The sequence below is a fragment of the Quercus lobata genome, chromosome 10 (genome assembly GCF_001633185.2).
Source record: "Quercus lobata isolate SW786 chromosome 10, ValleyOak3.0 Primary Assembly, whole genome shotgun sequence".
NCBI classification, from domain to species: Eukaryota; Viridiplantae; Streptophyta; class Magnoliopsida; order Fagales; family Fagaceae; genus Quercus; species Quercus lobata.
Genome location: NC_044913.1, coordinates 17,000,533 through 17,071,450, shown reverse-complemented (window position 1 = coordinate 17,071,450; position 70,918 = coordinate 17,000,533). Strand labels below are relative to the sequence as shown.

The following is a 70,918-nucleotide window of genomic DNA, read 5'->3' as shown; positions in this document are numbered from 1 at the left end:
TCACACAGACACCTCACCTTAAAAACACATAATACACACAAAGTGTCACATCGTAAAGGACACAAAAAGTCACTTTACTGCATATCACCTCTCCTAAATTATTTATAAACTTTTTTCATTAATGTTCGAATTTTACATATTGGCCCTCATATTTTTTTTATTATAGATAATTATAAAAGCACTTAAAGCATTAGTGTAATATTTTTTTTTTCTTTCAAAATATATATATTTCTTTTGTCCTGTATAATTCATCAGCTTTAAGAGCATTTACAATACATATTCATGAAAATATATTAGTAAATCTACTTAGTTAAAAACTCTCTCATTTCCATAAACAAACGCTTTTTGATTGAGTTAGGAATATAGGAATGTATGGTTTTTTCACTTTAGAAGAAAATATATTATGATTTTTATGGATAGAATTTTGTGGGCCGCTCTATTTTGTTATTGATAAAAAATATTCATTTATTTTTTGTCAGTATTATATTTCTTTTATTTTATATTGTATATATATGTTAAAACATTTAAAAATAACATTTTTTTGGGGGGGGGGGGGGAGGGGGAGAGAGGTAGGGCCTAAAAGAGGAATATTATCCGAATAGGTTCGGACCGAGGAAGCAATTGGGCCCAACTACTCATTATCACAAGTCCAGCACAATAAGGGTAATCTAGATAGAGAATCGAGGAAGTCAATCCGCCCAAAGAACCCGATCACTCCTTGGGAGACTGTAGACGAACTGCCAAGGACATGTGACTAAAGACTAAGGAAGGAAGTAGAGACAGGCAAGCAATGCAAGGAGAAAGCTTCCAGATAAAGCACCCATCACATTCACATTTAATGCATTGCACCAACTCAGTCAGCCGCATTAATGGAAAAATGACCCTTGAACAATGTCCCCACACTCTGCATCCTACTCTACCACCACTAGCAAAGCAGTGATGGGATAAATATCTATCAAAGGATCAACACCCTCCAAGTGGAAGGCAAGAATGCGATCCCAGTAGCTATATATAGTAGGAAAGATCCTCCTAGAAGGAGATCGGAAAAACGAAGAGAAAAGAGGGAGAAAGGATTAAGGAATTGTGTAACCCAAAAGCCTTGTTATCATAAGAACATTTGCTCCTTGAATAGGCCTGAGGAGAAGGCTTGAATCATATACCTTGTTCTTTCTACTAATCTTCTCTTAACTACTATCTCATATATTGTTTTTCCTTTAAATCCACCAATTAAGACAATTAAGAATACTAAGTGTAGGGATAAGGGCCCAAGATTGTATATTGGGCCTTGGCCTTTGGCCAAGGACGTTGATTGGTCCGAGGATGAATAAACAATAATGAAGGTGTTAAGTTCAAAGTACCATAAGTAATATGCAAGTGGAAATGTTAGGAAAGGTGGTCCGAGGAGGGGTGTCTCCTCGGATAAACAAAGCACAGATCAAACGTATACTCTATTACTCAAAGTGACCTTCTAGGAAATTCCGCTAAGAGGGACGTGCATCGTGAACGTATTGAAAGAGTGGAAGCTATGAAATATTTAAGGAAAAGTTGCTGCTACCGCATTGAATGCTCTGCAGCTAACTTTCTGACCGCATTTATGTAGAGAAGACCCCTGAACAGTGCTATCTTGGCTACCACAACTCACAGAAAGCCAGAGATGGTGTCTGATGGGACAAATACTCAAGTAGTGGCTCAAATAATCAACAAGTATAGGATCAAGATCTTCCAAAAGTAGGATCAAGATCGTCCAAAACGAACTATATAATGTAAGATATCCTCCATGGATAAGGGATCGAAAAAAGGAGAGAAAGGAAGGACTGTAGCAATTAAAATTGTATTTGTAATTTGTTCAATTGATTTATATTAGAGCTCACCTCCTCGGACCGTGCTGAGAGCGATTTTATTTGGATCAATCTCTCTTGCTTTTGTTTAATTACCTTTCAAACTCATTCTATCCATTGTCCAACTCATTAGGGCCTAGTTCTCTAACACACTTTCTACAAATTTATTATATTGGGCTCACTGGGCCAATATCCCTTTACATTTTGGGTTTGGGCTCCAAAATGTGTCCCTACACTAAGACTCGAAAGGTTAACCTTAATAACCCACATCTACAAATAAATTGCATCGGGCTTGAACTTCAACCCATGCATATTCTTATTGGGCTTGGTCTCCTACATTGCCTCCTACAACATTCATTATTTTTCTAAAAAAAAATGACATTTATTATTTAATTTTATCTAAAATTATTTGAGAGAGAGAGAGAGAGATATATATATATATATATATATTATGTATTCTAAAACTATGGTTATACTTTAATATGTAATCTTAATATATTTAACTTAGGTCCATATGAAAAATTTCTAATTCTATTACAGTTCGATGTCTTGAGTCATTCTTCAATGACGGATAACCGCAATTGGAGTATTTATTTGTGTGGTATCAATAAGTAATTTTTTTGATCAATTAATTAATTTGTTGCTTAAGAATTTTCTGATCTAAATCATATGTTATTTTATTTTTTATATAAACTATGTGTAAAACTAATGCTTTTGGGTTGTTAAAAAACTTGAATCAAATTATAGAGAAAAAGATAAATAAAAATTTTTATGTTTGTATCCAAGACTTTTGAGTTAGAATATATTTTCAAAGAGGAGTATGAACTATGAACATCAAAGGTTTAATGCTATACTCATTCATCATAACTAATAGAGGAAGGGTGTTTTATCTTTATTGATACCACGACTTGGATTCGATCCCATTTGATTTTTACATACCCTATTTTGTTTATTTCTAAATATTTGATGCCTCTGCACAAATAAATAAAAAATAATCATATGTCATATTTCAAATAAGCAAATTAGATTTTGTTTCACCATTATCAAAATTTTAAATAAATACTAAAATAATATGATGATAATTAATTACGATTTTTTATATATTGATGTAATTAGTAAAATTTAAATTAATCATTCATTAGCTTAATTGCGATTTTTTATTTTCTAATAAAAGTTTAGAAGTAATTGGTTTCCTCAATCTTGGAGTAATAGGAATCATATTCGAATAATAATAATAATTTTTTTTTTTGGGGGGATAAAACTATAAAAGGTTAGAGCAAGTTGCCCTTTCCTTCTCTTTTTCCTTTTTCTTTTAAAAAAATTATATAAAGTTAGAAAAAGGGGTGGGTTTTTTCTTGCTTTTAATCGGTGCAGTAGGAATAGAACTCTATCTCGATACTAAGTTGGCATCCCAGCACAACTATATATATACACACAAAAACATAGAATTGCGTCCCAAAAATCTCAGTTTCTTTCTCAGAGTTCTTGTTGTTAGCAAATCCTCTTGTTCCTAGTGACTTTCAAACATGTCTCGACGCAGATATAGCATCTCCGACCATACTAATTTCTTGATATGGCAGGAAAGTCATCCCAGCAGCAATAACCAGCCACCATCTCAGACAACATCAAACTGTTTAGATGAATTCCCCATCGAATTTCACATGCGTAGAGTTGTGAAAGTGGAGAACTACATCGGCTATCATCCCTTACCACTGGTTTCCTACGAACAAACATTTCATGACACAAAATCCGTCAGGCTCCCCAAAAATCAAGTGATGTTGCATGACAATGATGGCACTCTTTTAATGTCGTCTTTGCTTAGAGACTTGGACATCCCAGCGAGAAATCATGGTCCTGTGTTACAAAAAATAGCAACTGTTGCTGCATCGGCTGGGAGATCAAGGATGCCAATTGTTGTGAATTTATTGCGCACGGTGAAACATGTAATAAAGGTAGACAGGATTGATGATTTGGAGTTTTCATTTCATGAGGATGATGTGGCCGATGATATGATAGTTTTGGACTCCATGGAGACTTATGAGCCTAAGCTCATTCCAGCGACTAAGTCTTCCATTCAGGCTTTGGAGAAGGTTAGGTTTCAACAAGGGTTGATGAACTCGGTTCAAGAATGTACCATCTGCATGGAAGGGTTTCAGACTGGTTTGGAAGTCACTCGCATGCCGTGCTCACATGTCTATCACGAAGGTTGTATTGTCAAGTGGTTGAAGACGAGTCACTTCTGCCCCTTATGCCGATATCCAATGCCACACGACTGTTAAGATTGGGAGCTGAGCATCAATTTGTTGGTTGATCAAATTCTAGTGTTAAGTTTATATGTGGTTCTAGCTCAATTTCTATGAAAATATTAGTTGTTATTGAAGTTTGTTTCTTTATTTATTAGTAGCCATTATGAAAAAATTTGTACCAAGACCTTGAAATCGTTATACATGCAGGGTATTTGATCATTGTTGACCCCATAACTTGGATTTGAACTTATTTGATTGCTGTATATGCTATTACTTTTTCATAGCATATGTTAAGCATATAAAAGTGACATTCATGATTATTTTATTTTATCTTGAATTAATTAGTTTGTGTATATTTTATGTTTTCTAAAACTACTTATACTCTAATTAGGTCTATTTGGGATCTGCTTATTTTGCTGAAACTAAAAACTTTTTATTGAAAGTATTATAGATAAAAGTAAAAGTTAGCTGAAATAGTATAGTGAAACTCATGAATAATATCAAAAAGTGTAGTGAGACCCATAAATAATAACAAAAATAAGATAAATAGTAAAATAAATTAACAAAATAATTTTTGCCAAATAGACACTTAATGTGTACTTACTTTTTAACGTGGTCCCAAAATTTTTTTTAACTCAACCATAGTTCAAATTCTTGAGTCATTCTTCTTGATTGATAACGGTAGTTTGGGTATGAATCAATAATAAGTTTTTTTTTTTTTTTTATCAATTAATTAATCTGTTGATTAAGACTTTTGGGTTTACTTAGTTTTATATATAAACTATTTTTTTATGAGCAGCATAAAGAATTTTATTTAAAAAAAAGAGACTAAGTACAAGTTAGGATGAAATACATCAAAAGGGTTGCTCGGCTAATATAACTTTAGTAAATATTTTTATATATAGACTATGTGTGGGAGCCCGAAGACTGAGGAAGTGAACATTAAGCTGTGGTTGTTCTTATTAAGGTATCATGAGTCCGAAGAAGGGGTCTGCTCGAGGAGAGGAGGAGAAGAGACAAAAGACTTCTAGAAGGTCAGGATGAAGAGTTTAGGGTGTAGAGAGAGAATCATGGAAGATAGGGGAAGTTTCCAGTGGGAGTGAGTCTACTGCCTTCGCATTAAATGGTTGGCAACAGCTTTATCAGCTGCATTAATGAGCAAGTGACCTGAACAGTGAAATTCACAGCTAAGCAACTCTTTCTACCACCTTCAGCAGAAGTTTGAGGAGACATATGTCATGGTGAGAGCTTGGGTAGGTGGGAATGAGGGGCCAAGATGCAAAAGACTGAGGAGTATATAAAGGAAGGGAACTTCCAGATAAAAGGGGGTGGAAGGAAGAAAGAAAAAAAGAAAAAAGGAAATAGACATTAGAACAAGAACATTGAGACAAGAGCGTGAACAGTGTTTCATTTTGTGTATTATTTGCCTCTTCTGGCAAGCTTGTAATAAGCCTGTTACATACATTAATCCATGATCTTTAGTTTTTCTTCCTTGTTTTTGTCCTTGGGCTAAGCCCTCCCTTTTTGTTTGATCTACTCTCTTACAAATATATTGATTTGGGCCTAATTGAACTGTGTAAATCTCATTGTTCTAAGTAGGCTTGGGCTGTTCGATATTTGAGTCCTTACACTATGTGTAATAATATTGTTCCCAGGTCATTAAAAAACTTGAATCATATTATTAAAAAATAGAACCATTTTTTTTGTATCTTGAGTAGAACTTCCCCTGTTGCCATGCCTAATGGAAATTACCATATATATACATAACATAAAATTGAAGCATTTGATTTATTGTTGACACATAAGCTTTGCTTTGGAGTGCTCACAATATTCTACATCATTTTCATATTTTTAATTCTTCATTTATTTGACAAAATCTAAACACAAATAAAAGAGTTTTAATTAAACTATTCATTCTTTTTCAAATCCCACACTTATTAGGATTTCTACCGATTCTATTTTGTTTGGTTTTATTTTCAATTAATTAATTAGTTATTCTTTTCCGAGTCCACTTAGGGATTTCTAAGAATAAGACTGCCATAGAACCATATTATAAAAGAGACTTGTAAAATGACTACTTCTCATTTTTTTTGTTCTATAAACTATTTGTTCTCAAGGTATATGAATTTCGATCTCTTCATAGCTTTTCTTTCATTTGTTTTTCATATTATAATTCTTATTTAAATTTTTGTTTAGTTGATATTTTTCATTTAGTAATTGAATGTTTCATATTGAGATTAGGGATTTTTGAGATTAAAATCCTAATGTGCAATCAAAGAAGAAGAAACAAAGAATTGTTTAAATCTTCTTACAAAAATCTATAAAAGTTACATTTGCAAAACATTAATCATATACATCTTGGGAAAAAAAATTGCTAAAACCTATGCTTACATAACCTTCATTCCCAGAGTTTTATACAATATTTATTGTATAGTACTTAATTTATTATGTAGATTTTTTTAAAATTAAAAAAATTATTATGTAGGTTCAATTGCTAAAATTTATATATTATTAATGCCATTGTTACCTCATGTTTCTAAGTATTCTATGCATTAATGATATGATGACTCTTACAAAAAAAATCAAGATTAAATAATATTTTATAATAAATAGCTTTTTCACTCGTCACACAAGTTAGTGACTAATTACAAAATATACTTCAAAGAGGAAAAGAAGAAAATAAAATAATACGAGCATCAGAGATTTAATGCTATATGCTATACTCAACCGTCATGACTAGCGTAGGAAAGGGTCCTATCATTTTTGGCCTAAATAACTTGGATTTTTTTTTTTTCATTTGATTTTTATATACCCTATTTTTTTCATTTCTAGAATATTTGGTGGATCTTCATATTCATAAATAAAAAAATAATCATCCCTCATATTTAAAATAAGTAAATTTATTCAACTAAATACTAAAATGATGGTAATTAAGATTTTTTAAATATTGTTGTTGTACTAAAATTTAGCTTAAATTGCAAACTATACCCCTAAAGTTTAGGAGTATTTGAATTTTACACATAAAAATTTCAGAATTTAAATTTTACCGTCTAAAGTTCTATTCAGATTGTATTAGCAACCCATTTATTTATATTTTCTAGTAAGTACCACATAAGCTTGCTATGCGTCTTTACTTCATCCAATAAAATGATGTCACGTTATTTTTAATTAATTTATTACTTATTTTTTTAGGTTATAAAAATAATATGACATTATTTTATTAGATAAACTAAACACACGTGGTAAGTTTATGTACTTAACGGAAAATATGAATAGAATGACTGCTAGTGCATAAGGAATAGAACTTCATTGGGTAAAATTTAAATTCTGAAATTTCATGATGTAAAATTCAAACACTCCTAAACTTTAAAAGTATAATTTACTTTTAGCCTAAAATTTAAACACTCTTTAGTGTGATTGTGATTCTGTGATTTAATTATTTTTTATTTTTATAAAAGTTTGGAAGTAATTGGTTTCCTAAATATAAAAGGATAGGAAAAATATTGGGATAGGTATTTGTTTTTTTTTTTTTTAATAAGGTTGGATATTTCTTTCGTTAAGATGAAGTTAGAAAACAGGTGGGTATTTCATAATTTCAATCAAGTAAGAACTCTATTCCGCCACCAAATCCTGCTTCCCAACCCGTTTCGTCTATAATTCTATATCTAATATATATATATATATATATATATATATATATATACCCACACAAACAATATATTGCATAAGTTACGTTCCAAAAGTCTCTCAATTTCTTTCTCGGAGTATTTGTTTTCAGCATCCCTTACGTTTTCTTTCGTTCCCTTCTAACTTTCAAACATGTCTCAAGACTCTCAAAGCAGATAAAGCTTCTCTGAGAATGTTAAATTCAGAGTAAGGCAGCAAAGCCAACCCAGGAACCAGCCACCATCGCAGTAAGAGAGAAACATAATTGGTTTAGACGTATTTGGTTTCCTTAGTCCAGGAGGGATAGGAAACATATTATTGTAATATATATAAATATATAAATATATATATATATAAATATATATATATACATATATATATATATATATTTATGGTAATTTAATTTGCATCTTGAATCTAGTAGGAATAAGAGCTCTATTCGGAGACTAATTTTGTATCCCAACTGTGGGAGTATAAAACCGGGAAGCCCATGTCAATATCTGTGCTAGGCCCAAGGCCTGATCCAAGGAAGGCCCACCCCTTGGCCATGGGAAGGACCCTCATCGGCCATAAATGTAGCCGAGGGCAAAGGGAGCAACTCGGTCCTGGTGATGACATTCCGGGTCATTTCGCCGAACAGGAAAAGTACTAAAACGACAAAGAATAAGGGAAAGGCTGTCATTACTGCAATTAAGTGCTCTGCACCTGACAGAGCCATACTTTTCAGCTTTTACAACCACCCCCAACCACTTTGGGTATGGACTGATGGGACAAGTACCAGCCCTATAAAGCTGAACCTACACGTGGACGTTGGGGGCAGGGAAAAAGCTAGTATAAAAGGAGGAAGAAGCAGTCCAGAAAGGGGGACTGGGACCAGGTCCAAGAACCGGAGCCACCCAAGCCGTGCCAAGGAGAAAGTCTTCTTGGATATAAGCTCAGTTCACCTCTGTGCGATCATCATGAACACCATGACTAACGACTGTCCGTTCACCAAGACCTAGCCTTTCAGCCCACTCTCTACAAATTCATTGTATTGGGCCCGCTGGTCCAAGATCCCACCCACCGTGTGGTATTGGGCTGAAAAACGAGACCCTACACCAACGTTCCAAAAGTCTCAGTTCCTTTCTCAGAGCTCTTTAATTGTTGCTAGCATCCTCTTACATTTTCTTTTTTTGTTCCCACTAATTATCAAACATGGCATATCTTAGGAACATCTCTGTCTTTGTTCCCGTCTCCGTCTTAGCCTCCATCTCTGACTTTGATGATACTCATTTCTTAGTATGGCACCAAAGCCAACCCGCCAGCACCAGCAGCAACCAGCCACCATCTCAGACGACTATGTTGAATGTCTTTCCGATCAAATTTCACATGCGTTGGGTAGAGAAACTGGAAATCTACGAAGGCAATCGTCCCGAACGACTTACTCCCTTCGATATTATATCCATTAAGACGGTATCCACCTTATGGGACCACCCTGAATTTAAAATTTATATATAATAATTTAAAATTTTTATATTTATTTACCTTTAAAAAAAAATTTGGGACCACCCTGAATTTTTTTTTATATGTACCGATAAAATTAAATTTTAGTCCATAATTTGAGCAGGTCTTTCAAGTAAAAAGAAAAAACTCAAAAAAAAAAAATTGAACTTAAATCTTAAAAAAAAAAAAAATTATAATAAAACTACTACAGGCTGAGCAGTTGCTTGATTCCTTCGACTAAGCACACTGCCCAATACAATACAATTTTCAACCTTTTATTATTTTTTATTACAATATTATTTTTCCTCACTAGACATATATTATTTACTTCTCATTTTTAATTATTTTTTCTTGTTTATTCTTTACCACACGTCTTCTATCTCTTCGATTTTTACACTTCATACTTTTAAATTTTATCACATATTCATTTACACTTTTACATCTATGTTTTACCTTCTTGTTCGTAACTTTTGTGTCTTCTACCAGTACCAGTGTGGCAGTGTCTCCTCTCATGTTTAGCTGTACCTTTCTTCATTTTTTTTTTTTCCTTTAGAGGTTTTTTGGTTTACAGAATGCATTTAAGAACAATTTTTTTTTTTTTAAGCACAAACTTCATGCTGGCTGAATCTTGAATTTCGGCCGGTATTTACCGAAACACCCGAAATAGACCAAAATGACCTGAAATTTTTTCCGAAGTGGAATAGAGTGGGTTACTGTTCCAGTTTGTTTATCGACACAGTATTTTCCGGCCATTACGACTGAAACAAAATGGAATTAATAACATTGAATCAAACCTAATTACTTAAAAGCTAAAAAGAAATAAGATTATATAATTTATACTTCCTAAAAAACACTCTGAACAAAACTTCTAGAGCCGTCACTGTATTGTTGCATGACAATGGTGATCGCTTCTATTTGTTTCACGACTTGGGAATCCCATTGATATATCACGGTGGTTTGTTACAAAAAATAAAAAGCTCTGCTGCATCGGCTAGGGGATCAAGGATGCCAATTGTTGTGGATCTATTGCGCCTTATGAAAGGCGAAATAAAGATACCCACTACGATTCATGATGTGGTGATTTCATTCAACGATGAATATGAATTAAGCATCAATTTTTTTGATCAAATTTTAGTGTTATGTTTATATGTGGTTCTAACTCAATTTCTTTGAAAATATTAGTTTTTTTTTTTTTTTTTTTGAGAATGAGTTGTTATTGAAGTTTGTTTCTTTATTCATTAGTAGCCATTATGAAAAATTTTGTACCAAGATCTTGAAATCGTGATATATATATTTTATCATTGTTGGCCCCTTGGATTTGATCATATTTAATTTCTGCATATTACTTTTTCATAGCATATGTTAATTGGTAAGCATATAAAAGTGACATTCATAATTATTTTATTTTATTTTATCTTAAATTAATTAGTTTAGTATATTTTATGTTTTCTAAAATTACGTATACTCTAATTAATGTGTAAGTGATCTTTACATATTTAACTTGGTCCCGAAAAAATTTCTAACTCAACCATAGTTCGAATTCTTGAGTCTTCCTTTTTATATATATATATAAAATTCTTGAGTCTTCTTGATTGATAATAATGACTTGTTTTATCAATTAATTAATCTGTTGCTTAAAATTTTTGGGACTAATTAGTTTTATGTGTAATAATATTGTTCCTTGTCATTAAAAATCTTGAATCATAATATTTTTTTAAAAAAAATAGAACATTTTTATAATAAATAAAATACATACATATATATATATATATATATATATCTTGAGTAGAATTCCCTTGTTCCCCTAGCTAACTAATAGAAATTATCATATATCTATATTTATATCTATATATCATATTATATAGTATATAATAAAAATTGGGCTTAAAAGTCTTGATTGCACCAAATTATAGTAATTTTTAAGTAAAAAATAATCGTTTATTTATTTATCAACATCTTTGGATAAAATAACAATAAGTATTTCAACAAAACATGCAGCCTACATCACTAACTGTTTTAACAAAACATGCAATCTATGTATTCATATTAACTTTTTTTTCTTTTCCATTTTACGTGAATAAAAGGAGTTACATACATATATTGGAATATATATACACATCCAAGTCAACTAGGTAACCCCATAAAGTCTTTTTTTTTTTTTTAAATACATAAATTCATTACCCGATTTTTTGTTTTTTTGATAACTCAAGTCTTTTTTTTATTCCCTAAAAAAGAAGGGGGCAAATTACAGTAAACTCACTTGTGGTTAGACTTATTTTTACTTTACCTACCCATAGTTTAAAACTTAAACATTTTGCCCACCTGAGGTTACTTCTATTAGAATTTTGTAACCCACCTCATCAATTTCATTGTTAAAAATAAAATAAAATAATTGTTAAAAAAAAAATAAAGAAAAGAAGATAGGATTATGGGTGCCATTTACGTGGATTGAAAATTATTATGGCTATTATTATTTTTTGAGATTATATGGATGAAGACTTTTTTGAATCCTAATTAAGTTAGGATATTTCTAATATATACATATATATATAGAGAGAGAGAGAGAGAGAGAGAGAGAGAGAGAGAGAGAGAGAGAGAGAGAGAGAGAGAGAGAGAGAGAGAGAGAGAGAGAGAGAGTTTTTAGTGTATTCTTATATATTCCTACCACAACATCCTCTATAAATATTTACGCTTTATCTATTTATTATTTAAGAATGATCAAACTTTGTATTCTCTCCTACAAAAAGGGTTTCATCTTTTTATTTCAACTAGTTTGTATTTGTGTTATGTTTATACGTGCCTTGTTAGATTAAATTAATTTTCTTGAATAGTCAAATTTTTATGTTACTATTTCTCATTTTTATTTTTGTTGTTAGTAATATTATATGCCTGTGGAAAAGATTGTCAAATTTCACTGTAATTAATTTTTGTTTTGGTTTTTACAAATATCAATATTCATACCTATATTTAGCATCCACAAGACATTTAAAAAATATTGCTTCACAAGATTCCTATAACCAAATAATATTGAATCTACATCGTGAAAAAGAATCCACACCTCAATATGATCCTACAAATTTGCTTGAACTAATAATTTTTTTTAACAATTGTCTATATCCATTCTCTTCCTTAGGACGCCTCTAATATTAAATTTTCATGACTCTCCACTCATCTTTAAGGTGATACTCTTTAGATAAAAGAGGCCATTAAAACTAGTTTGAAAAAAAAAAAAAAAAAAAAAAAAAAAACCTTGTAATGCTCTTGAAGTGTATAACACAATTATGTTTTTTTTTTTTTTTTTTTGGCAAATGAAAAAACTCTGGTTAAGTTTTCTTAGATTTTAATTATTAAATTTGGGAATTTCTTCATATATATGTGTGTGTGTGTGTGTGTGTATTGTGGGGGGCTGGGCCCAGGTGGCCATGTCAGCCCACTTGAATAAAGCCCAAGATGAAGCCCAAGGCCCAGGTGATTTAAGCTTGATATGCATGGGGGGAGTTAGCCTCGGGCCTTATCACAATGGGCCCAACCACGAAATAGGGACTATGGTTTAGGGGATGACACTCAAGAGGTTCCTAAGGGGTCAGCTAGACGTTGACCGATAACAAAGGTGGTTGGGGTGAGACGTGACCCCAACGAGATTGGTAGCCAAGGACTAATAGTTCCAGTGGGAATCCACTCTCGAGCACTATTCGGTGTCTAAAACAAGTTTCAAGAGAATCCTCTAAATTCGTGAGGATCCCTTGGGATTCTAATGAACATGGGAATATGTGTATAAGTAGGGAGATAATGATGAAAACGCCACTAAGAAGGAGTAGAGGGCAAGGGAAGAGGGGTTTTTTTGGAAAAAAATCTGGGGGGTAAAAAAACACTAAGGGAAACACAGAGGAACCAAGGCAGGTTTTAGGCCTAAATCGTAGGATTGAGAGTGATTCCACTTATAAATAAATTGTGACCCCATTATTTTGGTGGAGACCGTATTGGGTGTGTGTGTGTGCGCACACACACACACACACACATATATAAATATAATATATTGTATGATTGCTTGGGGCCTTAAAGAACAATACTTTATATACAATTTATATGATCTAGATTCAAGTGCTTATTAATTTATATTTTCCAATAAAATTATTCTAAAAGTTTATAGCCAAAACAGTAAAATGCACAGGAATATTACTAGTATAATATACTCCCTCCGTCCCAGTTTATTTGTCATTTATTCTATTTTGGGATGTCCTAAAATATTGTCTTGTTTCTAAAAATAAAAGTTATTAATTTACTAATATTTCTATTATAACCTTACTTTATTTTCAAAACTATTTGAAAAGAAAACTAAAAATATTTAAAAAATCAATCTAATTGGGGCATCTTTTTAGTTGCCTCATTAAGAATAATTCTTTAAAAAAAAACTGATAAATTTATTTAAGGGTAGTTTTGTAAATTTATATGTTTTTATAAGGTAGATAAGACAATAAATGACGTTTCTTTAAAAAGTTAACTTTTTAAACAGGACAAACAAATTGGAATGGGTGGAGTAAAATTTAAGTGTTTGACTTATTATTGACTATAACATAAGTTTGATGTGCTCACAATTTTCATCGTCATTTTTATTTTTTAAATTATTATTTTATTTGACAAAATCTAACACAAAGAAACGGGTTTAAATTAAACTATTCATTATTTTCCAAATCTCACTCTTATTAGGATTTCTACTGATTTTATTTTATTTGGCTTTATTTTCAATTAATTAATAAGATATTCTTTTTTTAGTCTCTTAGGAATTCTTTTCCCACTCCCTCCATTAAAAAAACCATATCATAAAAAAGAAATATGTATGGCAAACTTATGTGATACTTAACAAAAAATGTAGACAAATGGGTTGTTAATGCAAATGAAATAAAATTTTATGGTGTAAAACTCAAATATCACCAAACTTTAGAGGTGCAATTTAGCCTCAACGTACTTTAGGGTGATTGTCATTCTGAGAATTAATCGATTATTTAATTTTATAAAAGTTTAAAAGTAATTGATTTCTATCTCAATATTTTTCCCCGATAAGGTTGGGTATTTCTTTCTTTAAGATAAAGTTTGAAAAACAAGTGGGTAAACAAGAACTCTATTCCGTGAACAATGCTGTTTCGTAACGTGTCTAGCTAGTCGATAATTCTATATCTAATATATATACACACAATATATTGCATAGGTTACGTTCCAAAAATCTCTCAATTTCTTTCTCGAGGTCTTTGTTTTCAACATCTCTTACTTTTTCTTTCGTTCCCTTGTAAACTTTCAAACATGTCTCGACGCAGATCCAACTTCTCTGAAAACGTTAAATTCAGGGTATGGCAGGAAAGCCAACCCAGGAACCAGCCACCATCGCAGTGTTTGGATGGCTTTCCTATCGAAATTTATATGCTTAAGGTAATGCGGCTAGAAGAGAGCTTAGACGTTGGCAACAGTCATGATGATGAACCACCGACAACTTCCTACGAGCAAATAAGCCTTCACAGAAAATCAGAATGGCTCCCCAAACATGAGGTTCTGTTGCAAGACAATGGTGATCGCTTATCCTCTTCGCTTTGTGACTTCGACATCCCAGTTGAAAATCACGATCCTGTGTTACAAGAAATTGCTAGTGTTGCTGGATCTGCTGGTACGTCAAGGATGCCAATTGTTGTAATCCTGTTGCGCATGGTGAAAATTGTAATAGAGGAGATTATTGATGATGACGATGATGACGATGAAAACTCTAATGAGGATAAGGAGGAGGTAATAGAGGAGATTGATGATGATGATGATGAAGACTCTAATGAGGAGGAGGAGCCCGATAGTGTAATTTTGGATTCCATGGAGACTTATGAGCCTATTCCAGCAACTAAATGTTCCATTAAGGCTTTGGAGAAGGTTAGGTTTCAACAAGGGTTGAACTTGGTTCAAGAATGCGTCATTTGCATGGAAGAGTTCCATACTGGTTCTGAAGTCACTCGCATGCCGTGCTCGCATGTCTATCATGGAGATTGTATTGTTAGGTGGCTAAAAACGAGTCACATCTGTCCCTTGTGCCGATACCCAATGCCACATGACGGCCTGTGGAGTCCCAGTATTAGTGACTATGGGTCCGTTTGGATACAGCTGAAAACTGAAAACTGAAACTGAAAACTGAAAAACACTGTAGCGAAATAATTTTTAAATGTGTGAATAGTATCGTGGGACCCATTTTTAATGAAAAAGTTGCTGAAAAGTGAAATTTGTGGGTCCGTGAACAGTACACGATGTGCTGTGATTGGTCCAAAAAAATTTGAAAAGTCAAAGTTTGCGGCTACTGTTCATTGAACAGTGCATGAACAGTAGCCGCAAACCCAAAACGCGTGAAAAAAAAAAAAATAAATAAATAAATGAAAAACGCAGACGCTGGATTGGGCGAAAACGCCCAATCCAAACGCACTCTATGTCTTTATGTGTATTATCCTTTCGTTAGTGTTATACGTATGGGTTAGAGCATTAGCAAAATTGCCAAAATACTATTTTTAACATCACAAACTACAAAAATTTTGTTACATTGATGGTGTCATATCTCAAAAAAACTTTTGACAACTTGCTACTAGTTTACCGTTGCAAATTGCTATTTACTTCTAATATTTTACCAGTTTTTGTTGCTATTTACTTTTATTTTTTTATAATTTTCTATAAAAAATTTTTTAAAATGAATGCTTAATATATGTCCTAAAGGCCCACATTAGCCCGAACCTTTTTTTTATTCTTTTTCTTCATCTCCTCTCTCTCTATCGTTCCTCCCCTTTGCTATCGACTACTGGACTTCTCAGCCTCAAGCTTTCTTAATGTTGTCCAACCTATGCTATGTTTGGAAATTTGGAGGAAGAGGAGAGTAGAGGGAAGGAGAGTAGAGGGAAATGGTTATCCTTCACCTTATTTGGATGTTTTTAAAATTAAGTAAAGGGGAGAGAAATAAATAGTCTTTTCATAGTTTATAATTTTGTTAATATGGTAAAGGTAAATTTGGTAATTCATTTGGTTAAGTATTTCTATACTCTACTCTCCCCCTAAATCTCTCCAATTTGGGGGAATTAAAAATGAGGGGTTAGAAGTAGTTAAAATCCCTCCAAATCCCTCTCCCTCCTCCCTTAAAAAACATCTAAACAAAGTAATTTAGCCTACTCTCCCTCCCTCTACTCTACTCCCCGTCCGTCCAAACAAGCTATTAGCTTCTCTCCACTAAATTCTTCAGAAACCAGATCTACAACTTCAACCTACTACAAATTAATGATATTAAGGCCTTCTATTTATTTTTATTTTTTTGACAACTTTCAAGGAACTAAGAACAAGTAGAGAATGAACTTTATTTGGATCTCATAAATTTCCACATGGATCTCATACAATGAAACTAGGAACTCAAACCTTCGGTTGTGAATGGCCTCTGTCAGCTCTCTTCTTATTAACGGATAGTCCACCTGGTAATGTCTCCTTGCTGGCAAAAAAAAGAAGAAAAAAAAATCCAGTAAACCAAAAAGAATGGGTCGGCTTGTGGTGGTGAGTTGTGATCGTTGATCGGCCTATAGTTTGTGTGGTTTGTGTGGCCTGTGATCGTTGATGTGTTGGTGGATTTTTGCCGTTGTTATCTCTTCAAAGAAGAGAGACAGACAGACAGACAAATAGGGAGGAAGAGAGAGAAAGAGATGAAGAATAAATAAAGAATAAAAAAAAAAGATAAAGAAAGAATATTTAAATGAAATGTTAAAAAATATATAATTATTGATGTTGGGTGTATTATAAAATGGTGTGTTAAAATAAATAAAATGAATTTTTGAAATGCTAAAAGCTAAAAAATTTTACTTCATCAATGCTAATGCTCATTTGTTCTAAAGCTTTTGAAAGCTATATATGTAGGTGGTTTTATCATCAATTGTTGTTCCCATTTTATCCTTTTTCATTTCTATATACCCTATTAATTCTTCATTTCTAATTTTTTGTTGGCTCTTCATTTCTTTTTTCTTTTTTTCTTTTATTTTTTTGTACACATAGATATCACATGGCAAAATAAATTGTGGGAAATAGATATGAGTGGAATTGGTGAGGAAAGTGCACATTACATTGGGGTGTGCATACTAAGGGGGTGTTTGGTTCACCATGATATTACATTAAATCGTAATATTACATTATTGTAATCTTACATTGTTTAGGAAAGTGGTGAGATTAAGGTGATGTGATATATTTTGTAATTTTAGATTATGGTAATGTTAGAAAAAATAAAATAAAATAAAAAAACCTTAATGTCACATCATCGTAATGTGTATTACATTAAGAGCACATCACAGCAAACCAAACACCCCCTAAGATGTGTGCACTGGTCATTATCTAATACTAGTTTGGGTTGCACGTGCCGCCCTTTTCATGAGAAAATTAAGATGTAATTTTTTTAGGAAAAAGTACAAAGTCATGTACTTAAATTTAAAATAGTTTTTTAACATATGAATATATATTTACTATGATAATTTCTTAGAACGTATTTGCTAAATGCAATATCTACTCGCTAAAAAATTCTACTAAGAATGATAATGAATGTCATTATCATTCAACAATAAATAACTAAATTTTGATAAGACATTGTAACAATATATAAAATTTCATAATGAATGATAATATATACTACAATTGAAACTCTTAATCAAATGAAATACTTGCAATCATCTACAATGAAGATTTTGTTATCCATGGATACTTCTCTCTTTATTTTCTTATTTTATGAGCATAACTATGATGTTTAACTTACTTAATTTTTAATATGAAAAACTCTTTTAAGCAAGAAAATAAATTAAAAAAGAATAAGATAACAAAAGACATATGCCATCAAAGTTTCTATTAGATCAAATTTTAAGTATAAAAGATTTAAACTTACTAAATTTGTGTTTTCTAAGTAACAAATAGAACACTATATATCACTTTAGGGTCACATTTTTCAGGCCAGGCCCAAAATGCGTGGGACCTTAGACTAGTGAGCCCAGTACAATGAATTTGTAGAGAGTGGGCCAAAAAGCTAGGGCTTTAGTGTATGGACAATGATCATCACGGTGTTCTTTACGATCAAGTTGAGACAAACTGGATTTATCTGAGAGGATTGGTCCTCGGCACGGTCTGGGGAGCCTTTTTTGGTGCCTCTGGAGTGTTGGGGGGTCTCCACCCCGCCTCTCTGTCTCTTTTTACTCCCTTTTTATAGTAGTTTTCTTCCTCCTGAATGGGGTCCCTAGGGCAGGTACTTGTCCCATCAGCCATTTCCTCCAGTTGTTAGGAGTGGTTGTAAGGACAAAGAAGTATGGCCGTGTCAGACACAAGGCACTGAATGCAATAATGGCAGTCTTTTCTTTAGGCACTTCCGTTTTCTCCGTTGTCCTTTTCTGCTTTAGTACTTTTCCTGCTCCGTGGGACGATATGGAGTGTCACTACCAGTGGCAGGTTGCCTCCTTTATCCTCAGCTACATCCATGCCGAGAATGATTCTCCCCATGGTCGAAGAAGGGCTTTTCCTTGGACTGGGCCCTTGGCCCAATGTAGGCATCAACATGGGCCTACTGGTCTTTTACCCCCCACAATCACTATCATACTTTCCAAGCATGACTACCAAATAAAATTCAAAATACACTAAGAAAATTTTTGGGACATTAAAATTCAGTGGGGTGTATTTTAGACATTTTCACAATAGAATATTTTAGAATCATAAGATTTTGTTAGGGTTTATTTAAGAGTGTAACAGTTGGGGTATATGCTGCTTTACAAAATATAAAGAAGGAAAATTTTCAACTTTAGTTTAGGGAAGGAATGAAACTGCCCCAAACATAAAGTGTGAGAGTGCTTTTTTGCCTCTGTGTGTGTGTGTGAGTGTGAGAGTGCTTTACTGTGCATAAAACAATGAATTTTGACTCAACAAATTGACTACTCCCAAAAAAAAAAAAAGTCTAACATCATAACAAAATTTGACGATATTTTTACAATACCTTTATTTTTAGTTATAGTGGATTCTAGTCTAATATTTTATTTTAGAGCAATGCTATGTCCACAATAATTTCAAAACAAATTTTAGGTGACAAATTGCTACTGGTTTTAAACGGAAACTACCACTTTAAATTGTGAATTAAAAACAAAAAACTAGCACAAGAAAATTGGGCGTGAAATAATGAATTTTGACTCACCCAAATTGACTAAAAAATAAATAAATAAATAAAAAAAGAAGTCTAGGAACACAACAAAATGTCATAATATTTTCACAATACTTTTATTTTCAACTATGGTTGGTCCTAATATGATATTTTATTATTTTATTTTAGAGAAATGTTACCTCTACAACATTTTCATAACAAATTTTCAATGACAAATTGTTGTCGGTTTTAAATTGGGCCCATTATTGATATCACTTCATTATTCATCAATAATACATTGCCACTTAGAATTTGTTGTGAAATTATAGTAAAAATGTTGTGAGCATAGCATTTTTTATATATTTTATTTTGATCTATAAGGAAGTGAGATCTCAGCAATTGTAAAAATATTATGACAACAATAAGATGTTATAATATTTTCACAATACATTTATTTTCTATTGTAGTTAGTCCCAGTCTCATATTTTATTATTTTATTTTGAGGTATAAGAAATTAACACCTCAATAATTGTGAAAATATTATAAAAATATTTTGAGTCAGTATAGCAATATTGTGTCCGCACATATAAATATTTAAAAGAAAAAAAAAACAAAAAGAGCACAAACTAAAACACTGGCATTCTATTGTATCCAAAAAAAAAAAACACTGGTATACTATGAATAAAAAAAATATATAATAATAATAATAATAAAAAAGGGCCAGCTCAAGCAAAACGGTGAGTTTTGCCTCAACCAATTAAATAAACCAAAAATTACTGTAGATTGAGGCTATTGGCACTTTTTATATAGTTATAATTAGTAGATTTAATACAGAGCATCATTCATCATTATGCATGATGCGGCACCTTGGTATGAGAAGCTCCTCGTTTATCCTAGCAGCGATTTGTAGGGATCACAAGGCAGAATTGATGATTGCAACATGGACTACTTGTGGGTTAAAGCACAAGTAGCTCTAGCTGCTAGTAGCCAGTAAAATGACAATAGATAACGGAGTAAAGCAATTATTTTAGGAGATAATAGTACGATTTTGCCCATTTTTACATTTGAAAGAGATGGTTACTGTGCAATAATTCTCTTACACTCGTTAATATACATCTTCCATACTCGTCAATAAAAAACGAGTACATCATACAGAACATAATAGACACTCTGTAATTCAGCAAAAAATTAATAGACACTGTGTAGAGTGTATAACAATTTCCCCCAGTTGATGTTGCCTTGTTGGCTAGTCTTGATGCAGCTGGAACTATGTATGAGCGCTTCTGCTCTGGTGTATATGTTTGCTAGTTAATGTATACTGCCTGATTACCCAAAAAAAACAAAAAAAAAAAACTAGTGTGAAACAATCATTTCCACATTAGGAAGACTACCCACGTAGTGAGAGGCTGAGAGCAAGTAACTATCTTGTCCAAAGAAGTAGCATAATGGGCAGTTTCTCGTGATTTGCTAGAAATGCTCAATCTCTCCCATCTCCAGCATTACAAGGACGACGTCTAGATAGGATTTTTCTTTAAAAGTTCTCATATCACTAGACAATTTTTCTTAAAAATATATAGAGCAAATTAAGGAGCTTGAATTAAAAAAACAACAGGACAAACGCTCAAGCAAAGAGCTAGAATTCGAAGAGTTGCATTAAATACAAACAAACTGTTTATTTACGTTAAAAATCAGATGGCACCCGACAGCCTTGATATCAGAATATTGGCAGCTAGAAGAAAAGGGGTCCAACAAGCGATTCTTCTTCTTCTTCTTCTTCTTTCCCGTCGCCCGTACCACTGCTAGAACAAGGTTGTGAATCTACCATTCCCATGAGCTTTCTCTTTTTATAGTTAGCTTTAAAACAAGCCTGCCTAAGCCGCTTTGTATTGTCCTCAAGTTGTGCATCTGGGATTTCCTCTAGCAACTTCCTCTCCCCCTCTAATATCTCAATTGCTTCCCTCAACTTCGCTTCACTTTCTTCCCCTTCCTCTTTAGCCAACTCCTGCGTAACCCACACATTAATTGAAGTAATAAACACAGACATGCATCAACACTGCTAAATGTACCAGAAGTTCAATCAACATACATCACATACGCTATATGAACTATTTTTGGGTGAATTATTACTATATGTCCTAGAAGTTCAATCAACAACACATTCATTATTTTTATTTTAGCTGCTAACACTAACTTAATATTATTAATACTTTTTTTTAGATACATTTAAAGAGGGTAAGGATTAAATCATGAATATCTCTATTAAAAACAAAAACAAAAAAAAAAAAAACAAAAAATCATTAACACAGAGAGAGAGAGGATACCTGCACATTCTTGATTAGCGTTTGGAGGCTCATTAACTTTCTGTGTGGCCACCTACGAATACCCAACTCCCTACACCTTTTCTTCAAAAGTGTTAATCCCACGTTAAGTTCTTTTGCTGCTTGAGTTATGGGCATGTAAAAGTATTGCGAAATAGTTTCCTTAGACAACAATTTAGAACTGCTGCATCTCTCTTCTCTGCACCTCTTCTTCTTCTTCTCTTTGTTCACTTCCTTGCCCTTTTTTTCATTGTTACTCGACATTATTAAAGCCTGGTTCTGGGGCTCAAACCCAGCAACTACGTCATTCCAAACTTCAGGCCGATTTCCACAACTAAAGAAAAAGTCATCTGCCACATAATCCAGAAACTATTGAAAACTAATACGAATAATGGAAAAGCAATTGTAAATTTTTAATATATATATATATATACACATTCATAATGTGATTTAAATATTGTGTTGATCACCTTGAATAGTTGTGGTTGGTTCAAGATCCAAGGATGCATAGAGAGGGTCAGTAGGGAAACTCGCCATCAAAGGAACAGCATCAAAAAAACACTCTTGCATGGGCAATTCATATTGCCAATCCAGTGAAGAATATCCACTATACCACATCAAATATTTAAAAATCAAAACCTGGGTTTGCAATTTGATTACTTATTTAAAAATAAAAAATAAAAATAAGAAGAATCAAAACATTGAACCCCGAATGTTACCTTAAATCCACTGAGGGCATTTGATTTGAAAAATGGAGAGGTTCTTCAATATCATAGACCAGTTCTTGCTTAGACCACCAACCATTGAGTGTTTGACTTCCCATTTCTTGAGAGAGGATATTGTGATGAAGAAGACGAAGGGAAAGAGGGAATGGATTTTCTTGTTTTCAGGTGTGAGAGAGTAATTGCAACTTTGTATGGGAATAGACACATATATGAATGTAGGCAGCAATGGGAATATATACCATGAACCATGCATTAATGGGTAATTATCAAATGCAAAACTAAGATTTAATTGGAGAATGTGCGCCGGCCATGCATGAATGAGTGTCCGTGTGTGAATGTGTGAGTTACAATGAAAGAAATAAATGATATTTTGATGAACATCAAACTTAATTACAGTTAATAGTACATCCAATTTAACCTTCTTTCTTTTTTCCTTCGAAACAAACACACACAAAGAAAAATAAAATGATTTTTAAAACAAAAACACACCACAATTAATAGACATAACACGGTTAGATACCATCCAATTCTTTATTCTACTTGAGTCACTCCAATCAATAAATTAACCTCATTGGATTTTTTGTCAACTGGATTAAGCTACCAAATACTGAAATGTATTTTAAAAGGACTTCAGGATGATCTGCATGCGTGCCACGTTAATTAATTCTTGTAGGATATACTGATATATATATAGTAGCTAGGTTGGACAAGAAACCGGGTAGAGTGTAAGCGTGAATCGCAGTTTTATCTTAAGGCACAAAAAACCTTGGGACTACTCCTCACAATGATTAATATGATATCCCAGCCGACTTTTTTGATCCTTTTAATTAATGCGTACTCATGATTAAGATTTTCAGTTTTTTTTCTTTTTCTTTTTTTCCCATATTCAAGTTTTGAGATAGAGAAGTTAACGACTGAGTTTGATACTACTCTAGAGTTATTATCATTATCATGTAACGTACCAATTTTCAATTACTTCTTGGAGAGCTTTTTATTAATCATTTGTTTTCCATTTCATTAGAGTTTTAAAGAGAACTTAGTGGGGGGAGAGTTACAAAACTTACAGTTCAAAATGCTCTTTCTGATCATTACTGCATTCCAAAATTAACATATTTATATATACAAAAAAATTGACTTCCTGGCCCCCCCCGAAGATTTTGTGGGAAATAAATACTATATTATTAGTTTATTACTCCTAAATTTCAACTTTTAAAAATGATTTAGAAAAAACTCATGAAATTTTTGAAATTTTTTTCCAAAAAAATGCAATTTGACCTATGTTTTTAAGCCCATAACCTCTCCAAATACAAACAAAGAGATAACTTTTAAAAATCCTTACATACCTCTCACAGCTGCTGTTTACCAGAGAAAAAATAAAAATAAAAAATAAAAACCCCTTATCGTTAGCTCAATTCTGCCGATGTTCCTTGCAGTCCGAAGTCCGATGAGCTCCAGTCAATCGAATCTGGCCTCCGCTGGGCTCCTTTGGTATTTCCCAATGTGTTTGTGTTATATGTTACTTTTACACTCTAGTAATTTCCACTATCTTCTTTTCATTGATTAAAAGTATATGATGGTTTACAGCTTGCTTGCACTAGTAATTAAAATTATTTTAAATTATTTTATATTAAATTATTCTATTTTATTTTATTTCCTGATATGATAACAGTGGTTTTGCACATATATATATATATATATATAATAATATTAAAAGTGTTGACGTACAATTTATGTGTCATAATTTTTGTTACATTTCTAAATTTATTCGCTGTGGGTATTAGAAAAAATATAGTTAGTTCATGTAAAAGTGATTATCCATCACTTATTGTCAACTACTTCATTAAGTTGTCGCAAATGTTTTAGTAGTAGAAAATCTTTATTTATATACACTATACTCTTTAATAAAGATATTGAGATAAATTGTTTGATTATATACACTATACACTTTAATAAAAAAAATTAAAAAGATATATACTTAGATTAAAATTTAATATTTATGTTTTCAAAGTATTGATAATAATTATGAGAAAATTTTAATAACATGAAAGATCGCTAAAAAAATTAATTATTACTAATTTGGAACTATGAAAGAATGTAGGATACAACTTTATATAGTTATGGGTGAGACAAGAGGGGTTTATTATAATTAGCTTGGCTTCCTCTAACAAAAATTTTTGATTCCATCACTGATCTCTTTAATGCAAATTAGTGGTGGATGATTAATCACTATTGCATTACCGCATTTTTATTTTTATTTTTTAGAAGAGCATTACTGTAAATTAGTGGCGAATGATTAGGATTTTTTTTAAAGCTTGGGTTGGATCAGATTTACTCAGGTTCATAATTTTCAACCAAATCCAACCATGTTATTGATGGTACAAAAATATATGAAATTTTTAAATTTGTAAGATTAATTTATTTTGGATTTTGGATCTTAGTTTAATTTTTTTATCAGAGATATTTATTAAAGTTGAAATACAATTAGAATCTAAATCAAATTTGAACTTTTAATTATAGTCTAATTTTGAGTCACATATTCTTTTTTTTCTTTCTTTTTTTGAGAATTTTAATTTTAATTTTTTTAATTCTAGTGCCAAGTACAAAAACCAAAGGGACTACAATATCATTACACATATAAACCATTGCTTTGGGATTTGGGATTCGATAGTTTTAATTTTTAAATATCTATAATTTTATATCTTTATTTATTTTTTCATGTTTCATGAGATATGATGCAACATGAGAGTATATTATCTATGATACCACTTAGATAGGTCACAATACATCACTGAGCAAAAGCTATGACCAACTACTGTTGCTGGCTATTGAAGACAAAATCATTTGGTCTCTAGGTATTTTGATAAATAATTTTAAAATTATTGTTTAGAATGCAATTACTATTTTTAATATACGCCAAATTTAGCTTCACAAAAAAATTATATATATATTTATATTCTTAATAGCAGTTTATCTCACTGACTTCTACCTTTTTGAGTGCTTGGTAGGTATACCAAATGATGTCTTCATGAGTTAGAAGTCTTGTTAAACCAAACATAATTAAGATTGATAAATAGTAATGATTCTCTTATATGATTTTGAGTGATAAAAAAATTCTTTTTTAGAGCACTACCAAAAAAGTATTGTGGGGACCGGCCCAAAATAACAAGCTGGGCCCTAGGCCCGTCCAAGGACGCAGTCCATCCGAGGAGCCAGCGTAACTCAAGCAATCCTTATTCAGGCCCACTAGGGCAAAGAAAACATGTCCGAGGATTAATTTCTCCTCGGATACTGTAAAATCTGGAGTAAAGGTATATCCAAGCCACTACATTCCATCTTCTAAATACGTAAAAAGGAAGGAAACCCGAAATATCTCAGCAAAAACTGCCACCACCACATTAAATGCATTACAACCACTCCCCTGGCCGCATTAATGTGGAGAAGACTCCTGAACAGTATTACCTTGGCTACCACAACTCACAAAGAATTGAGAGAGGTGTCTGATGGGACAGATGCTCAAGTGGGGGTTTGGATGATCAACAAGTGTAAAGCCCAGATGATTGGAAATGGCCTATATAATATGTAAAAGTCCCCCAAGAGAGGGGAGCGAAAAAGAAGAAGAGAAGACTGTATCCATTAATCAAGTTTTTTAGCCCTATCACTCCTGGGGATCTTTCGACACAGTGGCATTTGCTCTTGCTCGTGTATTTCCTTAACCCATACAACAAACCATTTAAACTTACTTAAACCTAGTTCTTAAACCCATACTCTACAAGAATTCATTGTGTTGGACTTTTTGGATCAAGACTTGAACAACAAGGACCGGGCCACCGAACTGTTCATCTACAAGTATTTTAAGAGTTTTAAATATTTCTAGCAATTGTTCGAATTAATTTTAAATGTAACTATGCATATGCGTGGGATTACAAGCTAATTTGATTTATTTTGGTACTTAATTTTAATGAGATTGGAATATTAGGTTTAATTGTGTAATTTGCAATAATTTATTAAATAATTAAATTAAATAGTTAGATGGAAACCTAATTTTAGGCCTAACAAAATAGTATCAACTCGATGGCCCAATCCAATCTGATCCTTACATGTTGGGTTGGAGATTTCTAAGTCCAAAGAAATTAAGTTTAATTGAAAAATACCCAACTCATCCCTTACCATTAGTTGGGCATGCCTCTTCCTACACTTTGCATATCTATTATGTTCTTGAATTGTATCAATCCCTATGCAACTTCAAACAATTAAAAATTGAGTTTGCATTGTTAGAATAATGATATTTTAAATTCATTATTTCATAATTAGTAGTTTATCATGAAGTGGGCATGAGTTTGAACTCAATCCCTGATTAAATCCATCATTTCTTATCAAATTTAGCTTTTGAGACAAGTATTACTTTATCATGCACTATCATCCATAACAGAGAAAATGAAAACCTAAAAATCCACAAGATTGTTGCAAAGATAGAGGAGGTAGTTTAATAGGAGACATTACGTGATAGGCTTCTCAAGATCTTTGGGAATAACCATTAGTGTTGCAGTCGAATTGTTTGCCTTTCAAGATGGGCCTTCTACTTTTTCCGTTAATTACTCTTCGAAGAAGTTTATTTTTAATCGGCTTATTGGATTTTTTTTTTTTTTCTTATTCGACTTAAAAACAAATAATTTGAGAAAAAATACAATTGCATCTTAAAAAAATTAAACACTCAAAAAGTTGTATATAAACTAAGTAAGCTGAATAAACCAGTGTTATTAGTTCCATTCCATCTCATCCGAAACATTGCTCTTTTTGGTAATAGTAGCATATCTCTTATATGTTGTATGCTAATACCATGTATGTTTCAATTTAGCTCTAAATGAAATCCCCTTTCTACTAACATTAAAGAAGCAAAAGCTATTACCAAAATTAGTGTCATAGGACCAAAATGAACAATTCGTTTCCCATGACATTATGAACTTCTATAAACTTTTTTCATAGTCCGTAGAATGAACCAATTCAATGGTGTTACATATCAATCCCTTAATTATTTACCTTCAAACAGAAAGATATAATACAAGCTTATGGCCTTGAGACAACATTTTCTGATGTTTCTAACGAAGATGTCCAAAGTTCAAATCCCCCTCTTCTTATACAAAGATGTAATTTAAAAAATAATAAATAAAAAACAAATATAAGACATGGAAAAATTCGATAAATTTTAGAGGTTCATCATTTACTACAACCAAATCTATGATAATTCAGTTTTATCATGGTCCACAATGCAACATTGATGTATAAAATATTAAAATGTCACCAAGAGCTTTGTAGATCAACTTGTTGGCATCTCCTAGTGTTTCCACAATTTTTTTTTAATGTATACAAAAATGTCACATAGCAAAGGTTTTTTTTAGCCAAGTAGTATCATCCTATTTTAGCAAAAATAAAATAGTAATATCCCTCCCAACAAAGATTGTAGTCATTAAGATTTACCTGTTATGGGTGGTTTGCAGGAATTAAGTTTCTTAAATTATCTGCTTGCATGATTTGCATCAATATAACAAAAATTATGTACACCCAGTGGATTACACTCTCCTCTGCACAGGATAAACATGTATGGTCCACCTTCATGTAACCTTCACGTAAGAGGAGGTATAATACACCAAGTGAATAATTTCACCAATATAACCGAAATTATACAAGAGTAAAAAAAAACTCATTTCATGGGATATTTAGTCACATCCCAAGAGTATTTACAGCTGTTAAAGATAGGCATCTTGCAATCTCAAAACTTTAAAACTTTAAGAAAACCACCACTTAAAATATAAATATCGAGTAGAATAAAGAAAAATACAACAGCATTAGGAGGATAAAACTGAAGTAACCTAGTCTTGATGTTTCTTCTAAAAACATCTTTAATTAAAAACAACTCTCCCCGTCATAAAAGCAAAATCGAGCTCTGGTAAATTAAACATGATACCTCAGTTCCTTGACCTACCCCCTCTTCCACGGCCACGCCCACGCCCACGCCCACCACCTCTTCCACCATGACCACCACCTCTGTGACCATGACCTTTACCACCACCTAAGGCCTTGTTGACATCGAATTTTAACTTCATCTCTTCTGGCAAGGGAAGTATATGATCTACACACTTCCTGAAGCTAAAATCATCCACAGACTCATCATCCCTTATGAGGAAGAAGCACCTACTTTTCCACATAGGATGGTACCGCACCTGAAAAGCACTAACCCCTCCCCCAATCTTTTTATCTGGCTCTGGATGACCCTTCTTAATCAAGTCCATCAGCACCATCTGCTCATACTGCAACACAAAATGTGTAAAGACATGAATTTTACAGAAATCAACTCTTGAGTAAATGCACTATACAATTCAGGCCTGGCAATTAATCCTGCTACAGATTAAACTTTATGAACATAAACCAAGGGACTTGAGGTGGCAGTTATTAGTGAATTGTATGGTTAGCATTTAAGAATAAATTTTCTTTCTTTTGAAGCAAAAACTATAACACTTATCACACACCCACAGAGAGAAAGATGGCAGGCAGGCTGGGGAGTGTGAGCAATTCAATCTTTAGCTTTTCGTTCCTAAAGCTTGTAAGTTAAGAGGCCAGATTGTATAGGCTGGTTACAACCAGAAAGCCCCAATTACACAAGCAAAGAACTCACTAAACAGAAAAGGCAACATTCCAGATTCCGCATGAAAAGCAAGATGTCATAAGTACTACTACAACTTTGAAATACCTTTTTGTAGATACAATTTTCAGAAGAGCCAGATAATCCCCAAACAAAAATTTGTCAAGAGGATAAAAATAAATTATACAAAAGAGATTAAATATATTGACTAAAAGCAATAAAGGAGAATAACAGAACAACTGGTTGAGGGATACCAAGCACGTGTTCTACAGCATAGACAGTAAACTCTCAATAGGTGATGAGACTTCTACGTAAAAGGCAAAAGATGCTTCATCAATTGAGGTCCTGAAATTTCATAATTCTAAAGAGACCATGCAAGGCATTTATAGAATCTTGTATAACTATGCAGTCAACGCCAAACTGACAATCATTACAAAGGACACAAAAAACAAGAGTAAACAAAATCCACAGACCATGGTATGATATTTCCACAAGTCAGAGGTGCAGCTCAAGCCCTTTATATCTTTGTTGATATCATGAAAACATAATCCAAATCCATTAATTATTTACATAAATAGAAATATTTTTCCTCAACAAATATAACATGCATCTCTAATTAAAATAATAATAAGGAAAAAATAAAGTTGAGGCCAATGCGCAAAAGGCATCTTTATATAACCTTAGAAAATTTTATGGACCAAAGTAGGATAGGCATATTTTTTCCTCCTTTAAAGCTAACATCACAAATAAGGAACCAACAGAGTTAAGTTGTATCCCTATGTGAGGATCCCACCTTTGGATGCCAATTCCTACATGCCCCAAGTAATCTTAACTCCCTAATAATCATATTGACAATATAAGTCATAGAACCACAATTTTTTTTATTGGTAATGCTTTTAAAAGTGGAAGAGATTCCATTTGAGCTAGTGCTCATTAACAAGTCCTTTATTATCAAAAAAAAAGGACCACTTTTAATATTTCTAGGGAAATAGAAGAAAATTTTAATTTTCACCCAGCTGGCAATTACCATAGTACATGGAAGAATCCCATCTCTAAAGACAGAAATCTGTGATTCCAGCTATGATTTTAAGGACTGCCTTTCTCTTCACTCCTATGCTTGGCCCTAATCTAATTCAGTGCCCAAAATTCCACATCATTAGACTCGTACCACATCAAATAGAAACTTCCATAGTTTCTCTTTGGAACAAACAACAGTCAACAGCTAACCCTACTTCAAAACACACAAAAAATACACACCTAGATGATTAGTTTACCAGGACTTTAAACGTCTACAACTACAACCAGAATATAATAAATTCAGAATCGCTCATCTATTGAACGTCCAAATTTACTTCCACAATAACAAATGCATGAGTAGGTTATGGAAACAGTAATGGGCACATCACCATGCCTGAATTGATGAACTAATCATTCAATCATTCAAAATACCCAACAACCATGTGAAAGAATAAAAGGTAAAAACCCATCAAGAAATCAATTGAGAACTAAAAAGAACCCCAAAACCAATACACAGTAATTCTTTTCAAACATATTTTCTGATTCTACAATAACCAATTACCAACATTAAAAAAAAAAAAAAAAAAAAAAAAAAATTACTCCTGTGTATAAAAACAACTTTGTAGTATAACAGAGTACTTCATTACTCTTTCTCTATTACTCCTCTGCTGAGGGACAGGGTAATTGGTGAGTTAAGCAAACACAAAATATTAATCAAAACTATCAAAAGCTTGAACTTTGACGAAAAGATTAAAAAGAAAAGAGTAACCCAACCCCTGTTTGCTTGCCAAGAAAACCAAATAAAACAACAAAAGAGTTGCAAATTTCAAATCTTTTTAAGCAAACCAAACCCACAAAAACCACCGCATGGTAAAGCCCAAAAACATTAATTTCCTTTTCTTGGCTTTCACTCCAATTTATCAGCAACCAAACAGCAAACAAAACAAAACAAATCAAATCAAATTCTTTTACAATCCAAAATTTATCAAGAAAAGTGGAAACTTTCAATTCAATTCAGTTTTTTTCCTGATCATCCCAAAAGAACCCACAACAGAATTAAAATCAAAACAACAAAAGAACCAACTTTCTCATCAACCAAACACAAATTTAAACAAAAATTAAAAAGGGTTTAATTACCTTGTTAACGTTGAGGTTAGGAGGCCAGAAATGGAGAAACTTGTAGAAATAATCAAACATCTCGACCGAAGACCCGAAATCCTTCGGACCCAAGCTCGCCCGACCCGAGTTCTCCTCCTCCTCTTCTTTTTCTTGTTCTTCTCCTCCAACTCCAGCTACCTTTTCCAATCGCTCTTCTTCCAAGGACTTTTCCTCCTCCTCTACCTTCTGCTTCTTATTCAAAACGACACCGTCACCATTGTCGTTGTCTTGGTTTTGGGGCTCTTCTTTTTCTCCTTCTTCTTCTTCTCCTTCCTCTCTGGTTCGCTTGGTCGACAACGAAGAATCGACCGCCTCGTCGTTGTTGTTGTTTTTGTTCTCATTGTCGACCTTGGGATGATCGGAGGATGTGTCCAGGTCCATGTCCTGGGCGGTAGGGTTTGCTTCGACGATTTCTGCTACGCTCTCTTCCGCCATAAACCCTAGAAGAATTGATTCTCTCTCTCTCTCTCTCACTAAACTCTCTCTTACTTGTTACTATAATTTGAGTGTGGTGTGGGTTTAGCCTTTTTATATATGCCCAAACCCGGTTTTCACATTCATTCTCGGAGTTTTTGTGTCTCATGGTTAATTAATTAACAAATAAATTAAAATTACTTTTATTTTCTTTTTCTATTTTTTGGGAGTTTTATAATAAATAAATAAAAATTGATTACACGAACTTCTAAACAAAAGGTCTTAGACTTCATAAGTTAGGAGTGGATTCAAATTAAACTTTACAGTTTAAAATAAGTTTTTAAATCATAAATTTATTGTACTTAATGGGTTAATATAAAAATGAAAAATAAAATGATTAGGTACTATTTTGAGTGAAATAATGCCAATAGCTATACTGAAAAAACAATATGACATTGGTTTTTTTTTTTTTAGTTATGAAAATAACAACATTTTAATCACAATTCTATCATGCTCAAATGAAAAGTTATTAATGTATATGCCATGCTTCAAAAAGAAATAAATGTTGTTGCATGTTATATATAATTAGGATGAGGGGGGTAATGGGTATACATGTCTTTGCCTTTTTTTTTTTTTTAATTTGAAAAATAAGAGTATCCAAAACTTTTCGAGAATCTGATTATTCACTTGGTCATATATAGCCCCCTCCACCCCACATACACTATGTTATTAAAGGAAATAATCTCTTAGGGTGGCTCCAAAATGTTAGTTAGAGGTTTCAAATAAAAAATTTTATAGATATAATGAGGTTTTAAGAAAAACTAAATATTTAAGTAACGATAGGTAAGTCCTATAAAAAAAAAAGTAATGATAGGTAAGAGAGTAGAATTATGGGATTAAAAGTTTTTATTTTTTACTTTGTACACGAGGTTTATTGATTAATGATATTAAATGTTTGATGCACTAATCATGTTTTTTTTTAACTCCATTTTAATCCTCAATCTTTTTAGCCCATCATAACCTTTCAAACGAGTCATTGTAGTCCTTAATATTTGATGCTTGTTGCTTTGGTTCAAAAGTGAGAGTAAGTTCAACTATACCGTAAGGTAGGGGTGTGCATGGGTCGGGTTGGGTCGGGTTGAGGGAATTTTTTGACCCGACCCACCATGGTGGGTCAAAAAAAATTCGACCCAACCCAACCCATCACATAAGTCCAACCCAACCCAACCCAACCCGCGTGGGTCGGGTTGGGTCGGGTTGAACCCATGGGTTTGACAATTTTTTTAATTATTAAATTGAGTAGAAAAAAAATATAAATATTAATATATTAAAAAAACCTAAAGATTAGTATCAATGTAACTCCTCAAAGACTCAACACTAATGACTAAACAACCATAGTAATTTATTAGAATTTGTGTGAATTAATTGGCTTTTATATAGGATAGGAAGAATTGGTTATTTAAAAAAATTTATTAATTATATAATATATTATATATATATAATTAGTATTAGTAGAAGGAATTGAGGAAATGCAAATTATTAAATATAATATATATATATATATATAAAAGTGCCCTACAATTGATTTTTTTTTAAAATTATTAAATATAAAATATATTTTAAATATATATTAAATATGGGTGGGTCGGGTCGGGTTTGGCGGGTTTGTAATTTTATGACCCAAACCCAACCCGACCCGTCATAATAATTTTTTTGATAACCCAACCCAACCCACCAAGTCTTAAAAACCGACCCAATCCGGTGTGTCGGGTCGGATTTGACGGGTCGGTGGGTTTTCTGCACACCCCTACCGTAAGGTATTAAAAAACACAGGCACCAAGGTTGATCCCATGCCATCAACCATCCTTGGTTTGGGTGCCCCCAAGCTACCACATGGCCCAAATGGAGATGAAACATCAGCGAAAAAAGAAATCCTCATATTCCAATCCATCCAGACCACTCATCATTGAGCTTGGTTTCGTTTTAAATTTTACTCGGGCTTGGGCTTGGGCTTGGGCCAAATCCATCATAACACAGATTTTGTAGGTTCTCTATTCATCAAATTGATTGCCTAGCTGGTGGACCATATCGTCCTAAGACTGTATTGGGTTGACAATCAACTGTTGGTCCATTTATTTGCTGGCCGAAGTTGGCCTTGACTCATCCACTTTGAGCCCAATTGCAATTTAAAAAATATTTTACATAGTACATACCCGTCAAGAGAAGCCGAACCAAGGAAAACTTCTTCATTTTTATTCCTAAAAAAAACAGTCCATTTTTTTTTAAGGACCAAGCTGTAGACTTCGAATTAGAAAATGCTAAAAGAGAATATTCTCTCTTTTTATTTTTATTTCCCCTTTTTATGGTATGTATTTGACTCGAAAGTTGAGACATGAATTTCCAAAAGCATGTTTGCAGTTAGGTATTTCATATTTGTATGCAATAGTAACTAGTTTTTCTTTGATGCTGAAAAAAGAAATCCTCATATTCCAATCCATCCGGACCACTTATCATTGAGCTTGGTTTGGTTTTAAATTTTACTTGGGCTTGGGCTTGGGCCAAGTCCATCATAACGAATATTCTCTCTTTTTATTTTTATTTCCCCTTTTTATGGTATGTATTTGACTCAAAAGTTGAGACATGAATTTCCAAAAGCATTTTTGCAGTTACGTATTTCATATTTGTATGCAATAGTAACTAGTTTTTCTTTGATGTTGAAAAAATATATTACAATTTGGTAAGGGTTGCAATAAATCCTTAGAATTCAAAATATCCCATTTCTTTTGGATGAAAGTTTTCTTTTTCTTTTTTTTGAGAAAATTAACAGTTATTTTTTGTATCATTTAGTGTTTGTTACAATAAATAAATAAACAAATAATAAGTAAACAAGGGGATAAAAAAGGACCAATAGAGTGAAAATGATTTATGAGAGCGGAAATCATTTTTTCAGAACAATACATACTCAACAAACCACTACTCAAAAATTCTTTTAATGAAAACTTCTATCTTCTTATGCCTCTTTTCTTATTGAAACCATTCATTTTTCTACTTTACTTTTTGCAAATAATCCGAATTTGTGATTTTTTTTTTTTTTTTTTAAGTAGAAACTCTTGAGAAGATTAAAAGAATATGAATTGTTTTCCTATTTGAGGTATATATTTCATGAATGAAATTTTTTATTTATATAATTAGAGCATCAGCATCAAAGAATGCTATTCTATTCTATTTTACCATCTCAAAAAGCCATTTTATTACTTATACCATACCATTTTACAATACCTCCTACATCCAAAAACTCTATTTTTATTAAAATATTATTTTTTAATATTTCTTTATTATTTATTTCTAACCGTTTTTTTCAGACTAGGCGTGATTGAATCACATTTTCCTAGGCTTTCCCAATAGTCATTTTTTTTCCTCTCTTTCTCCCTTAATCTCTGGCACTAGTTCAACACACAAAGCCACACACACACACAGAGACCCATGATGCACCGATCAACCTATCCAAACCCCTCACCACACACACGGAGCCACACACACACAAAAACACAAACCATCAACAAAGCCACACACATAAACACAAACCACCAAACCATCAATAGAGCCACACACACCGAGCCACACACAAACCAGTTGGAGCCAACAACAGCCACCAGACTCACCACCCAAGCCACCGATCAGCAAATCCAAGCCACCAATCAGAAACCCACGCTGCCGATTTGAAACCTAGGCCATCGAAAATACCCATAAAATACACCGATCAACCCATAAAATACCCATAAAAACTCCCAGAAAAACCCATGATACACTGAAAATACCCAAAAAAAGGCCCAGAAACGCCCATAGAAATGTCGATTTGACCTATGATACACCGATCAACCCAGAAAATACCCAGAAAAACGTTGAAGCCACTTCGATCGGAGCTTGACCCATGATACACCAATCAACCCAGAAAACGTTGACGCCACATGATTAACCTAGAAAAACGCCTAGATCAACCCAAATCCAAAACCCATAAACCATAACCCACGGCCTACCATGCCGATCCACCACTTGACCCATGATAAACCGATCGGAGCAAACCACACCCACATCGGAACAAACCCATTGGAGCAAACAGCAATCAGAGAGAGGAAAGGGAGAGGGAGAAAGAGAGAGAGACGAGGAGGACAATTGAGGCTTGAGAGAGTGGGAGTCAGAGTAGAATAAAATATGTATATATTTTTTAGAATACTGCTACAGTACAATTCTAAAGTTAGAATTGTACTGTAGCACTATTGCAAAAAAAATTTGCAATAGTGGGCTTTACCATTCTTTGATGCAATCGGTTTTAAGGCTTAAAATGCCAAATTGTACTGTAGCACTAATGCTCTTAAAAACTATATATATATATATATATTAATATTTTTCCGTGAAAACTTTTTTTGAGAATCAGTCTTCCATGAAAACTAAACAATAAAAAAATATGCCTAACTCATTTTTAGGATTGCAACCAAAACTAAGAAAGACCATTCAGATTTCTAAAAAAAAATTGTTATAAGCATAGCACTAAGAACAAGAGACTTTCTGTCATTTTATTTTATTTTTTTTGTCTCCTTATGTTTAAAGTTGACTTTCTTATAAAAAAATTTATGAAACTATGTTCAAGGTTGACTTAGCAAGTTTCTATTTCCCCTCGCTCATGCATGTCCTCAGTGCCAGCTCAAGGCCTAGGCCTAAGGCCCCACAACAAATAAAAAATTTTTCTATTAAAAAAAGGCCCCATCTCCTTTAGTAAAAGACCCAAAATTTTATAAAAATATAATATTTTTTAAATAATTGGTACTTTTTTTTTTAAGAGTGATGCTAAAAATATCACAAATTTTATTATAAATTTAACTAACATATCACCAATTACATAAAAAAGTAATTCAAACACAAATAAATTAAGTTGTTGAAATTCATCAATTACAGTCATAATCACATTTATTGTGAGCATTTTGTAGTATTTTTAGTATTTTTCTTTTTCATTTCTATCAAGGCTTTTAAAATAGGAGACCAATAAAAATTTAACCCAATGAAACCCTAAGATGTTTCAAATAAAATGCTGCAAATGTAATAAATCACCAATGATTACTAATCTCCTACTAAGCCATACACCAAATAATATCCATCTATCTCTTTCTCTTAAAAAGAATATATAAAATTAAAATTTAGATTACAACTGTACTTAACTATGCATAGTCATATATCCAAATTAAAGTAAGTTCCTTTTGATTCAACTATAATATTTAATCTTCTATTTGAAATTAACTTTAGTTTAGCTAGTATTATTCATCAATTTCTGTATTTACATCAAATTAGTCTTAATTTAATTAGTATTATATAATTTTATTTAATTAATATTTACATATAAAAATACCCTATATAAAATTTTTGCCTTAGACCCCAAATTTTGTTGGGCCGACCCTGCATGTCCTTGTCCTTAATATCAAGGATTCATCAATGTGTTTCTCTTGAGTAACCTAGCCAAAAAAAAGCACCTAACTTTACCTTAAAAAAAAAAAAAAAAAAAAAAAAAAAACCTTAACTCTACCTTGAACACACAAGACAAATTATGGAAGATTGAGTCTGCAAAGCCCAATCGCCTTATAGGGGCATTATCGTGCGTACCTTGGTGCAAAGTGCAACTAATGGACTACAATTCATATAGTATTGCGTTATTCACAAGGCTTGTCATTCATTATTTATTTATTTATTTTTTTAACTTAATCTCAAAAAATTATTGGTTCAAAAAGTTACGTTTGTTATAGTATTTGAGTGCAACTACTATTTCTTGGCATATTTAGTGAGAGATGCTGATAGTTAAAATCTTCCATCTCCAATTATAACTATCAAATTATCAGTACAACTAGTTAATAAAGAAGTTAGTAAGCCGTTGATCTTCTAGTCTTTACCAATCACTAGCGCAAATTGCGCAATTTATAGAAGAAAAAAAATGATTATATACAACAAACATATGTGTGCTTCAGATTTACTACCATCTTTATCATAATGAATTTTTATAATGAATTTTTATAATGAAATTTTGCATTGCACTCATTATATATTTTTCAAAAATTCTTTTTATCATGGGGTTTCCGAAAATTAATTTTTACACTTGGCATGGCCATGGTTGGAACTTGGAGGTGATACAACGTGAGCAAAGGACTAGTTTTCAATAATAAAAAGTCAAAAGTAAAGCATGTAAACATCATGATTTTAAAACCCGGACCATTTAATAAACCGGAAGGGAAAGATTCAAGGTTTTGAAATTGGATCAAGGTCGAACTGAGGTTGAACTGTAATAAAGTCATAATTAATTTAATAGTCATTTAAAATATAAATTAATATATTAAATTAATATAAGTAGAAAAATGAACTAAAATAGTCCAAATAAATATAGAAATCTAATTTTCAAATGTCTTTTTTATATTATGAAAGGCAAATAAGAAATATTAAATCTTAAGCAAAAATAAATATATATATATATATTTTTATAAAACTCAATATTGTACTCTTTTAATCTTTTTATGAGAGCTTATGGTGGCGTTTGGGTACTGATGAAAACAGATGCGTTTGTATTTGCGTTTCCCTATTTCTTTTTTTTTTTTTGCGCGTTGAGAAGCGCGTTTCAACTGGAAAGTGGTCTGTTAATGGGTCTCGTGCACTATTCTGAAGACTCATAAACCTCATTATTCAACAATTTTTTCATTAAAAATGAGTCTCATGACATTATTCATGTATTTAAAAATTATTTTGTTATAATATTTTCAATTTTTAGTTTCCAACTTTCAACAAAATAAACAATATCTAAATGGATCCAATATTTAAATTATCTCAAGTTATGCTCAGCGCATTTAACTATCCAATAAATTGTTTTATGCCAAAGCCCATTTGAATATTCAACTATTTATGAAATTTTTTAAAATAAACAGAAGCTAAAGGAGTGGCCGGATAAAGCATTAAAAAATTGGTTAAATAAAGAACAAAGCCCAATAAAATTTTGACAAGAGCGGTTGACAGTTCACACTTCACACTTGACAGCATGTATTTAGTTAAATTTTATAAATAAAAAATAAACAAAAGCTAAAAGAGTTGCCACTGGCCAGACAAACCATTAAAAATTTGATTAAACCCAATAATTTTTTTTTTAAAAAGTGGTTGACAGCTTGTATTAAGTGGGTGACAGAATGCAAGTTGTTTTCAAAGGAAGAAAAACGCAGGAAGGGAGAAAAAACTGCAGAAACAGCAAACGGAAAAAACGCAGAGAAAGAGAAAATGCAGAAACAGCAGTCAGCAAAAACGCAGAGAGAGAGAGAGAGAGAGAGGGCGAGCTGAGAGTTTGTTTAGATACTGTTTATCGTTAAAAATTGAAAACTGAAAATACTATAACAAAATAATTTTTAAATGTGTAAATAGTACTGTGAGATCCATTTTTAATGAAAATTTTGCTAAAAAAAGAGGTTCGTAGGTACCGTAAATAGTACACGGGACTCAGGTTTGGACGCAAACACTAGACACGTTTACTATCCAAACGCACACTGAATGAAATGAATTGTGCGTTTGTGTTTTGATATATGGGTCTCGTGCATTGTTCAAGGGATCACAAGTATTTTTTTTCAACCAAAACAATTTTAAAACTGGATCCCATGGTACTACTATTCACACATTTAAAAATTATTTTACTACAGTATTTTCAGTTTTCAGCAATAAGCGATATCCAAACAAACCCTAAAAACAAATAGTGGTGCGATCTCAATGTCTGAGGTTGAAGCTTCATCAATGGCTGAGCTTATAAGTATCAAAAAAAAAAAAAAAAACTCCAAATCAACTAAACCTGCGAGAACTGTGACAACCGTCCAAGGTTTCCAAACTTGTGAGGATGAACCGCAGTTCGCATGGTTCATTGAATTTTTCATTTATGTCAGTTTTTGAGGTTAAAAAAACCGTTTTGGTGAACGATTTCCGATTAACCCAGTCAGATTGTAAGGTCCAGTCCGAGTTTCACAACCTACTAAACATATCAAAAATCAAGGTGGTATTCAATGTAAACGCACCCAATTCAAAGTACCAATTTTAATGCTTCAAGTTGGTATGCTATAGCTCCTTCTAGGAAATGTTATTTAAGTTAATTTATCCATCTGTTGCTGGTCCACTTTTACCAGCAACCCATCCGAACCTTAAAAGTGACGGAGTGGAATCTTAATTATAAAACTTAAAAAAAATCACTCTATGCTGAAGCAAAACTAATTCATCAAAATATTAATTGAGGTAAAAATGAGAAACAAAACCATGACAAAGTATTTTATTGATATGGAAAGAATCCACAATAAGGAACTTAGCAGATCTCCCCAATTGTAATAAAGATGGTTCTCTTACTCTTCTCTTTTCATTTGCTCATAAACCCCAATTATAGTATCACTCTTTCACCTCTCTCTCTCTCTCTCTCTCTCTCTATGCTTCTTTTATTTTTATTTTTTTATGTCCCCTTGCAGTTTCTTATGAACAGGAGATGGGTAGTGGGTTGTTGTCCCATTAGTGTTCCTCCGCTTGTATTTAGTTGAAATAGTAGGTCTGCTATAGATTGTTTTACCATTTAGAAGGGTCATTTAGGTGGATATGATATTGGTATATGATGATAATTAATGCAGAGGTGACTATTTGCTTCCTTTGTATGTCTCTTCTTCTCCCTACCAAGCCTTTCTTCTCGATTACTTTCCAATTTTCATTCTTTCATATTTCAAAGGTCATGCCCAGAATTCTTCCTTCTTTGATCAACTACCAATATAATTCCTTAGTCGTGGCCTCTGATGTGCTCCCATTTGGGGTTTTCCTATGCTATCATGGTTGGGCCTCTATAGAACGGTCCATGAGGCGGGCCCATTATAGGTGGGCCCTAACTCATTCCCCCACATTTATAAAATAAGTTAGGTTTTGACTTTTGAAGATACATATTTGTCATATAAATATTATTTAAATGCAACTTTTAGTTTTTTTTTTTTTAATTCTTAAACCAATTGTGATTATATTTTTTAAATCCAATTTCGTTAATTACAACTTATAAGCAAGTAATATGACTGCAAGGCCAAATAATAAAGTATTGCATTATGTGATAAAAAAAAAAATGTAAAGTATAAGAACCACCACTAGGATTTGGGCTATTACCAAGTTCAACTAAAACTTTTCAAAAATATATGTTTTGCTTCCTAAATACAGACAACACTTAACACTGTTTGAAAGTTCCTTACTTCTCTAAGACAAGATGGAAAATGGGAGCAAAGAAGCAAGATAATTTTTAAATGATGGGGTTTGTGCTTAGGGAGCAAATTTAATTATTTTGAAAAAAAAGTACTACTTGAAATTAGCCCAAATCTTAGTAAAAGTTTTTGTATTTGACCCTAATCTATCCCATTATTATTTTAAAATTGAATAAAAAATTTTGTATTGTACAATTTTGATCATAGATTTATTGAGATAAAATAATAAAATATTGTATAATTTCACAATGAAACCTGAGTACAACTAAGAAGAAAAAGAGTGGGTTCTAGTCAGTTCAACTGGTAAAGTCTCTGATGGTTGAATAAAGATTTGAAATTCAATCTCCGTCTATACTAAAAAACTGATTAGTGTCTTGATTTGATGACAAAGAGAGCAATCATTAGAAACAGAAGCCATAAGTAAAAACTTTAAAAAAGAAAAGAAAAAAAAGAAAAAGAGGGACCTATTATTTATAGAAGAAATCAGAAGAAATGGAAGATTTGAAAAATTCTTCGGCATGTTGTCATACATTGCAAGTATATTTGATTTACCAGTTCTGGGGGCTACCGCAAGGTAGCTGACTTGAAACTCAAATAAAAAAATATTGAATATACTTGCTATTAGTTTATTTTCCTATATTTTTGTTGCTTACTAAGCACAAACATCCGTTTCAAACATCTCTTAAAACCGTTAGAAAATTCCCTAGTTACTTTTACTTTATCTATTTATGGGTGTTATTTATCTATTGGCTAGTCTAACACTCCATTCCATGTATAATTTATTAAAGAGAAATGTTATATTAACAATATTTTCGTAAAATAAAAAAAAAAACAATATTTTCGTAATAAATTCTAAGTGGAAGGTTGTTATAATATTGACTATTATAAATAATAAAAAAGTAATTTAAGTTGTGTGTTTAAATTAGAATCAATAATAATTTGTTATTGTGAAAGTATTGTAAATGCAATATTCCTCTTAATTAAATATTTTTAAAAAGTGTTAAGTAGTACCTACTTATCCAAACTTAGGTGGGTTTTGTATTTGACCCTTTAAATTAACAAAAAGTTTAGTGCCACCATAATTAACACAACTTTTAGTTTTATCCCAACTCGTCCACGTGATAGGTTATGGGAAATGAAAAAAAAAAAATGGATTCATGTAAATCCACAATATCACCATTCACAACTTGCAGTAGAGACAAGTTGCTGTAAAAGTTGTGAAATTTATTATAATACTAGACTTTTTATTGATTTATTTACTAAAGGTCTATTTGAGACCCGTTTATATTACTGAAACTGAAATTTTTTGGCTGAAAATACTATAAATACAGGTAAAAGTTAGCTAAAATAGTACAGTGACCTGTGAATACTATTAAAAAGTTCAGTGAGACCCATGAATAGTATAAAAAATACACTAAATAGTAAAATAAGTTAACAAAATTAATCATACCAAACTAACACTAATAATAGATTTGACAAATGTGTGAATGTACCATACCTAACATAAGAGCACAGGCCTCAAGTTGGCCTATTACAAAGAGCAATCAATTATCCATAATTTAATATTTTTCAATCCAAAAAAAGAAAAAAAAAATCCATAATTAAACTAAGCTCAAAAAAATACAATTATACAACAACTTCAAGGTAAAGACCACAACCCACTGTATCAAGAAAAAGACCACAACCCACGAAAACGCGTGGCAGATTCTATATGACGTCCGTTACTATCAGTGAAACTCATGATAACAACACAACACACAAAACCGTAATTTGACACCTTTCGCTTTGGACGAACGTTACCGAACCTATAAAAAAAAACAATAACCACACCAGACTCGTATAAATCCGAACCTACAACAAACAACAACCTCAGCTCCGACCTCCTCCTCGTATAAAAACAAAACCCAAAACTCTCTTTCTCTGTCTGTCATTTTGTAATTTTTCAAAGTGAACGGTTGGAGAGAGAGAGAGAGAGACAGAGAGTTTGGACTTTTTCTAAGGAACGCTGAAAATTCAAAGTCTTTTCGAGGAAATAATCAATCTACAGGTACTTTCTCTCAGCTTTGTCCCTTTTTTCCTTTCTTTTCCTTTTTATCAATTTGCATTTGGGTCTGTGTGTGTGTGTGTGTGTGTGTTTGTTTGTGTTGTTGTTGATTTAGCTTTGGGGTTATTGAAAAGATCCTAAATTTGTTGAAGTTTCGTTTGTGATTGGTGGTGATCTTAGGGTTTCGTGTTGAATCGTTCTGGTAATTTGTTGATCCTAATTTTATGTTTTTGTTATTGGGGTTTTGGGGGTTTTGAGGAAAAAGATTGGGGATTTGGTTTGGGGTAATGCAACCCTTTTGTTTGGTTACTGAGAAAACAGAGGAAAAAGTAAATAATTTGGTTGTTAATTGAAATTGGGTTTTACTTGGTGAAATTGTATTTTTCCTGCATTTTCTGATCAGCCAAACAGAGAGCTGAAATGGGTTGTCTTTGTAGGAAATTTGAAGCTATTCATATAGAAATGTTTTATTTATTGGTTTTAGTTTATCATTATGTTTCTGGAAATAGGCTTTTCTCTTTCGTGGGGAAAGGAAAAAGAACAAGAACAAGAACAAAAAAAAGTTGGAATCTTATGATTCCAGACTGCAGCTTTCAATTCAACCTGTTTCAAATTTCAAAATTTTATTTTCACGCTAGCTGAAGAAACTGAGAAAAGTAGAAGGGAAATGGACGTTTTGAATGTGATGCTTTATGTTTCTATATGGAGTAATGAAACCATCATGGAGATATTTTTTTGAGTTTTTTTACTTTTAGCTGTAAACTTATGAATACATTTAATTATTACTCAGCAGAAAAATATATTTGAATAACATCAAATATTACTTATATTTTGGCAAATGACAACCTTGGAGCTTAAATTTATCTGTGGTTATGTTATGCAGTCTTAGGGGCTTTGGTTTGAGTTAGAATGGGTGAGCACCTGGTTTTGTGTGTTGATCGCCTCATTACACCTGAAAGTTTGCAATCACTGCAAGTGGCTGAAGCAGCGCCTGGATCTTCTGGAGAGAGTTCTGGCTCACATCCTGCTGATCCACCCACTTGTTCCATTGATGTTGAGGGGGTTGAGGAACATGGGATGTCTGAAGAAGAACCACTGATTCAGACAGTGGAATGTCGCATTTGCCAAGAGGAGGATAGCATTAAGAATTTGGAGATCCCTTGTGCTTGCAATGGTAGTTTGAAGGTATTTTTTTTTAATACAATGCGTTCCTTTCTGAATTTGAAATCTTTAAAATATTAAAGGGTTCTGTTTCCTCATGCCTCTTGCTTATTTTGGAATTTGAAATTTGTTTTAAAGGGAATATTCCAATTTCCATCAACACTTGGTCATGGTTCCACATGGAGTAGGTTATCACTTAATATTATTTGTTACATAGTATTTCGTTGTTTGCTTTTTGATCATTTATGCTTGAATCAATTCCTTGGGATTTAAGTACTAGCATGGAGTGTGGGTAATTGTTTTTTGTTCATATTCTGAGGAATGTGTTTGTTCATCAATTCCCTTTAGCCAATCCAATTGGTTGGGCACTGGTCTCATGTAATTGAATCAAAAGGTGGGCTATACAATTGGGGTAGCCTTTCCTCTTTGAACGCAAGATCTCTCCCTCATTAGAGAAGGAGAGGTACTACTACTACTAACATTTGGCTACAAGGCCTAGTGATCGCTATTCATATTTTTTCTATACGAAAACACAACCTTTATGCTAATGACATATTGCTCTAATAAAGCTCGATAGTAGTATTGGGCCATGCATTCATCAACCCAAAGTGGTATGTGTCATGCATATATCAGCACAGAGATGGTTACCTTAGATGTAGTTGACATGTTAAAAACTTATTCCCCAAACACGATATTTAAATATGAAGCTCTGTTCCTTTTTTGTTTTGTTTTTGTTCTTGTTTTAATTCCAGTGTTTGATTGTTATCATTTATTATTTGATCACAAAAACTAACAGCCTATCCCCTCCCCTCGCCATTTTATACAGTTTGCTCATAGGAAGTGTGTTCAGCGATGGTGCAATGAGAAGGGAGATATTACTTGTGAGATATGCCATCATGTAAGCCCCTACATTCTTAGTGTCTGGAACTGTTGCTTTCTTCATCTCTGTTCAGTAAAGATTCTAAATGGATGATCTCTCTATGTTGGATTAACAATGTTTTGAGACTTGCACATATTCTTGGAAATAAACAACTTGTTTATTTTCAGAAACTGACCAGGGTGATAGTTTTCTATTTCCCCAGTGATTTGCGAGTCACGAAATACATTGTTGTATCATGAACAGTGATATCTGATGTTTCACAGGTAGTTTGAGAGGACTTGATTCCTTCTGATATATTTTATTTTAGTATTGAAGGGATTTTTTTAAATCTTTTTTTTAAATTTTTTTTATAAATGTGATTTGCAATTAAGCACTGCAAAGTCTTGAATGTTTTAGGTGCATTTTGCACAAATATGGATAAGGGTGGGTACTTTAAATAGCATGGTCTCCTATTTGAGTATAATATTTGTGTGTATTTGCTCGAAATGCTTATGACCATATGCTTTTCGTAATCTAGTTCCATTTATGAGTTGAGAAGTCAAATTAGTTTATCAACTTTCACAGAAAAATTCTATCTTTGCAGCCTTATGAACCTGGTTATACTGCCCCACCTCCTCACTCTGAAGATACTACAATTGATATAAGGCAAGTTTGAACTCTGTCCCCTATGCTTACTACTCTTATTGACGAATTATTTGGTTTGCTTGATGCAGGGATGAACTTAATAGACAACCACACCACACACACATATATATATTATGTGTGTGTGCCTATATACTCATACATTTATATATACTTACTTGTACAGATGGGTAGATATATTCCAACCCCCCCCACCCCCCCCCCCCCCCCCACCCCCCAAAAAAAAAAACCCCCCCACAAAACACACACACACACTCCCTCCTGTCCGCAAATAAATATTCTGTAGTTCTTTTCATTGTGGTCACTATAAATGGACTTGTATCTTACATGTTCATATTCTCTTTTGTTTCATGGATGTGTCTCATAGTGAGGGTTGGACGATTTCTGGTACCCCATTGGATTTGCGTGACCCTCGACTGTTGGCAATGGCAGCAGCAGAAAGACATCTTTTGGAGGCTGAGTATGATGACTACGCTGATACTAATGCCAGTGGAGCTGCATTTTGCCGCTCCGCTGCTCTAATTGTAAGCCATAAAAGCCACTTCTTAAATTGAATCTAAATGTTAAGGTTATATAGGAATCAATGTCTTGGTGACGTCTCTCCTACTTGAGAACTTATCTTGTTGATATATCAGAAGATTAACAAGACTTGACACCTGCATAATTTATGGGGCTTACAAAAATATGTTCCTACTGGTTTGTTTAGTTTTATTCTTTCACTCCTTCAACTTCCCTGCCACCTGTGTTGGTAAAAGTTTCAAACACACATGCCCTCTTGGAGCCTAGGCGCAAAACTCAAAGCACAAGCACGTGCTTGATTGAAGTGAAGCACAATGTTTTCAAATATAATATAATATAACCTTTAACAAAAACATACATAACATATAAATTTTTTTAAAAAAAAATAAAATCAAGAGAGTAATATATTTTGCTTATTAACTAACATAAATAGTGACTTGGACAATGTTTGTAAGTTCAATTTTTACTTGAGTTATTTTATTTTCTTAAAATTTTAATATAGTAAATTTGAAACCAGTTATTAATGGATAATATGATAGCAACCTAGTCATAAAAAGTTTAAACAAAATTTTTTTAATAATTCGCTTGTACTTTATGATCAAGTGAAAGTATATGGTTCAATAAAAATATTTCAAAAAATCTAAGATCAAGAGCACAAGAATAGTTAATTATCCTTATCCACTTATAAAAAAAAAAAAAAAAGAATAGTTAATTATCCTTATCCATGTCTCTTGATATGTGAAAAAAAAATTAGTTGTGTACTACATTATCTTTATTTATGTCCCTTATTTATGTCATTATTCATGTCTCTTGATATGTAAACATTATTGTCATGTTGAATTTTATGAACAGTATTGAATTGTGATTCTCTTTCTAGCTTGGTGGTGATTCCAAGTATCCTTATGTGGTGAAGCCTAAGATTTTAGGCAGATACTACATGGTGAAGCCTAGGATTTGTCCTGTTTTTCTTTTCTTTTTCCTTATTTCTACTTCTCAGTTCTCGCCCCTTGTCCTGCATCAGTTGGTCAACTTGACAGCATTTAGACCTTATTGTACTTTGTCTGATATGGGCTTTCTCATAGGCAACACTTTGTATGCACTTGTTCTCAATTGGAAAAGGAAAATTTATTTTTTGGTTCTCTATGGACCCTTGTCACTTAGAGTAGTATCAATTCAACATTACTATGGTTTAAATATTTTTTTCTTGTTTCTTGTCAGTTAATGGCCCTTCTGCTGTTAAGACATGCCCTATCTCTTACCAATGCTGAAGGGGATGATGATGCTTCCACTTTTTTCTCTGTAAGTAGGATATTGGTGTTTCAATTTCTATGAAAAAATTCACATTGTTACACTGTTTGACTAAATTGTTAATGCTCAACAGCTTTTCTTACTACGGGCTGCTGGTTTTCTTCTCCCATGTTACATTATGGCCTGGGCCATCAGTATATTGCAGCGTCGAAGACAAAGACAGGTTAGCATTCGGTTCTGCTGTCTTGAATATATTTTTCAATTTGTGGCAAATAGTAGCAATGAGGTTGATTATGCAAGGAAATCAATTGGAATTAGGCATGCTTCTCATCCACTGAAAAACTTGTTGGGGTTGTTCTTTGATCAACTTTTTTGATCATTTAAGAGAAGTTTCCCACTTAATATAATTGGACTTAAAAACTGTTGAATTATGGCTGGCTACAATCTTTGGAGGGGAATTTTTGCAGGGAAATGATGTCTATTCAACAAATGGGGTTTTCTTGAATGTAATTTTCTTGCTTCCTTTTCATAATCATAATCTCTCTCTCTCATTTTCAGTGCATTTGCCTCTCAAATAACAGATGTTCACGTCCAAATCCTGTCATTTTTGTATTACATACTTGAGAGTTTCTGGCTTGTTTATTTGTTAATGCTTTAATTTTAAAATTACTGTAAATTACTTTTCTTAATACTATTTTATTAATTTGTTTATACATTTTTATATTGGGTCAGGAAGCTGCAGCACTAGCAGCAACTGAAGTTGCATTTATGCTGCAAGCTGGACAACGTCGGGCCTTGCAGTTCACCATAGCACCAGGACCTGCAGTGACCCCCCATCAGGAACCACTTCAATGATATGTCGTTGATAATTGTGTTAAGATTCTGCATTGGTGAAGCAGAAAACTTGGAATTGGAAATTTGAGCGTGCTGTTTAATTTGCTACTGGCAGAGTGAGAAAATTGGAGGGTTATGTTTTACTTTTCTGTGAAGTTGTATCTTTAATAGGGTCTTCTATGACCCTTTCTCATATTTTTAATTTAAAATTTTTCCTTCTTTGAATCTCCTCCCATTTCTCTCATTATGTTTGTACATATAACTCGGATCTTACTGCAGCAACAGTTATGCTACTTGGGAAAACTTGTCTTATTAGAGCTGTTTCCGCATATTATCATAAATGCAAACAATCCTGGATGCTAGAATTTACGTTGTAAACATGTGAAAACTTCTTGATGAAGTTTTTTTACCAGCAAAGCAGCACTGCATCTATACAATCTATAATAATAGACGTTCTATAATGAATTTTGCACCATGTTAGTGACATCCTTTCCTATCTTTTGTCTTTTACAATTTTCACCTTGTTCAACCTTTCATCTCTTTCAATAGTTGCCTTCTTTTTTTTTTTCTTTTTTTTGATTGGAATTGTTGCCTTCTTAGTTCAACCTTTTATCTCCTTAAACATTTGTCTACTTAAATTTTCCATTTCATTGCATTCCTCTAATGCATTTTTAAATTTTCTTCTTTCTATCTTCTTAAATTCTACTCGTTCACTTTATTAAACCTTTCATCTCCTTCAACCTCTCTTCTATCTTATTTTTTATCAAATAAATTTCACATTACATCCTTTCCACTTGCTCTCTCGCTCATTAAACTTGTCAACAACAAAAGAAAAAAAAGGTCAAGACTATTTCTTTGATTTTGTTTATCTTTTGGTGGATATTTTTATAATTTGTATTGCCTTTTTTTTTTAAAAAATAAATTTTTATTATAATTCATTTAATTGCCACATAACATTTCCTTCTCTTTTTGGCAAATCTGTTTTGGATTATACATTTAGGTTTTTGGGTGTTTCAATTCTTGATCGAAAGTTGTCTTTTTTTGTTTTTTTCTCACTTCATTTTGGTTTGATTTGAGTTTGGATTAATAATTAGTTGTTTTGGAAGTGAGAATTTGAGTTTTTTTTTTTTTTTTTTTAATCTTTTTGGGTGGAAATATTGTAGTTTTTGTGGAGACAGTACATTATTTTGAAAGTATTTTATAGTTGCACATATCCAAACAAAAAAAAAAAAAAGGACAGTCAAATGAAAATAATTGGATAGGTGGCATATTTAGCTTTTGCAATCGGATTTTTATTATTGATTTTGCTAATATTTGTTTATTTGATAATCTTTTTGGGTGGACAAAAATTTTGCAATTTTGTTTATATTTTTTATTTAATACTCTTAAATATGAGATTTTACAAATAATTTTTTGTCGTTGAGATTTTACTAATGTTTTGAAACCTAAAATAAAATATTTTGTTACAATGATTAATTTAAATATATGATCTAGCAACTATTTAAAAAATATATTATATATTAGATCCCATTAGATAATAATTACATATTATTGCTCAATGCTTTGAGCTTAGTTTCTATTATGGGTAAAATTCATGTAAAATTGTAAATTATTTAGGTATTGTACCAAATAAATTCAGTCATGTATCTTTGGAAGTAGCATTGACCAAAAAGCCGATAAGCCACATGGTTGTGCTACATTGACCATTAACTTGGTTGAATGTAAATAGAGAACTAAGTCATATGATTGAATTTAAGTGAGGAATGTAATGTATAGCACCTAAGTAAATATACTCAAGTTTTGTCTTTATATTATATTCAATAATGACCTTTATGCTTTTAAATAAGCTTGAGGTAAACATGCCATCATTAGCATCATTTAACCAGTATATGTATGTTCCTCTCACATAAGAGAAAATCTTATATGCGCTGGTTTCATGAGACCAATGTCGCACTAATTGGTGTAAGAGACACTATTTCTTCACATAGAGGTGAATTGTATGCTTGTGAGGTCCACCTCCATGTGAGAGGGGTGTTACATTATACCCCTTACACAAATATTTTTTTTTCCATGCCATAGGCAAGACTGTTATGCTCTCATGCTTTCATGCTTTCTATGTCTCAATTTCTCCCTTTACAATTTTCTCCTTCCTTTACCTTTGCCTCAGTTGTTTTTTTTAACCTACTTAATATATTGTGTTTCTTTAGTCCAATAGCTTGTTATAATGCTTGTCTGTCCTTTTTGGTTTTCAAATGAAATCGTTTATTCTTTCTATTTATTTGAATGTATCTGATGCTGTTGTGCAGAAGCAAAACTCTACACAACTGTTGGCACGTGCCATCTTTTAATCCACCTGCTATAAAATATAGATTAAGGCCAGCCAGCCTAAGCTTGAATCTTCACAAGAATATGATTCTTGCTCTTTTTATGTTAAGATATCAACGGAATGTGATTAAGCAATGATTTGATGTTAATGATCCTGAATTTGTACCAAGTTTTACATGTATTTTCGTCATTTGTCAAAAAAGCCTCTAGGTCCTTTATTTCTGTGCTGATAGTGGACCCAAAGAATTTGGGTATGCTGGCCCATCCTATTAAGGCTGCTTATCTTGTATCACCCTTTATTTATTTTTAAACTAAGGTTCTGGAATCCTATAACTTTAGTAGGTCTCTTAAGAATCTGCAAAGACACCCTACTTTGGTTTAAGTTAACTATCATTTCTCATTTAATGTCCCTCATGTATGTGAAGACAATTGTAACATGAAAGGTTCTATAGCCTTGTCCCTTATACATTCTTATATACATGTCTTGTTCAAATTTCTGGTACAAAATTCATGATTCCAAATTTAATTTGCACAAATTTAACTTAGTCAATCAGAGTTAACTTATGAACGTGCATGCATGGTAGTTGTTCACATGCTAAATTTTGCAATCACACAGAACTTACAGAATGAAAGGTGCATGCCACCATAGATGAGGTAGTGGTTTTTGTTGGGATTGCCAGCTGATGATATGAAGAATGATGAAGAAAAAGAATTCATTGGTTGTTTAAAGTTAAATGTGATGGTGAAGGATGGTTTTGGAAAGCAAGAATTCATTGATTCTTTTGCTTTAATACAACACTAGGAGAAGAGGCCCACATTGTAGAGTATCTAACCTCTACTATACTTGGCCTGGACCATGACCAGTCCCTATCCTTCCTTCCTTAGACCACTTTTTTCTCTCACACATTCAATTTAAATTGTGATGCTTTAGCATATTTTCTTCTTGTTTTTGGGATTTTATAACTTAAACGTGGGTGAAAGAAGTGAGGGAAAAAAAAGAAGAGGGAGAGAAAGATGGTCTTCATGGATAAGCGAGAACAAAATAAAAAAGAAAAGAATGAAGCTAGATATTGAAGCTAAAATGACCATTTCCTTTGGAACTTTAAATGGAGGATTCAAGGCTGAGCAATCCGAAGACAGAGCAAAGAAAAGCATAAAGGAATTCCATTTAGCACAAGAAACCAAGATTGTGATTTTATGTTGCATGGAGAGAAGAGCTTGGAATTCTAAAGTTAGTTAAGCAAAAAGCAAGTCTTGGTGCATAAAAGCAAGATTTTTTTTTTTTTTTTTGGTTTTTGGGAGGGGTTACTATTCCTCACCCATTCCCCAACGTCTCTACTTTTGATGGCTTCCTTGCTACTATAGCAATCTGAATAGCTATCTGAAGCAAATTTGATTTTTCTTTTTTATATATACTAATTAATATTCTTCTTTTCAGTAACATGTACTAATAAGATATATTTGCTGTTTAGCACATGTCACTAATCATGCCCACATTTTCTGCAACTAAAATGGAGGATGAGGGGAATAAAATTGGATTAAAGGATACAGTAATATAAAGGTGTATCATGCAAGGAAAAACCCAATTTGGAATTAGAAATAAGAGATATATTTAAGCTGCATTAGCTCAGTTAAAACCTCTGTGTTACTGTGTATGTAAACTATTTTATCATGGTGTAAGAACATGTCAGCATGGTCAAATTACGTGGTGGCCAGTTGGCTAAGAGTTCAAAAGTATGTTGTTGGTCTTGTTTTGGTAAGAAAAGAACAAGACAATTCGTAGAGAGATGTAGGGAAACTAAATGCAAAGATACTTGGCTTCCCAAGGATAAGGTTCCAAACTAACTTTCTATTCAAACCTGTCAGAGTCTTCTAAAACAGCCTTTTATTGCTTCTATGGCAGGCTTATGATTGAGGTGAATCTAAAACTTCCCTACATGTTCTGGGGCCTCCTTGTGCTTTATGCTTTTAGCATTCCAAATCCCATAAAAGATAAAACCCCCAGGCTTATATTCTAAATAGGGAGTCTCAGACACACAACATATTCTCTCCTAATCGCTTGGTAAGATACCTCTATAGCTTTTGTTTTTGCAGAGTGCAAACATGAGTCCTTTGGCACATAGAGGAGTCATTCTTCTTGTTTGTATTGGTCTTTTAGCTCTTCAACCAGAGGAGGTTTCTGGCCTGAGAAGCATTGATCTTGCTCTCAAATGGGACAAAGTGCAATCACCATTTCTTAAGCATTTGCGAGTCCTAAAGGTTGTTGCTGTGGACGATTTTCATACAAAGCTGAATTTGGCACCTGCACCTTCAGTTATGGTTGATCCAAATCAGTCGAACAAAAGAAGAGTTCGAAAAGGATCAGACCCCATTCACAACAGGTGCTGACATGCTGAACCTTTCTCTTTTACTAAGGAGAGAGGTGGTAAGGGGTTTCTCAAAGGAAGAGACGGCTGGTGGCTATTACTGATGCAAAGAGAAGCAGAGGTGTGGTTTACATTCTGCTTCTCCAACAGTTTCTTGAAGTGGATTGCCTGGATTTATATATGTTCATTTGTTTCAGTCGAAGCTTTTTGTCAAGCTGAAGAAATTGCAGCTAAAAATCAATCTGTGAGCCAGTAGTATTTCTATATCTTGTAATCTTAGGTCCTAACTAACAGCTGAATACTATAAGAGGGTGACAGATGCTGGCTCATACATACAATATATAGTGAATTTCAAATTTTTCTATATGAGGAAAGACAAGAATTTCCATTTTTTTGCATTGGTGACTCTACTTGCATGGATACCGTTGATTTATAGAATATATTTCCTTTTGCTATTATAGCCAATTCTAAATGTTGATTTAATTCATTCCTTGTTCTCTTCCATGTTCACTTAATTAATATTATGCACTTGAGCATATATGGAGAGAGGCAAATAGTTGTGCATATTTACTGGCAAAGAGAGGTGCTTCTCAATCAGAAATGGAAATTTTGTATGACACATGCCCCCACTTTTTTGTGGCAATGTTTATATTGGGACTCCATGGGTTTTGTCTCATCCTAGAGCCGTCGTGGTGAATAAGGGTCCAGTAATGTTTTGTTTAGTTACAGCTAGCCCTTTCTTCGGTTTTGGTTTGGTCGGTTGTGTTTCAGTTTCCTGCGGTTAGTTTGTGTGTTGATGTGTTTTCCTGTACTATTTATGTTTGTAAGACTTATGTTTATGTAATATAGCTCCCGTTTATGCGGGAAAAAAAATTAATAGTATGCACTAATAAAATTTTGGTTTATAAACTCAGAGGTCATCTTCATTATATGATACTTCCATCTGTTCAGTTTATGCTGAGTAGAGGGTTTGAAAGGAGGACTAAGAGGCTAACTAAAGTTTTATGCAAGTGCTCTGTAATCATCATGCTCAAGGCATTTTTGATTTTGAAAAAAATGAAATAAATAAACATTACAAATGGTATGAATAAAATTAAGTCATCAAAATTCAAAAGCCTTAACAGAGCTTCAAAAAGACTAAGCTAGCTTGTGCCTCTCTCTGACATGTCCACATTTAGCCAAATATTTGGTGATCTCCATATGGTGCAAGGTCAAGAGATCTCAAAGACTCTTTCACGTTTTTGCATGTCATTTCATTTATTCTGTACTGGAAATTGAGATCTTCTATATCTGTTGCTCCTGTGAAGTTTAATTTGTATTGGAGATATCTTACGTGAAACTGCTTCCCAAATCATATTCACAGCATCACCAGGTTGTGATGGATACTGATATTCAAAATGATGTGCAATCTCCTTCAATTTTCCCCACATTTTAGTCCACTTTTCTTGCTTGATTCCTCGAAGAAGATTCAGTAGGTAACCCTTCTTTACAGCATCAGATGCAGGGACAAATAAGCAAAACTGTGTGTAGTCTATGACATCTTCAAATGGTAGCTCAATCTGATCACTAATAATCACAGGAACACAATGACTTGCAATGGCATCAAAGAGGCGATTTGAGGAAGGGGTGTCTCCGGCAATATTCAGGCAGAACTTGGATGATGCCATCCCTTTGCCTGCAGTCCTAACCCCATTCCCTCCGATGCTGCCAAATGTGAAGTGTACATCTTTCTCATCTTTGAGAAGGTAATACAGTTCCTGGCGAATGATTCCTCCCTGAAAAAAAATTTAAGATGGAGATTAGATTGATCGATATGGAGCAAAAATCATCAAGCAATTAAACAATAACTATCCTCAAAACTATATGGTCAGACATTGCAAAGAGAGAAGGAAAGCACCACAAACAGCTTGTTTGTTGAAAGATGAGCAATGATGACAAAAGGAGAGCATCATAACTAAAACAAAAAAATATAGCATTAGAAGTTTATCATGTTAATCATATCTCCCGCAACTGATAAAGGGCATTTTCCATATGTGGTATGTAATTGGGAGGAAAAAAAGTAATTAGGATAACTTGTACGCATCAACATATGAAAGTAAACTAAAGCAAAAATTGGCCATTGCCGATAGATTTTTTCTCTCTCCAGATGATGAAGTGTAAGCCAAATACAAACTGCCATTGCTTGGGAACCTAGAAACATATTAACCAAAAGGACCAAAACACTGCCTCAGCTGAGGGATATGCGATCTGCAAATAGTAGCCATCCTTTTCTTCTTTGGCTAGGAAGTATGCATCTCACATGAGCTGTAATAACAGTACAGTTGCTAGTAAATCTACTTCAATACCTACTGTTGCCAAGAGCCTTATTGCTCAGTGGCATTTCTCAGTCTCCCATGGGGGAAAACCTGTGCTCAATTCTCCCCACTTCCCCCAACTTGTTATAAGCAAAAAAAAATCAATTCCCGGTGCCAACTGCCTGTTAACCATTTGATATGGGAGATTATACGGCAAGTAAAATTTTAATGGTGTTTATTTATGAAGTTATGACTAAATTGATTAGTAATAGTGTAATACCAAGAATACCAAAACCACCCCCCCCCCCCCCCCTTTTTTTTCTTCTCATTTTTGGTATTTCACAATAACTAAAACCAACTAGGAGAAAAGTGTACGCAAATGGTAGCTCGAACGTGAATCAACAAATACATTTTTTACTGTCTTCTTTTCAACTTATTACCAAAATTTGACACTTCACTGTTACTTTATCATAAAAAAAAGGACAATCTAAGTTCTTTGCTTTGAGCTGCAGTTAGTCTGAAGCACATTTAAAGTCATTCCAATTCCACATTCAGGATGGAATCAGCAAATCACAAAGCGTTTCATCATACCGTTGCATCCTTATCAACTGATTCCACAGGAATAAAATACATAAATGCATGTGGTAATTAATTCCAAAGCTGGGGGATAGCATAAGGCCATACAAAGAAGAGAAGTAAATATATGAAGCATTTTTCCTCAGAATGAACGCAATAATTCACATTTCATAGTAAGAGGGAAAAGAAGAATAACTCACATCTTTCCTATATATTGCCCCTTGGAAATACACCAATATAGGACGTTTGTCAAATGGAGCTGATTCACCATTGGAAATGGTCCTCACTAAATGCCTGTAAGGAGCAATTATATCCTTCCCAATATTTGCAATTTCAACTGGGTATCTTCCAAAATCTGCAAGCACAAACATGGCTGAACCCAACTTGCTTCTTGCATCTAACATGCTGTTTGGATGGTGAGCAATAATTAAATGATCCTTCCCACCCAATCGCTTCCATTCCACCTGACCCCACAAAAACTGTACCAATTTTTTCTGCAACATGCGGTTAACACTAACTTTCTCCTTTCCAGAAACCTTAGAATGCCTGTTGTAACTCAGAGACGAGAAGAATGGCACAAAAATGACATCTGCTTGGCTTGAATTCTTCACTCTTATGGCACTGCATGGTCTTACCACATCTGGGGCATTCGACGACAGAAGATCAAGGGTGAGCCAGTACTCCATACTGTGTTGTAAATTCAGCCCACCTGGGTGTGGTGGGATTCTACCTGAGCTACTGACATTTGGCCATGTTTGCTTCTCACTCCCCTTCCAACCCAATAATCCAAAGTGAAATTCAGGAGGCAAGTCATACATAAACACCCTCAAGAGTGCCTTAGTCGGGTCACAGTCCATCTTTCTACGCTTTCCTAAAGATTGCATTTTCCTACTCGAATTGTTTACTTGACATGCCAACTTCCCACTTCTCACAGTTCTTTCAGCAGTAATTTGTGTATCCACAGAAGGGAGCGAAGGAAGTGTAATTTGTTCACTTCTGGGTTTTAAGTAAACTGAAGTGCTATTAGAGAGAATAATCTTATATACTGATTTGGGTATAATCGAAGTGTTGGTAAATTCAAGAAGGAACACAGATGAAAGAATCAAAATGAACATAGAAAGGGTTCCTAAGTAGAAAAGAAACCTTGAAGGAAGCATGTTCTTTTCCGACATTGGTGAGATTCAGGCAAAACTTTTCTGATTTAAGAAAAGTTAAACAAGAGAGCAACAGCTTCTACACTAAAACGAAGTATTTAAATTATACTAATAATCTCTCTCCTTAAGATCAAATTGTAGTATTGAAATACTACAAATCCAAGCTAATGGATAGTTAGCTTCTACAAGCATCAATTTAGAGGGAATCACATGAAAGAAGAAGACTTAGCTCCTACCCACTAACAGAATCAACTTGATTTCCAGAAACTCTAAAAGAATTTTGAAGACCACAAGCTTTTCTATGCTATTCTAGTACCACATAAAGTCTCATAAACAACACCTTTGATAATCTCCAAAAGATAATCTTGGACTACATCTATGGTTACCTTGCTATAACAGAAACTTAAGCTTCTCTTCTTGGATTCATCATCAAAAATCTAGTGATAAATCTGCACAAACAAAGTAAGAAAATTTTAGTATACTTTTTTCCCAGATGAAAAAGCAAGCACATATTTTTTGATTCATTGCTAGAGCTAAAACAAAGATTCTAGAAAAACCTCCCAGGAAATAAAAGAAAATTAAAAATAGCAAGATTAAATTAATATAGTGAACAATTAAGATTTTTGTTATCTGGGTTCTGAAACATGTACAAATTGATTACAAACTGGGTTGATGAGTACCTGATCAGCTGAGCTTGGACTCTTAGACTCCCCATGTACAAAACACACACTGATGTACAGCAAATGACTTTTACAATGCGCATGGACTACCAATTCCAAAGGGTCTTTACCCTTTTTTTTCACGTCATTGACTCATTGCACGCTTAAACATTTTCTTGAGCTTTCTTAAGGAACTAAACTATGTATTAAAAGTTTCTCAAAAAAAAAAAAAAAAAGGGCAATTTTTATATATTTTTCTTGTGGTTGTTCATGTAGAGAAAGAGAGAAGAGACAAAGAGAGAGCAGAGTCAGCTTTCAGCAGTTACAATGCAACTTTCTCGTAATGCAATCACTATCTTAGACTTTCTAAAAAGTAGTATTAAAAAAAAAAAAGTATAACTCATTTGGGATTTTATTAATATCCTATAAATTAGCTCAAGAACAGTTCAAGGAGAAAACTTATGTGGAGTGGGAAACGTTTTAATAATGAACAATAATTAATATTATTAAAAAAATTAATTAGATAATTTATTATTAAAAAAAAGACTTAGATCTATTAAAAAAAAAAAGAAAAAAAGAAAAAAAAGACTTAGATGAGGTCAAGTAACAAACAAAGTCATGGATAAGTTTCAAGAGTTGAATTTTACTTATATGTTCTCCTTGTTATTTTTCATAAAAGACTTTTTAATTATTTAATAAGACATTTAAAAAAAAAAGTTTAATAAGACTAATTTTGGTGCGTGATAGTCGTTCATTTACACATATGCTTAGATTAGACTTTGTATATAAAAAAAAAGACTAATTTTTGAAAAAAAAAAAAAGAATACTAAGAATATCACCCCTATTTAAATAAGAGAAGTTAAAAAAAGATATGTAGTTTATTTTAAAAAAAGATTTCTATTTAAATAAGAGAAGTTATAAAAAAGATATGGAGTTTATTTTAAAAAAAGATTTGCATAATTTAATCTTTATTCAATATAGAGTTTTAATCAAAGATTTTTATCTCTCTCTCTCTCTCTCTCACACACACACATATATATATATATATATATATATATTTATACACTAAGAAAATTAATATTTGAAAGGTATGCAATTATTGCATGAGGGTGTCACGCAGTGGAAGTGGGGCCATATAAAGACAGCGGCAAGGACTTTTTTAATGGAAAATGTTCTCAAGAGCTGATTGTTAAAGTTGCACTAATACGAGTCTCATTTAAAAAAAAATTAAAAAAAAAACTGTAAAAAAAAAAAAAAAAATACAATGAAGTGTAGTTAACATTTAACAGACATCTTACCCGTTAACACAACTCATTGTAATAAATGTCCCCATTTTAGTCCCGTTAACATAACCATTATTATTACTGTTGTCCTGACCGAATACTTATGGTGCAGTTTTTCAAAAAGAAAAGAAAAATGGTGCAGAAATGGTCCCATTCAACTGAAGAGAAATGTCAAAAAGCTTTACCATTCCATCTGTGGTTGGTGAGTTCGTGCATGCAGAAGATAAACTAGACACGTGTAAAAGTTTTTGTCCTAAAAGGACAGAATCTCTTTGCCAAAGGCCGAAAGAAATGATGCCATTTTTTCACGAGAAATTTATTGCATACTCTTCACGTGAAAGAAAGAGCATACTCTCATTTTCTTGTTCAAAATTTAGGATTATAAAAAAGGATTTGAGACAAGAAAACACTTATTATTTTCCCCTTTTTTTTTAAGTATCATATAACCAATCTTGTTAGTAAGCATTGCTTTGAAGTTCCAATCTTGTTAGTAAGCATTGCTTTGAAGTTATTTTAAATAAGAATTTTATTTGAAATATATGTATTTTGAGTCTTTGACTTAATTTGTAATTTCCTTTTGAGTGAAGACTTGATTCTTAATTGATTGTAATTTCCTTTTGAGTGAAGATTTGATTCTTAATTGACATAAATGGTCGTAAGGTGTGATCTATAATTTTTTTTTTTTTTTTAATGGGAAAGAAGTATTTATTAAAGAAAAAGAAAAATTGCAAAGAAGCAAGATTGTTTGCCTCAACCTTGATAATAGACTCTAAGGAGGAACAACCTATGTCAAAATAACCAAATACATTTTGATTGAGAGACTATTTGGCCAGGGTATGGGCAGCACCTGAGTTTCTAGGAACCCAGTTTACATAAATGATTGAGGATTGGGAGACCAAATAAGACATATTAGAGCAGGTGTTAAGAATTCTCTATGGGATTTTAAGCTCTAGCTTAGAAAATATGAAATATGATAGCTTTATGGTCTAGTTTATAGCTCCACCTTCCAATTGGAGATAAGAGGTTGGTCTTTACCTTCTGCGAGATCGCAAATACCGACTCTCCTCTCTAGTCGGCTAAAAGTTGTATTATTAGATGAGTCCGGTTAATATATGCCCTTAGGGTATATATTGAAAAATCCATTTTTGAAAAAAAAATTTATCGGAAATTGAAAAAGCTATCAAAACCTTTTCAATTCTTGATAAATTTTTTTTTCCAAAAATGGTATACTATTGTGTGCCCTTAGGGCACACGTTAGTAAAATCCTTGTTAGATTCTAGATAATATATCTCTTAGATGACTTGATAACATTGTGTCATATAAGCTTTTGAGGCTCAATAGTTTTACACATCATTATTTCAATATATATATATATATATATTTTAATTAAATTAAAATTTTATTCCATATTTAAACCTTCCATTAAAATCTTACCATCTCATATTTTCTTTAGATGGTAGAATATATAATTTTATATACAAATACAGTCATAATAAATGCATAATAATATAGTTCCATATACATTCACAACCATAATAAATATATATTAATGACAACCATAATTTTTTTTTTGATACAAGATAGAAATTCTACTTTAGCATAATTTAAATGTATATGTATGTGAAGCTCTCTCCTGGAGACTTGAACTCCGGCCCTTGCCCCTCACACCCCATAATAAATATATATTAATGACAACCATAATTTTTTTTTTAAATTTTTTATACAAGATAGAAATTCTACTCTAACCTAATTTAAATGTATATGTATGTGAAGCTCTCTCCTAGAGACTTGAACCTCGACCCTTGTCCCCCACACCCCATAATAAATATATATTAATGACAACCATAATTTTTTTTAAATTTTTTTTTATACAAGATAGAAATTCTACTCTAACCTAATTTAAGTGTATATGTATATGAAACTCCCTCCTGGAAACTTGAACCCTGACCCTTGCCCCCTACACTCCACAAGCACTTATACTTATGGAGTGACTACTGCACCAAGAGTACGCGGTGATATGACAAACATAATCTAAAAAATACTATTCTTATTTTCATTTGTTTGGTTGCAACCTTGAAAATGTAAATCTTTACTTTTTTTTTTATATATATATAAAAAAAAATTCACATGGTGTGAGATATAGTTCTTTTTAAAAAAATTTAGCAAAAAAGAAGCTATAAAATATATACTTTCAAGTACAAATACAATTATAATAAATGTATAATGCTGGAATATATAGCTTATCATAAATAAATTTCTAATAATAGTTACTATAATTATCAAATTTTATATTTAAACAAAAAAAAATCATATATTTTAAAATTTTCGATGCATTTGCACATGTTACCCACTAATTTATTATATAAACTTAAACCCCAGGAGGCAGAATGTCATTTACAAAAATATAAGGGGTTTATGATATTTCCCCAAATCTTGAGATAAATTATTGTAATTCCCTCTTTTATATAAATCACACTGTAAACACTACTTTTATTACATTAATAACAATATGTCATTTTAATAACTGTGAAATTTTTTGTCAAAACATGGATTTTTCGTGACAAACTAAATCTAACTTTTCAATTTTGATGTTTTATAATTTATACCTCGGACTTATTAGTGAGTCATGACAATTTACACTCTCTATCCATATATGTTAAAACTTAAAAACCACTAATGGACAACTTCAGTTGGTACTCTTCAATTATCTTCTCTTAAACATCATTTTCATTCTTTCTTATTTGTCAAATTTTGAACTGTTATGAGCCGGCATCACATTACAGGTGTTGTCTTCTCTCTATTAATTGTGTTTTGTGCTTGCTTCCTCTCTCTCGGAGTTTCTCTCTCTAATATGATGAATATAAGACAACTACTTACATCAAATGGTGTCAGGCTGTCAGCTAAAGTATAAAAGCACCAATCAATCAAAATTTCACTTCCCCCAAATAAATTGTTTCGTCGGTAGTTTTTAAACAATATGGGTGAAATGTTTAGAGGGTAATTCTGATGCCACACCCCCCCCCCCCCCCCCCCCACAACTTTTTGCACAACTTTCATATGTGGCCAGCCACCTCAGCACCTTGGGCCCACCACCACAGCACTTAACTTTAATTATTTCAAATTTTCAATTAATAAATGAGAAATACCACCGTAACTACCTTTCCTTCTTCTTCCTCCCAAAGCTCATATGTGAAAAAGCTTCAACCCCAAAACAAATTGCAGCGGCTGGAGTACGGTGGTGTGAAAATGGAAAAATCACCCCGGAAGACACCATCCCATGCCAGAAAATAAAAACCCAACCTTGAGAAACATTACCTCTCCGCCAAAAAACCAAAACCCACTGCTCCTTGAATCCGCGAAAGACATCGTCTATCTCAGATTTGCTTTGCAAGAGTACTGGCACGGTGGCTCGTAAACGGAAATCCCACGCCATAAAACGCCATCCCAAATTGGAAAATGAAAACCCATTCTTGCAAAACATTAATCCATTGCCGAAAACAAAAACCCATTTCTTAATGAGCTTACAAATTTTGTGTGTTTTAAATTCCATCCAATGGACTTAAAAATCTTGTTTGTGTTTTGAATTCCATCCAAGTAAAGGAATAACTTCAATTGAGCTAATGTAACTTCTGGGCAGATTGGTGCTGCTCTTTTGATATGGACTAGGCATTAACAAGCTTAAAGGAGGAAAATGGATGCATAGCAACTATAAGATTGCTCTGGTACAGAAGGAAGTCAAATAAAAAATTAAAACTTGTTCTTTGTAATTTGTGGAACATTCCTTTTGTTTGTTCTTTGTGTAATATTTGCTTGTTGTTATGTTGATTTGGTCAAAGTATAATTCCAAGTATGTTGTAGTATTGTGTATTGTTGATAAGATTCTAGTTCAGTGGAAGAAAGGGAAGAAGAATTGATACTTGGAACAAAGAACAAGGTAGAGAGAAATAATAGGGAAGAAACAATGAAATTCTTATCTACATGAGCTTTACAATCCTTGCAGCTATATCCGCACCAACATGCAGGCACACACACCCCCTGGCAGCTATATCTGCACCACCTTGCACACACACGCACACTCCCCTGCACATCCCCTGCACATCCTAACACACACAATTGTCACACCTACACACTCACACCCCAGCAGATATATAGGCACCACTTGTGCACACCCTTACACTCACTCACAAATATCTACAAATATCAATAGCCTACAACTGTCAAATACCTATTTACAAATATCAGCAAATATCCACATAAAGCATACATTTACAAATATCTGCAAATATCCAGAGTCACACTACAGTACCTATCAATTGTACAAATGCAGTTAACTGTCCAAAAGTCTTCAAAATCCATAGTCTGTCAATTACAATATATACGTTCTTTTTTTCTTTTTTCTTTTTTAATACCAGAATTGAAGGAATACAAACTATACAAATGCTGGGTGCACCCAACAACAAGGACCAGGGAACTTAAGAGCAAACTTGGTTGTGTTACAAACTGAGCCTAAGATGACCCGAGGAACAAAAAGGGTCTGTTGCTGCAGAAATGCCAAGTTAGAGAGCAAGGTTATTTGCTGCCAGTTAGGACTACACTGCAAATTACAAACACTAACTAAACCTTTACTACAACACATGATCAAAATTCTGCAGAATCCCAAACTCTTTGCTTTAACAGCAAACACTACTAAAGCTTCTTGCGTTGCTGCAGTAATTGTAGAAGCTCCACTGCTGGCACAACCTGAGAACATGATCCTTCTTTATTTGAAGCTTCATAAGCAAAAGAGGTCCTCTTTGGTCTAGCTTTCCTAGCTCTTGCTATTTTGATAATAAGATCCCAGCATCCTCCAATATTCTGGTGATTAAACTGAATTCCTTTGTTAGGTCTGTCATGGTTTTTCTTTGTTCCAAAAGCTTCCTTGAACCTGCAAGTCCAAGATTGGGCAGTTAGTATAACTCCAGTGGGTTTAGGGGTTTTGCCATTCAAATTTGCTATAAATTTATAAAATCTCTAAAATAGTTAAGGGGAAAAAATTATACCTGAGATTCGTTATCAACTTTCTTCTTTTGATTCATACCAACCTTTTGATAGTGATGACCCTACAAAATAAAATGAAGGATAATATATATTATAATAAATACACTCAAATTAGCAACGTAAATTTCACTAAAAATTTTAAAATATCTAACTAAAAAAATGCATACCTGAGATATATTATAATGGGAAAGAAAAGGGTGCATACCAAACTTTTGACTTGTTATACTTGTTTGAAATGGAAAAGTTCCTCCTTGTAACATATTTTGTTGGCCAAAATATGGATGTATCCCAGGGATATTAGGAATTCCACTTATGTTTGGCCACACAAGCGATTGGGGAAAAAATTGACAACTCTTATCACCAATATGCTGTGATTGTGACTGTTGCATTTCAAAATCCTACATTTTATATACAATATAATTGCATTTCAGTATACTTAATTTAAACCTATTAGCAACATCTTGATAATAGAAAATAAAGAGCCTTACATTAAAGTTAAAACTCTCATGCATTTCAAGCATACCATATCCCATGGTAGAATTTGTATTATGCACATTTCCAACCTTGGCAGAATCCTACAAAAGCACAAAGTACAAAAGTTAATAATGGTAATAACAATGATTAACTATCCAAAAAAATAAGTAAATAACATAATTATAGCCTAACCTTCTCACAAGTTTCCTCAAGAATTGAAGTCTCAACTTGGTTAACTACATTCCTTTCGTTAATTACAGTCTTCATTTTCTTTTTCTTTTCCTTTTCCTTTTTTTTCTTCACAGCTTGTTCAACCTTTGACATCTTCCTTTTAAAAGATGGTCGCCCCTTTTGAGAAACAACCACTGGATCAAGAATTTTTCTAGCTTCTTTTGATGTTACATGACCATTGTCACATGAGGTAGAATCATTCTGAATATCTATAGAAATAGGCTTATTGCTACCACAAGCATTCCCCCCTTCCTTGAGCTCCCCTTTCATTTCACATATTTGTGTCATCACATTCTTATATGCATTTTCAGAATCCGCTGCCAAATTAGCAACCTCGTAAAAGGCATTACACATCTTTTCATAGCGACATGCTTCAGGTTTCAAAGACCAATTGTCATAACTTATTCGAACTTTAGTGTGCCTTCTTTTGACATTTTTATTCCATCTATCTAAGATGTACTTCTCTGGTATTCGATAAATCTTCCTATGAATAAACACCAATATTTGATGCCTGCATACTATCCCCTTGAACTCAAATAGCCTGCATTTGCATTTAACTTCACTATTATCCTCATTAAAATACACATGAAAAATTACGCTCCGCTGACTTTCTCCACGTGATATATCTTCACGTACTTCATACTCTGAAAAGTTGTCATGTTCCCTGCATGAAGACAAACTGCAACAAATACTTCCAACTATCTCATTTTGGAAATCTGTAAATTTTTTCAAAGTGTAAGCACTCTGAAATTGTTTCTCCATATCATAAATAGTTATACAAGAAATGCGTGAATTGAAAGAATTAAAATCTTCAACAGTTTCATTATGCACCTTTGCTGCCAAAGCATTCTCATATTGTTCAACAAATTGTTTTAAAGTAGTTTTCTTATTAATGTATTTATCAAAGAAAGCATTCATGCTTTCACTTCGCTGCGTTGTTGACATTCCTGCCCAAAACATATCTTTCACAAAGGCAGGCACCCAACGATGCCGCTCATCATACAACCCAAGTAACCATTCATTGCTTTCAAGTTGATATTTCTTAATGAATCTGCCCCAACTTTCTTCAAATTCTTCTTTTGTCAATGAATCATGAACAACATTTTTCATACAGAATTTTATTGATTCATAGTTTTTGAACCCTTTAAATTTTTCAGGCAACTTATTCATGATATGCCACAAGCACCATCGATGTCGTGCATTAGGGAAAACAATCTCTATCGCTTTTTTCATGGCTTTGTCTTGATCCGTAATAATTGCATTGGGAGGACATTCAGACATGCATGCAAGCCAAGATTTAAATAGCCATATAAATGAATTTGTATCTTCTCTTAAGATCAATCCACATCCTAGCAATGTTGATTGCCCATGATGGTTCACCCCAACAAATGGAGCAAATGGCATTTCATATTTGTTAACCATATATGTAGTGTCAAATGTAACTACATCACCAAACTCTTTGAATGCTGCCCTACTCCTTGCATCAGCCCAAAATACATTTTTCAACCGACCATCATCATCAAAATCCATTGCATAGAAGAATTCAGAATTGTCAGCTTGCATTTTCAAAAAGTAATGGTGCATTGCACTAGCATCTCCTTCCCTAAGATGTGAACGTCTGACTTTTTCCATGTGATTTCTACAATCCTTTTCTAGAAAAGACAAATTCTCATGTCCCCCTGCTGCAACCACAAATGAATTAAAACTCTTGTTCATTCTAATACCAGCTTTGTCGTGTAATTCAAGCTTTTTTTTCACATGTGGTTCTATTATTCTATTGCATTTGTAAAATCTGGTCTTACTAGGACTCAATCCATGATTATGGTCAAGTACCATGGATCTAAGTATCCACTTTCCATTTGGGCATAGAGACAGCCTAAGTTGAGCTTTGCAATCTGTTTTTGTTTGAGGTTTCAATTGAACTGGATTGGTAGATCTAGTCCTTTTAATTCCAGGACAGTTTAATCTAATCCTTGGCTTTCCAGCATAACTACAAGCAATGGTCACATACCTCACCACCCCATCGTTCCCCTTTTTAGAAGTTCTTTTAGCCACTGCAAAACCTTTTTCTTTAGCATATCTTCTATAATATATCACAGCATCATCAATGGAGTCAAACATCATTCCCAACTTAGGGTCTTCTGCTTTGTTTTCCACACCTTTTGTTTCTACCATTTCATTCAACTCCACTATTTCATTCTCAATATTATCTTCATTCGACTCCACCTCCACCATATCATTCTCAATATCTTCATTTGAATCCCCCTCCATCATATCATTCTCAATATGATCTTCGTTTAATTTCACATGTGAGAAAACATTTGATATTTCATCTGCCATGCCTATACAATATAATTCATAACACATTATCAAAATATAAAGTCACGTAATCATAAGAAAATTAATAATTCTAAATATTATAATTTATCCTTTCAAAAATTTTGTGCTTCATAATCTCATTTCCAAATGCAATAGAAAAATGGAAAACCCAGTTATTACAGGCAATAAATTCACAACTTCAAGATTGCATTTTTTGTTGATATTTCAATTTAGATTTCATTGAAACAGAACAGAGCACAAGGAGAGTATATAAAGCAGTGGAGGACCCTAAAACAAGGAACCTCCCAGCAACAATTTAGTTGAGAACAGAACAAACAATGGACAAAGTAAACTAATATCACAACATTACATAGTAAACTAACAGAAATGCACAATAATTTTTACTGAATGAGAGCAATAATACAGGGGAAAACAAAGAATCAAAGAGTAACGAAGAAATCTAGAGAAAATACTAGGAAAAGCGGAATGAAAAATCACCTCCTTGGATGGCAGATGGTGATCAACTCTGAGATTTGGAAGAGAACTTTTTTTTTTTTTTCCACAATAGATGGAGCTGATACGAACGATGGTTTTCGCGGGTTTGGGGAGCGGTGGGTTTTGGTTTTTCGGTGAAGAGGTTATGTTTTTCACGGCTGGGTTTTTATTTTCTGGTGTAGGATGGTGTCTTCCGGAGTGATTTTTTCATTTTCGCACCGTAGTTCCAATACTCCAGCAGCTGCAATCTGTTTTGGCGCTCAAGCTTTTTCACGGAGGGAGGGAGAAGAAGACTAAAGGAGTAATGTTTACTGTGGAATTTGTTTTGGCGCTCAGGCTTTAAGTGATTGGGTAATTCTGATGCTGTGGTATGTTGGTGGGCCCAAGGTGCTGAGGTGGCTTGCCACATGTGAAAGTTGTGCAAAAAGTTGTGAGGGAGGGTGTGGCATCAGAATTACCCATGTTTAGATTGTCATGTTTACCAAAAAAAAAAAAAAATTTTAATATATATACCCCGCTCAATTACTTGGTATGAAATTAATATTTTGAAAATCTCATCATTAAATTACATGTTTTATATATTCTTAATATTAATATCAATTTTCATGTTAATTTGATTTTATTTATCATTTAATCCATAAACTCATTTTTTATCCATTATTTTAAACTACAAAAACTTGAATTTAAACAATTGATTGATGACATTGTTATTGATCTTTGATCACCTTGAAATTTTGTAAGAATGAAGAATATATGAAAATAATGTAATCTAATGGTGGATTTGTCAAAATTGTATCCAATTAAAAAATATTGAGTAGTGTAACACTACTTAAAGTTATACTAAGTGTAACTTTAACTCAATCCATATATATATATATAAAGACATTTGTATTAACCTTTTTTTTTTCACCGTATTTGGTCTGTTATTGGAATAAAACTACAAGATGGTGTTTGGTTTGTGCCATCTTATAAGATTGTTTGGAATCTTAAAATTTTGGAAATTTTTAATTTTAAAAATTACCCTAAACATTTAAAATTTTTACAAATTAAACTTGTGGGGCCTAAAATTTGGAATCCCGGCCCACTTCACATTAAGGGCCCAAAGTCCAAGCCGATGAGCCCTACTGCCGAGGAGGTATGATGAGAACCCCTTAATGACCCAAGAATGTAGCCGAGGACAACCTCACGCTCAACGCCTCACAAAACGCCTGAAGAAAAGGACAAACTCGGCACAAGAGCAGTACAAGCGAGAAAGCTGCCAACACCATAACGTGGAGCCCAACACCTGACAAGCCCATACCCCATACCATGCTATCCAGCTTTTCCCAACCACTCTGACGTGAGGATTGATAGGACGAGTAATTGCCCCAAACAAGGAGAAACTGACACGTAGATGGAGAAGGGGAATTGAATACTAGTATAAAAGGGAAAAGAGAGTTAAAAAGGAGGGGGGAGGCCCCGGAAAAAGGAGGAGAAAAAGGAGGAAGAATGGTGAGAACATAATGCTCCTCGGACTAATTCCGAGGAGCCAGATATTTCAAACTACATCGATGTAAGGCTCAGCTATACAATCCACGCCTGTCTTTGTATGAGCTCTCATGAAACCAGGACCAGACCGATACCCAGCGCCCAAGGGCAGGCCTTTTCAAACCCACTCTCTACAAATCATATTGTTCGGGCCCTTTACATACGAGCCCAACGTCATCCTTGGGTCGTTAAAAATCGTGTCCCTACAATTGGCGCCATATGTGGGAAGGCTTGCGCGTTGGCGCAGGTGGCGGTGGAGCCAACTCTCTAGCAAGCAGAGGTTCGCGGGGTTTCCTCCATCTCCGGCGACATGCAGTTTTTGCTTCGACATAAACTTCTGCTAGGGGCTACGTCTTTCAGTGCCAATGGCGCGGGCAGCTCTAAGGGCTTTTGGCCTCAAGCCAGCTCTTCCCGCCCTGGTCTAGGGGCTTACGTTCGAAAAATAAATAAATACAAAAGAAAAATTACAAGTTTTGGACAGAACTAAGGCCTTGCATGGTCCTCGGAATCAAGCCTATAGGGAAACCAAGTACTCAAAAGAAAAATTACAAGTTTTGGACAGAACCAAGGTCTTGCATGGTCCTCGGACTCAAGCCTATGGGGAAACCAAGTACTCAAAAGAAAAATTACAAGTTTTGGACAGAACCAAGGCCTTGCATGGTCCTCGGACTTAAACCTATGGGGAAACCAAGTACTCAAAAGAAAAATTACAAGTTTTGGACAGAACCAAGGCCTTGCATGGTCCTCGGACTCAAGCCTATGGGGAAATCAAGTATTCAAAAGAAAAATTACAAGTTTTGGACAGAATCAAGGCCTTGCATGGTCCTCGGACTCAAGCCTATGGAGAAACCAAGTACTCAAAAGAAAAACGACAAGTTTTGGACAGAACCAAGGCCTTGCATATGACGATGCTACATCCCTAGACGAAGATAACACTAATGACGAAGGAAGCATCCTTGACGAAGTCATCAAGAACAACGAAGAAAGCTATCATCACTGACGAAGGAAGTGAGTCATTCAATGCAGTCAATCAATGACCTGAGCAGTTACGAATTCAACCCAGCAGACCGTTGGGAACCTCTTAAAAGTCTCATTATTAGACCAGGGGCGTTACTTGAGAAAGCATTAACCACCTCAACAGCTAGCCCCCAAGGTCGCAGGTATAAAGCTCCCACACAGTCAGTAGAAGGTATGATATACAAAAACACAGACCCACATCTTGATTTCTATTTTATCATTCTAACTTTGGCATCGGAGACGTTGTGGCAGGCACCACACCGGTGACCATCATTAAGCATACTCTCTTGCACAACGAAGGGTTCCATCTGCTCACTCTTGCTGACAATCCTGTGCATCATCAGTTTGGCGCCGTCTGTGGGAACGATATCTTCAGATTCATATCTGAGAATGTAGCTCCCATCAACCCTCTACATTCAGATGGAATCCAACCCAGACTCAGCGGCCTTGGCCCAGCAAGTCCAGGCCCTTGCAGCCACCATTGAAGAACTCACCAAGCAGATTCAGGAAATGAAGCTGCGTCTCCAGCAGGTTCAACAAGCTCAACAGGAAGAGAACTGGTCCAAGGGTAACACGGAGGAAGAAGGGGATAGTCAACGGAGGGAAACCCCCCGAAGACCAGCTACTCCGGACGAACAGAACTCAGACCTTCTTCGAGAAATAAGGAAAGAGATGGACGAACTAAGGAGCGCTATCAAAGAGAAGACGGACCGAAGCGTAGACAAAATGATAAGGGCTACGGATTCGCCATTCACTGCTGCGGTACTTGAGTGCCCCGTGCCGTCAAAGTTTCACTTGCCTCAATTGGAGCCATTCGACGGACTCAAGGACCCACAGGATCATCTTAATACCTTTAAGACAACTCTGGGTCTTCAGCAACCACCTGACGAGATATTGTGTCGTT

General features: G+C 33.4%; 7 protein-coding genes and 1 pseudogene across 8 annotated transcripts; 3 read left to right on the top strand and 5 right to left on the bottom strand.

The window, feature by feature from the left end:
• Positions 1 to 3,364: 3,364 nt before the first annotated feature.
• On the top strand, positions 3,365 to 4,117 carry LOC115964428 (RING finger protein 32-like). Its single transcript, XM_031083739.1, has one exon. The coding sequence runs from the start codon at positions 3,365 to 3,367 to the stop codon at positions 4,115 to 4,117; it is 753 nt and encodes a 250-aa protein (XP_030939599.1).
• A 16,994-nt stretch (positions 4,118 to 21,111) lies between these two features.
• On the bottom strand, positions 21,112 to 22,523 carry LOC115964427 (protein RKD2-like). Its single transcript, XM_031083737.1, has 4 exons — positions 22,420 to 22,523; positions 22,171 to 22,307; positions 21,704 to 22,050; positions 21,112 to 21,384 (listed from the first exon to the last, which is right to left on the bottom strand). Exons 1-4 carry the CDS (start codon positions 22,521 to 22,523, stop codon positions 21,112 to 21,114), a joined length of 861 nt encoding a protein of 286 aa, XP_030939597.1.
• A 5,539-nt stretch (positions 22,524 to 28,062) lies between these two features.
• LOC115966108 (protein EMBRYO DEFECTIVE 514) lies at positions 28,063 to 31,746 on the bottom strand. Its single transcript, XM_031085448.1, has 2 exons — positions 31,217 to 31,746; positions 28,063 to 28,730 (listed from the first exon to the last, which is right to left on the bottom strand). The coding sequence occupies exons 1-2, from the start codon at positions 31,670 to 31,672 to the stop codon at positions 28,389 to 28,391; spliced, it is 798 nt and encodes a 265-aa protein (XP_030941308.1). The 5' UTR covers positions 31,673 to 31,746; the 3' UTR covers positions 28,063 to 28,388.
• Positions 31,747 to 42,758: 11,012 nt separating this feature from the next.
• Positions 42,759 to 48,626, top strand: LOC115963918. Of its 2 annotated transcripts, none has more exons than XM_031083154.1 (8): positions 42,759 to 42,976; positions 43,857 to 44,158; positions 44,961 to 45,032; positions 45,598 to 45,659; positions 46,024 to 46,180; positions 47,394 to 47,474; positions 47,557 to 47,646; positions 48,156 to 48,626. In XM_031083154.1, exons 2-8 carry the CDS (start codon positions 43,883 to 43,885, stop codon positions 48,276 to 48,278), a joined length of 861 nt encoding a protein of 286 aa, XP_030939014.1. In that variant the 5' UTR covers positions 42,759 to 42,976; positions 43,857 to 43,882; the 3' UTR covers positions 48,279 to 48,626. The 2 variants fall into 2 exon arrangements, with proteins under 2 accessions (XP_030939014.1, XP_030939015.1); XM_031083155.1 differs by lacking the exon at positions 42,759 to 42,976 and adding an exon at positions 42,991 to 43,175.
• A 3,952-nt stretch (positions 48,627 to 52,578) lies between these two features.
• On the top strand, positions 52,579 to 53,426 carry LOC115966042 (annotated as a pseudogene).
• A 773-nt stretch (positions 53,427 to 54,199) lies between these two features.
• Positions 54,200 to 57,966, bottom strand: LOC115965827 (probable arabinosyltransferase ARAD1). The gene is made up of 3 exons (XM_031085122.1): positions 57,653 to 57,966; positions 56,019 to 57,421; positions 54,200 to 54,723 (listed from the first exon to the last, which is right to left on the bottom strand). The coding sequence occupies exons 2-3, from the start codon at positions 56,988 to 56,990 to the stop codon at positions 54,202 to 54,204; spliced, it is 1,494 nt and encodes a 497-aa protein (XP_030940982.1). The 5' UTR covers positions 56,991 to 57,421; positions 57,653 to 57,966; the 3' UTR covers positions 54,200 to 54,201.
• A 5,365-nt stretch (positions 57,967 to 63,331) lies between these two features.
• On the bottom strand, positions 63,332 to 64,520 carry LOC115962907. Its single transcript, XM_031081787.1, has 4 exons — positions 64,440 to 64,520; positions 64,119 to 64,349; positions 63,954 to 64,013; positions 63,332 to 63,838 (listed from the first exon to the last, which is right to left on the bottom strand). Exons 1-4 carry the CDS (start codon positions 64,482 to 64,484, stop codon positions 63,803 to 63,805), a joined length of 372 nt encoding a protein of 123 aa, XP_030937647.1. The 5' UTR covers positions 64,485 to 64,520; the 3' UTR covers positions 63,332 to 63,802.
• Positions 64,521 to 64,605: 85 nt separating this feature from the next.
• On the bottom strand, positions 64,606 to 67,895 carry LOC115964426 (protein FAR-RED IMPAIRED RESPONSE 1-like). Its single transcript, XM_031083736.1, has 2 exons — positions 67,477 to 67,895; positions 64,606 to 66,998 (listed from the first exon to the last, which is right to left on the bottom strand). Exon 2 carries the CDS (start codon positions 66,994 to 66,996, stop codon positions 64,606 to 64,608), a length of 2,391 nt encoding a protein of 796 aa, XP_030939596.1. The 5' UTR covers positions 66,997 to 66,998; positions 67,477 to 67,895.
• Between the last annotated feature and the right edge of the window lie 3,023 nt (positions 67,896 to 70,918).

Bases quoted from the DNA above. Each gene is read 5' to 3' on its own strand.
- LOC115964428 (XM_031083739.1), top strand. From the start codon at position 3,365: ATGTCTCGACGCAGATATAGCATCTCCGACCATACTAATTTCTTGATA.
- LOC115964427 (XM_031083737.1), bottom strand. From the start codon at position 22,523: ATGGGAAGTCAAACACTCAATGGTTGGTGGTCTAAGCAAGAACTGGTC. The intron at 22,308-22,419 runs GTAACATTCGGG...GATGTGGTATAG, and splicing joins ATGCCCTCAGTGGATTTAAG to TGGATATTCTTCACTGGATT. The intron at 22,051-22,170 runs GTGATCAACACA...ATTATGTGGCAG, and splicing joins ACCAACCACAACTATTCAAG to ATGACTTTTTCTTTAGTTGT.
- LOC115966108 (XM_031085448.1), bottom strand. From the start codon at position 31,672: ATGGCGGAAGAGAGCGTAGCAGAAATCGTCGAAGCAAACCCTACCGCC. The intron at 28,731-31,216 runs GTAATTAAACCC...TTTGTGTTGCAG, and splicing joins CTAACCTCAACGTTAACAAG to TATGAGCAGATGGTGCTGAT.
- LOC115963918 (XM_031083154.1), top strand. From the start codon at position 43,883: ATGGGTGAGCACCTGGTTTTGTGTGTTGATCGCCTCATTACACCTGAA. The intron at 45,033-45,597 runs GTAAGCCCCTAC...CTATCTTTGCAG, and splicing joins CTTGTGAGATATGCCATCAT to CCTTATGAACCTGGTTATAC. The intron at 47,647-48,155 runs GTTAGCATTCGG...ATATTGGGTCAG, and splicing joins AGCGTCGAAGACAAAGACAG to GAAGCTGCAGCACTAGCAGC.
- LOC115965827 (XM_031085122.1), bottom strand. From the start codon at position 56,990: ATGTCGGAAAAGAACATGCTTCCTTCAAGGTTTCTTTTCTACTTAGGA. The intron at 54,724-56,018 runs GTGAGTTATTCT...ATTTTTTTTCAG, and splicing joins GGGCAATATATAGGAAAGAT to GGAGGAATCATTCGCCAGGA.
- LOC115962907 (XM_031081787.1), bottom strand. From the start codon at position 64,484: ATGGGATATGGTATGCTTGAAATGCATGAGAGTTTTAACTTTAAT. The intron at 64,014-64,118 runs GTATGCATTTTT...TTTATTTTGTAG, and splicing joins CCCATTATAATATATCTCAG to GGTCATCACTATCAAAAGGT. The intron at 63,839-63,953 runs GTATAATTTTTT...TTGGACTTGCAG, and splicing joins AAGTTGATAACGAATCTCAG to GTTCAAGGAAGCTTTTGGAA.
- LOC115964426 (XM_031083736.1), bottom strand. From the start codon at position 66,996: ATGGCAGATGAAATATCAAATGTTTTCTCACATGTGAAATTAAACGAA.